A 72089-nucleotide genomic window follows, 5' to 3' on the forward strand; every position below is an offset into this window, starting at 1 on the left:
AGCAAAACCTGATCACTAGAACAACTATCCAGGAAAGTTAGGAGAACAAGAATATTTTTTTTTTTTTTTTTTCAAATTTTGGCACAGAAAGGTCACTACTGAATGCAGTCTACATAACTTAAAAGGTTGGTTAATACACAGCTCAGGGTTATGACACATGCCCAGTTATGTATTGTACTGTCTGTGACATAAAAATTGCTTTTGCAATAATCATTTCAAACAGAAATTTCTGAATAAATTCCGCAAAAACAAGTGTACTCTAAACTGTTTTAGTAACAATAATGAAATGAACAAAAATAAAATATATGGAAGTGAAATGAAGGCTATGTATTTATCATAACAAGACAGCTGTAAGAGTAGGTCCATCCTCCTAAACAGCAAGACTGAAGTAAGCAAGCCTTAGGACTGCTGGGGGAGATAACTTTCCTAGGGTGCTAAGCACCCTAACCTATCTCGCAATGCAGTGCAAAGCCAAGCCTCTCCAGATCTTCACTGTGATGTACTTCAGCTTGCAGAAGATATATGCAAAGGTCCAACATTTCATTTGAAGATAATCCCAACTAAGAGGGCTTTCACATTCCCCTCTGACTTTAATCATGACCTAAACAACTGCATAGAAAAGTCAGTCTCAACTGTACTAAATATAATGGTAAATGCTCAGGCAGAACTCCTGTATAAATAAATTGTATAACAAAAGAAGGAAAAGTTGCAAGACGTTTCCATCCCATTACCTCAATACCACAATGAAACATGACAGGAACTTAAAAGCACTACTAGAACATGTAAACCAGAATACAAACTTAAAGTTGCCACAGATACTAAAAGTAACAAAATCTTTCTTCATCTGTATCATTCTGTATCAGAAAATTTAAGGAGTAATGCCCAAAAACACACTGAGCTCATCCATAATTGTATCACAAACTCTGATCCAAAGGACACTGTCAATATATTAGCAGACAAGTTTAGAGCTAACTCAACCCTGCATACTCACATTACTACCCCCACTATCCCTGAAAATTTACTTTCCCCTGAAATCACCTTTGAACAAGTCTTAGAATCCCTATCAAAGGCTAAAAATAATACTTCCATTGGACTGGGCAACATACCAGGCTGCATTCTCATCAGTGCCATGTATGAACTATCTGAGCCTCTTCTTAAACTATTCAACCTCACCCTGTTTACAGGGTTTGAGCCTGAAGCCTAGAGAGCAGCCACTGTTAGTCCCCTACACAAGGGTGGCCCTTCTACAGGACCAGGTAATTACAGGCTCATCAGCCTCAGCAGCTTATATTCAAAGTCATGGAACATTCCATAGCAAAATTCATTTATGCAGACATAGACTACTTAACTCAACTAGACACCACTCATTTTTCTTTAGCGAAGGGTACATTCTACCTCTTAAACCTAGTACGCTTCTTTGAAAACAGAGATACTGTGTTCAGTGGTCAGTCTGTACACACTGCTTATGTTGACCTGGCCAAGGCTTTGATACAATTCCCCAAGCTGAAATTATTGAAAAATTAGACAAATAATGTAACCTTTACATTATTTGCTAGGTAGGAAATTGGATATCCAACAGATGCCAAGTTCTGAAAGTTGCTGGTACACTCTCTGAATGTAAAATTGTAATGAAAGGGGTACCACAGAAATCTGTTTGGCATTTATTTTACAGGCATCCAAGCCAATATCCCAGGTATGTGTTTGACCAAGTTTACTGATGACTGTTACCTGGCTACTGTTATCCACTCATTCACTAATACTGAACAGCGACAGCAAGGGTTGCAATACATTTATTTATTTATAGGTTTATAGGTTCATCGGTAGGTAATAGGCTATTGGCCCGAGGGCCTACATAAGCCTAGCCGACAAGGTTCACTGGCTTACGCCACCCAAGAAAGTTATTTTCCTGTGCCACTGTCGAGCAGAGACACGGAAGTGATCCCCGGGGTGTATTTCCTATTTCCCATCCACTCATCAAGATTTTTCTTGAAGAGTGCTAATGAAGAACTTTGCTTGACATAGATGGGTAGCCCGTTCCAGAGTATGAAAAGTCTCTGGGACAGGAATCTATCCCACCAGCATGTCCTGTTTATTGTGGTGACAAGGTTTAGGTCCCTAGACCATGTAGCTTGGAGGGACTGGGATTCCTTTGGGTGTAGCATGTCCAACAGCTCTGAGTTTGACATAGCTTTATATATTAGGCAGAGATCACCTCGGAGTAGGCGAGATGCTATGGAGTAAAGCTGGAGTTTTTTGAGACGGTCAGTGTAGGGCATCTGTTTGTGGCCAGTAATCCTCTTTGTGAGGTACTTCTGTGGTCTTTCCAGCTACTGCAGATGTCTTGTGATGTACATTCCAAAAGGGGCGTTGTACTCTATAATGGGTTTAATGAGTGTCGAGTAGAGGGGAACAATGACCTCTTTTTTCCTGGATGAGAATCCTTTTATGATGAGGTGTGTCACGTAGAAGGACTTCCTGACTACTGTGGTGATGTGACTATTAAAGAACAGACTACTGTCCACCTGGATCCCAAGGTCTCTTATCACACATGCGGTGTTAAGTAGACTGCTATCTATGTAGTAGTTCATGGGTACAGAGTTTTTACCAAAAGGGATGACAATGCACTTTTTGGCATTGAGCTTAAGGCCATGGCTCTGACACTAGGCATCTGTCTCAGCGAGGCCCTTCTGTAGGATTTCCACATCATTCGGGGACTTGACTATGGTTCCTAGTTTGCAGTCATCTGTGAACTTCATTAGCCAGAGGCCTTCTATGTTAGCCTGTAATTCAGAGAAGTAGATACCAAACAGGAGAGATCCCAGGAATGAACCCTGTGGTACTCCACTTGTCACTGGTTTGAGGTTAAATTTGGAGTGTGCAACTTTTACAGTGTGGGTTCTGTCAGTGAGCCAGTTGGCAACCCATCTTGTGACGTAGGGATTTATACCTAGTTTAGTGAGTTTAGCTATAATTCCAGAATGGGAGATGGTGTCAAAAGCATTGGCGAGGTCAAGATAGGCTGTGTGAACCACCTTACCCTCATCTACAGCTTTGGTGACTGCCTCAAAGAAGTCGATCAGATTCAGGAGGCATGATCTGCCTTTCACAAACCCGAACTGGGTGGGATCCAGAGTTTGGAGGTTACCAATGTCTTTGTTTATGAGTTCCATGATGGTACGTTCCATGCCAGGCTCGTCAGGCTAATAGGGAGATAGTTCCCAGGATCAGTGGTGGCTCCCCCTTTGTGGAGTGGGATAACTGTTGCTGTATGCCATTCAGTGGGCACAAAGCCTGATGTGAGGCTATGACTGAACATGGTGGTTAGGTAGGGAGCTAGTTTGTTCTGACGTTCCTGTAAAATGCAGCCTGTTATGCTGTCTGTTCCCTTGGATGCTGTGTTTTTGGCTTTAGAGAGTGCAGTTTTTACCTGCGTAGTTGTGATAACAGGGACTCTGCATTCTTCCTGTATAGATATGGGCCCTTTAAGGGGTGGGGGTGGGGGGTAAAGTTAGCACTGAACCTATCTGCCAGGATGTTGGCAATATCAATTGGTTCTGTAAATTTCGTACCATTGTGCTGTAACTCAGAGCAGATCTGGGTGTTGCCATTGAGATTCTTGACATAACTATAGAATGCTTTGTAGTTGTCCTTAGAATCAGTGACAATTTTGTTTTCATAGCTAGCTTTGATGGATCTTATAAGGAATCTCAGCTTCTTACTGAGGCTGGCCAGGGAGCTCCTCCACTCATGGGATTTTACTCTCTTTTGCAACAATTTCTTCCTTCTGTTGCACAGTTTGTTTATGGCAGGGGACCACCAGACTGGCTTCCTTTTTTTGGAGGATAGAGTCTTGGTTCTGTTTGGGATAGCATGATCCATACACTTGTGTAAGTGCTTATAGAGTGCATTTGTGTAGGATTCAGTAGTCGTAACTGTATTGTCCATCAGCATGGGTGTCATGAAGTTCACCACTTAAGTCTTAAGAAGCATGAAGTTGGTTTGGAGATTTTTTTTACCGTGATTTCCTTAATGGGGATGGGGGGGTGGGATGTGGATATCAAGGGTGATTAGCTTATGGTTGGATCAGACCAACGAGAAGCTGACCAGGTGTGGAACACTGGTCACTCATGTTGGTAATTACTAGGTCTAGGATATTGTTGCCCCTGGTGGGGATGTGGATAAGTTGATCCAGGGCATTGGAGTTTATGAATTCCAGAAAGCGTTGTGTGAAGGAGTTGGTACACGAGTAGTTTTCCCAGTTAATGGTGGGGTAGTTGAAATCGCTCATTATTAGGGTGTTTGGTTGAACCCTAATATTTTCCAGTACATCAAGAAAAGAGGAGTGGGAATCTTGGGGCATGGTGCGGGATCTGTAGTAAGCTACAATTTGGATTGCAGTTTTGCCCAGAGTTAGTTTCACTTGGATAACCTCGGATGCATTATGCTGAGCAACTAGCCTGGAGGTGTGGATATCCTTAATGAATATGGACACATCTCCGCCTCTGGTGTTCCGGTCCAAGTTACATGGCCGAAAAGTGTGGTATGAGTTATAGCCTGGTAGTGCAGGGGTGCTCTCTGGAGCCTTGAACCAGGTTTCAGTCACTGCACAGATATTGATGTTCTCCATTTTAAGGAGTGCCTCGAGTGAGTGCATTTTGAGATTTAGACTTCTAACATTGAGTAGCATTACCCTCAGTTTTTGCTTGCCTGTTCCTGTTACGGTGGTGAATTTGTCATTTGAACCTTGCCTAAAAAAGGCACTATAGGGGCGGCAAGAGCCTTAGCCAGTATCAGGTGCAGGCCATCTCTGGCAAAGCATCATGGCCTGTCGACCATGTCATCCCAAGCAGACATATACTGGATCCCCCTTGAATGACACCAGAAGCTCAGCCAATTGCTGAAGTCAATCATTTTGTCCTTGTACTGCGGTATCATTCTGGGCGATGGCAGAATGCTACTCAGGGCTAGGGTCATACCTGCCAGGGCTACAAGATCGGAGAACTCTTTCATGTCTCTTTTCATGTAGTCCAGGGAGGTACGTCTCAGGTCATTCACACCAACATGGAGAATGACAGAGTCATATTTGTACTTGTGGAGTAACCTGAGTGTGTGGGTTATGTGGCGGATCCTGGCACCCGACAGGCAGCTGACAGTAACCTTCTCCTTGTTTAGCCTGGTGAGTGGGACATCAGTGTGTCTGACTATAGAGTCACCTATGACTAGTATGTTGGATAAGTTCTTTTGCCTTATTGGCTGTGGTTGAGTGGCACACGGAGTCTGTGGGCTATGTGTCATTTGGGTTGTGTTGGGGGGTGGAAGTTGCTTGTGTTTCTGCTTTGGAGGTCACTGTTGCTTGGCCAGATTATTATTGAGAGCCTTTGCAAATGTTTTTGTGTTTCTATGTCTGGATTTTGGTGGTGTAGATTTAGTGAGACTATGTGATAAGTGTGGTGTGGTGCAAATGTTTTCCTTCTCCTCTTGAATGTCAAGTTCGGTCTTGGTTGGAGAGAGCTTTACCTCCAGTTTGGGTAGATAGGTGCATCTCTTACAGGTTGTAGTGTTGGGTGGTAGGAGGAGAGGGTTGTCTGTGTACATGAGGCAATTTCTACATTGCCCCAAGATGCACAGATTCATCAGATAGACAGGAGAGAACACTGGGAGCTGACCCTTGGATATGCCTGAATAAAAAACTATATTCCTCTAGATAAGTGAGGAAAGTAAGTACAAGAGCTGTTTTTCTCTAAGCAAGTGAGAAATGTAAGTGCAAAAACTGTTTTCCTCTAGGTAATGAGGAAGGTTTAGTGCTATAGTAATTAGTAGCTTATTTAGTGCTTACAACAAGTTCTGAACAAGTGCTGAGCACAAATAAGCAAATTCAAGTGCTAAAACTAAGAATCTGTATCTGCACTAGACTAGTTACAGGAAAGAAACAAGTGCAAATGCAGGCTTTCAAATCAGAAAGTTGAGAGAGATGGAAAAGATTGCCCAGACGGCCAATAACTACAATTTCTGGGCAAGAATCACTCCTTATGTGGTAGACAGGTTACCTAGTGCTTACCACTCCCACTGACAAGCTAGTAGGCTTCCCTCCAACAGAGAAAGGCTTGGGGGGCTCAGAAGCATACATACAGTCCTGGATACAACAAATCTGTATCTGGACTACACTAGTTACAGGAAAGGTAGGAAACAGGCTTACGTTTTTTTTTACAGAAAAGTAGCTAAAACAGCATTAAAAAAATTCAAATCCAGTGCAAGCTAGCACACTTGAGTATTTAGCAATATTAGACCAAACACAGTTTAAAAAATGCAATTAAATTAAAAATGGCTAAAAACATGTGCAGAAGGAGTGTATTAGGTAGAATGTGGTAAAGAGATGGGACTGGGGGGAGTGTCCCAGATCAAATCTACAGTGGGGTGGGCAACTGCAAAAGCCACCAAATTTAAACAACAAACCAGAGATAGGGAGGGTGGATGGGACAAAACATTTTCAGCAGAGATCTGAAAAACTATACAGTGAATCAAAAATAACAGTGCACAACTCTGAATAAAATTAGTCCAGCAACAATTTACAGTACACAATTCTGAAGAACCAAAAATATACTTAGCTCTGTGTATTTCCAGATAGTTTGAAAATAGTTCTGTTAGAACTAATTTACTTATTTTACATTTATTGACCAGGATTGTCTGAGCTGAAGACCCCTTTTTCAGTGGAGGCCTGGGGAGAAAAGCTCCAACATATTATACAATTTTCATTATAAATTAGCATTAAACAGCAATGTTACAGGATTATTGCAAGGCATTAAGTCGCAATACAATGTTACACAGTGTCAATAATCAGGAGTATGGCATAACTATTTCAAGATGTATAAAATGAAATATGTCATTAAGATGAGTATAGTTTTTGGGGTAAATGGTTACAAAAACCCATTTTTACCATGATGTAGTAGCATGTAGTCAAGGCAATTACAATAGAATGTTTCTCTGAGGTAATTTGCTTAATAGATTTTAGAAGACAGCAGAAAGAGTAGTCAAGGAAGATTAGAGAGAGCTAGTGAGAAGAGTGAGTTAAGGGCAGAAAGTAGATTAAGGTATGAGAAGTAGGGGATGTTAAGGAGGGAGAGTGCAGTGGCAGGACCAGTGACTTTTAAAGTGTTCTTTGGTGGCTGTCTTAAATTGTTTAGGATGTGTAAGGGTCCTGATTTCTAGTGGGAGCCTATTGAAGGCAACAGTGGGGTGATAGTTGTACATGTGTCCAAATTTAGACTTCGGTTTGTAGATTTGTAGTAGGTCTTGGTTAGAGCTTCCGAGAGGTCTGGAGAGAGAATAATGGGAAATGAGAGGGGATAGTGCTGGGCAGTAGGAAGGCTGGTCTAGGATAGAATGGATTATCTGGAGCTGAGAGAGAAGAAGCTGGTGGGGTAATTCAAACCAGTTTAGGTGTTTTAGAGAGAGACAGTGATGGGATTTGTAGCTTTGTTGGGCAGCAAATCTAGCTACCTTGTTTTAGGTAGATTCGAGTTTGGTCAGGAGTGCTGAGTTAAGATTTGTGAGAATATGAGAATTGTACATTAGACTGGTTAGAAGGTAGGTAACAGAGAGAGTAATCTTGGCTTCAGAGGTAAGTAATTTCTTGTTTAATGTAAAGGAGCCCTAGTTTTAAAGGAGTCTTTTTGATACAGTTATTAACATGCAAGTCAAATTTAAGCTGATCATTGATGGTTACGTCTGAGAGCTTAGTACTGGATTCTACCTGAATGAGAATGTTATTAAGGGAATGTATGGAGGAGGGTTTAATATTGTTGAAATTTTTAGGTAGGAAGAGTTAAGGATGAGCTGGTTGTTGGAGAGCCATGTTTCAACTAAGTTAAAAGATGCCTGAGTAGCTGAGAAGAGCTTAGAGGGAGAGTTGGCTGTGGTGAAGACTGTAGAGTCATCTGCGTATTGCACTAAAGATGACTGAGGACAGGAGGTATAGAGCTGATTAGTAAAGATATTAAAAAGTAAAGGCCCTAGGATAGACCCTTGAGGTACACCCATTTTGACAGGGAGAGGAGGGGAGAGTGCAGTGTGCCATCTCACTGATTGCGATCTATCAGTGAGGTAGCTGGAGAACCATGCAACAGTATCAGAGGAGAAGTTGAGGTTATGCAGTTTGTGCAGCAGAAGAGAGTGTGAGACAGTGTCAAAAGCTTTTGAGTGGTCCAAGAATAGGCAAGAAATAAGTTTATGGTCGTCCATGGCTATAGAGACAGTGTTGAGGAAGGATAATAGAGCTGTAGTGGTGCTATGTTTGGGTCTGAAGCCATGTTGAGTGGGTGTAAGCAGATTTTCCTGTATTAGATACTGCATAACTTGTTTATGAATATATTTTTCAAGTACTTTAGAGAGAGAGGAGAGGATAGCAATAGGTTTAAATTTGGAGATATCAGAGGAGTTACCTCCTTTGCATATAGGTAGAGTGTGGCATTGTTTCCAGATGGAAGGGACTTTAGATTCAGAGATACAGCGATTAATTAGGATAGATACAGGTAGAGCAAGATAGTTAGCTGCTAGTAGGAGAAAAGTGGAAGGAATATTGTCAGCTGATGCTGAGCATGGTTTTAATTTAGAGAGTACAGTTTTGATGTAGCTAGTAGGTACAGCTTTGAGGGAGAAGGTATTTGAGGAGATAGTATTAGGATTAGATTCAGAAAAGTAGGAGATGTTAGTAGTACAGGAGTTTGGGTTAGGATTCAGTAGCTTATTGAATCAATAAAATAGGTATTGAAGATAGTGGCAGTTTCTTCAGATGTCTTGTCTGGGCATGGATTGGGGGAGCTAAGATTACCGGGATGTAATATTTGGTTAATAGAGTTGCAGATTTTTTTAGGATTAGATTTTAGGGCTGTGGGAGGTTTGTTATAGAAGTCATTTTTATCTTTGTCAGATTTCTGAGTTCTTTATATTTTTGTAAGTCTGCAGACAGTTTAGTTTGTGACCATTTTTTCCATAGTTTGTCTCTAGTTATCATAAGGGTACAAGTGGCTTTTGAAAGCCACAGAGATATGGTGGACTTAATTCGAACTTTGCGAAGGGGAGCAAGTGAGTCTAAGATGTTAAGGAACGTGGATTTGAAAGCAAGGACTGCTTCTTCTAGTGGGAGTTGGGTAAGGAATTTCCAGTTTACTTTAGAGAGGAGGGCATTAAAGATTTCTGGATGGAAGTTATAGAGTTTACGACATGTGATAAATTTAGGAGGTTTTGAAAAGTGGGGAGTGAACCTAAGCACTTTTATAGAGGAGTGATCGCTCAGGGTGTTTGGTAGGGTTTCAGGGTTATGATATTTGGAATGGTTACATACAAGTACCCAGTCAATGAGTACTAGATGTGTGAGAGTTGTTTGTATGGGTAGGTTGGGAGATTAGCTGAGTAAAGCCATATAAATTAATATGAGTATTAGAGTATGGATTACTGAGAGTTAACCAGTTAATGTTGACATCCCCAAGGAGGATAGTGTCATTGGGGATGTGTTGAGGAAAAGTATGAAAGAATATTTTCGAGCAGAGGAATGTTGTCTCCTGGAGGAATATAGATGGCTGCTACTGTGATAGTGGTGTGGTAATTTATTTTAAGGTTAGCTGTAAGTAGTTCAGCAGGAGAAAAGGATGGGATATGTTTCATAATACTTTTCATGGTGAGGTGGTTGGAGTAGGGGATGGCAACGCCACCCCCTTTTTTGTTTTGGCGATCTATGAGGAGTATATTATAACCAGGAGAGAGAATGTCTTTATCAGGGGTTTGGGGTTTTAGCCAAGTCTCTGTTAGGGTAATGACATCAGGGGTGTGGAAGGCTATCCAGGCATGGATTTCACTAACTTTGTTTAGAATACTATGGGCATTCATAGAGTAAAAAATATGTTTGGAGAGGATGAGTTTATTAAGTTGGGAGAGGTAGAGTTATGCAAGGTGGGGTGATGGATGGGCCCAAGATTTGGATGTATGTCTCCTGATAGAAGCAGGGCTACATGAAGTTGGTAAAGTTTGAAATTAAATGGGTTGTAAGTCAAGTACTTAGTCTTGGTTTTAGATGCTTTAGAGTGAGGGGTAGGAAGTTTGATTTTAGGCAGAGGGATGTTCATGGAAATGATAGAGGAGGAGATTGTAATAGAGTACTGCAGAGATGAGAAGCAGTTAGTATGGGGATTAGTGGGATCTCTATGGACAGGTGGTAATGGAGTAGTACAAGATGTAAGATAGAGGAGGAGATTGTAACAGAGTACTGCAGAGATGGGAAGCAGTTAGTATGGGGATTAGTGGGATCTCTATGGACAGGTGGCAATGGAGTAGTACAAGATGTAAGAATGAGAAGGAGAAGTAATGGAGTCAAGAGGAAAATAGAGAGCGTTGCAAAAGCCATGGTCTAAGATGGGAAGTAGGACTGGGATGGAGTGAGGAGTGGATAAGGGACTAGGAAAAGTAAGTTGTTGGACCTGTTAGAGAGTTGAAGTAAAATGTAAGTGAAACAACCTGTAGGAAGAGTAGGGGATAGGTACAAAGAATGAGGATTTGCAGAAGACTAAACTATGAAGTGATAAGTAGGGGATGGTAAAGGTGTTTAGAATGTTATAGCAGGCAGGAAAGGGTGGAGTTAGGGGAGGAAAGGATTAGGTGGTTAGGTATAAAGGAAATTACATGGGGGTGGGTAGGAATGGGGGTGGGAGATGAGCGAAGTGAGCCCGTGCATAGGGCGGGCGAACGGAGCGGCATTGGCCAGGAAGAGTCACCACAAGAAACAATCAGCAGACCAGGAGGGAAAGAGTAAGGAGCACACAGTGAGAGTCAGCAGGTAAGTAGAAGAAGTGGGGAGGTGTAGACAGAGAAGGAAGAGATGTAATAGCGAGGTATACACAGGTATTTGCAGTAAGATAAAAACAGTTAAAGGGAAACCACAAACAGAAAAACAAAAGGAGTATAGCTAACTAAGAAAGAGTTGACACTAGGGTAGTGACTAACTTACAGATGGCACAGAGAGACAGAGGCAAGGTTTCTAAACAGGGGGGGGGCTCTCAGTGCTATGCAGGTATCCTGTACAGTAGACAAAGTAAGAATACTTTATGGTATGAGCTTAGGACATACTTTTAGTGTAAACTGGCTATACAATAGAGCAGGAGTTGGATCAGTATCAGTAAAGGTAGACGCAGTCCTGAGGGAAGACACTTTGCTTTAAAATTTTTAGTGTAAACTGGCTATACAATAGAGCACAGGCATAATTCCAGGAGTTGGAGCAGTATGCAGTTTACATGCTGAGTACAAGTGAAATACTGTTTACATCAGTAATATTAGGGACCTGCACATCACTGACATGAAGCCACAGATTAGTAGGAAATATGTACATACATACCTGGCATACTGAAAATGGTCTACAGTTAAATGAAAAAACTGCAACAGAGTTCTGTTCAGAAAAAAATCTGCTCCCGCTTCATATGTTACAAATGGTACTCCTCTTCAGACAGAGATTGTTTAGTGACTGTCTCTTAATTCAGGGTCAAAAATCACATAGAAATAATCCAAGATAGATGGGATAGTCCTTTGGCCATAACCCACATAGAGAAAAGAATCCATATGGACTGTCTCTCATTTGATCATTATTATTCCACTATAGTTGAGAAATCCTTCTATATGGCCCAGTTAATTACCAAGAGTCACAGAAGTCATCTACCCCTGCATTTGACCCTTATCAGACACATCATCAAATATAATGACTCCTTTGCTATGTACAAATCCAAGCATGTTGCTCAGCTGGAAAGACCCTGAAGATTTCTAACCAAGAAAATCAAAGGTCTTAAATCCTTCAACTATCATGAAAAATTAGCATGACCTTCCTTATACTCAGCAGCCTAGCAGCTGCTCTGAAAACACCTGCATCTAGCTTCTCAAGCCCTGAAACACCCAATCCTGTTTGACCTCCTATTTCTTTGCAAAACTAGTGTCTCTACAAACACTCACACTAGAAACCTAAATCTACATAAAAACAAATAAAACTTGCAGGAGGGATAGTTTCCCAGCATAACATATTCACAGCCTAAAGAATAAGTTTGGCTAACTTTAAGGCTAGTCTTGATAACTGGATGGATAGACACAAATTTGCACCAGGCTTATCATGTAAGGCCCTGACTGGTTTGGGAGGTTAGCAGCATTCATAGGTTCATAGGTTCTCAGGTGTTTACTAGGCTTTTTAAGCCTAGCCATGCATGCCCAAGCTCTGACAAGTTCTGGGCTTGGGAGATAAAACATTTTGGGAGGGTGGCTCAATGGCTAAGGTGCTCAATGGCTAAGGTGCTTGCCTTACAAACACAAGGTGCAGGGTTTGAGTCACACAAGGGATAATTGGCTAGGCTTAAAAATGGCTCGCAAGGGCAGTTAGCTTAGTACTAAACTATGAACCTATGAACCTATGAACAAGCAGGGCTTGGGAGATGAACCATTTACAGGCTGCCTGTATCCATTAGAGAGAGAGTATTAAGTGCTTAACAAGGGTGGCAAGAACATTTAAGTTTGTCTACTTCAAGGTGTGTATGGCAAGGCATCTTATAGTCCCTGTGACCTCTTGTCTAGTATTATTCCTATGTGGCTGTGTTCTTAAAGGTGTTTACATTAGAAAGGAAGGAAATAAATAAATAAAGAAGAGACAAGGGTAATGGCACTCAAAGTGGATGAAGATGGATAACTATGTTACAGAGGCTAGACCTACCTTTTACAGATCTAGCTGATGAGGACGTCTCTCCTCTGTAAATGCAAAACAAGGTCCCAGACAAAATCCTCCTGAGGGGCCCTGCTTGGGTCTATATTATATGCTCGAAGACTATTTTCTTCAAACACAGAAATGTCGACATATAAACAGTGAAAGTTGTAAACCACAAATGTCCACTTCCACAAATTTTTCCTAGGGAAAAAATTTGCTTGGCCGTAAAACAAAAAAACAAAATTTAAAACGCTAATCAAGTGGGGAAGGGGATTCGCACCCGACACTCCCCCTAACTAAATATACCAACTCCGAGATCGCTCTACATTGAGAAAAGGGCAATGTCCAATAACGGCCAAGCAAATTTTTTCCCTAGGAAAAAATCCGTGGAAGTGGCCATTCGTGGTTTACAGCTTTCGCTGTTTACGTGCCGCCATTTAAGTGTTCGAAGAAAATAGTCTTCGAGCATATAATATAGACCCACCTGCTCATGGAAACATACCCTTGATTTTAGTTGTACCAAAGGAATACTTAGACTTGGTCATAACATTCAGCTTGTCGTGCTTTGCAAACGTGTTGACAGTAAACCAAGCTGAAGCTGCATTTCGGAAAAAGGGTCTGATGATATAAATGATATAAACTACTCAACTAAAATGAGCCTTAGATAATGTAGCAAGAAAATTATTATACTTATTACAGTAAAATGTTATGTGGTCAGACAGCCGTTGGGCTAAAGTAAGCTTAGAAACTCTCTGTCCAAACTTGCAAAGAAGGAGACCAGTAATTTACTGTTCTTGGTGACGGTCTTTGTCCTCTTAACATAATATTTCAGTTGACAGTGCACATCCATCAATAGATGAATTACTGTCCATGGTTTGTATACTGTACACAGAACACAGGAAGATGGACATACTGGTTACGATTAGTCTCTTTGACCACTTCGAGCATAAACAATTACTGAAGAAAGTGACACAATCCTGAAAATGGTCCACTTGGATCAGTGCTCTATCCCAGTTAACAAATAAAATAAAATAAAAATCCTTACAAAACACCAGAAATGGGTAATTAATAGAAAAGGCATGCATTTCCGATATTCTTGTGGCAGAAGTAACTTCAATGAGAAATATTGTTATCTAAGTGAGGCATTTCAAATCAGCTAATGCTGCAGGTTAGAAATGGGCAAGGTAAATTGCTGTGACATAAAGTATAATCTCATGGAGGCATATGATGATATAGAAGTGGTGATGTCAGTGAAGGAGAGTGCAAACAAGCATGAATACCAGAAATTGCTGCTACCTGTGACTTAATGGAGTAGTAACTCAACTCAGAGTCGAAAATTCCAGAGACATAATACCAGACAAATGGGGTTGTGTCTAAAAAAGGCCAAGTCCTTTGCCAATGGCCAACATGGAGATATGAATCCATTTATCTTTACATATCTTTCAAGTGTTCAATGTCCAAGATGAAGAGATAACCTGAACAATACATAACAGAAAAAGCAGGGATTATCGGTGACTAATAGAAATGGGCAAACAAGAGGTTAGCCTGAAGGAGTGACTGTCCAAATGATGTTTGCCTTATCGGTGAGTGGAACTTCAAGGGATTCTCCAGGAGATGAGGTTAGAGTAGCAGGAACCAAAGGAGCTATGAGAACAACCTTCGACTTGTGCTATTTGGCATGAACCACATCTTCAAGTGAAATGGGAAACATGCATAAAGGAGTTCAAGTGGCTATTCCTGGAGAACAGCATCCATGGGGAGCTGTTTCAGATGGAGAATGAAGGAGAAACACCTGTCGCACTAGACATTATTAGGGGAATGGAGAACAGCATCCATGGAGAGCTGTTTCAGAGGGAGAATGAAGGAGAAACACCTGTCGCACTAGACATTATTAGGGAATGGAGAACAGCATCCATGGGGTACTGTTTCAGATGGAGAATGAAGGAGAAACACCTGTCGCACTAGACATTATTAGGGGAATGGAGAACAGCATCCATGGAGAGCTGTTTCAGAGGGAGAATGAAGGAGAAACACCTGTAGCACTAGACATTATTAGGGGAATGGAGAACAGCATCCATGGGGAGCTGTTTCAGAGGGAGAATGAAGGAGAAACACCTGTCGCACTAGACATTATTAGGGAACATAGAACAGCATCCATGGGGTACTGTTTCAGACGGAGAATGAAGGAGAAACACCTGTCGCACTAGACATCATTAGGGGAATGGAGAACAGCATCCATGGAGAGCTGTTTCAGAGGGAGAATGAAGGAGAAACACCTGTCGCACTAGACATTATTAGGGGAATGGAGAACAGCATCCATGGGGTACTGTTTCAGATGGAGAATGAAGGAGAAACACCTGTCGCACTAGACATTATTAGGGGAATGGAGAACAGCATCCATGGGGTACTGTTTCAGATGGAGAATGAAGGAGAAACACCTGTCGCACTAGACATTATTAGGGGAATGGAGAACAGCATCCATGGGGAGCTGTTTCAGAGGGAGAATGAAGGAGAAACACCTGTAGCACTAGACATTATTAGGGAATGGAGAACAGCATCCATGGAGAGCTGTTTCAGAGGGAGAATGAAGGAGAAACACCTGTCACACTAGACATTATTAGGGGAATGGAGAACAGCATCCATGGAGAGCTGTTTCAGAGGGAGAATGAAGGAGAAACACCTGTAGCACTAGACATTATTAGGGAATGGAGAACAGCATCCATGGGAAGCTGTTTCAGAGGGAGAACGAAGGAGAAACATCTGTAGCACTAGACATTATTAGGGAATGGGGAACAGCATCCATGGGGAGCTGTTTCAGAGGGAGAATGAAGGAGAAATACCTGTTGCACTAGACATTATTAGGGAACATAGAACAGCATCCATGGGGAGCTGTTTCAGAGGGAGAATGAAGGAGAAACATCTGTAGCACTAGACATTATTAGGGAATGGAGAACAGCATTCATGGGCAGCTGTTTCAGAGGGAGAACGAAGGAGAAACATCTGTAACACTAGCCATTATTAGGGAATGGAGAACAGCATCCATGGGGAGCTGTTTCAGAGGGAGAATGAAGGAGAAATACCTGTTGCACTAGACATTATTAGGGAACATAGAAAAGCATCCATGGGGAGCTGTTTCAGAGGGAGAATGAAGGAGAAACACCTGTCGCACTAGACATTATTAGGGAATGGAGAACAGCATTCATGGGCAGCTGTTTCAGAGGAAGAATGAAGGAGAAACACCTGTCCCACTAGACATTCTTAGGGAATGGAGAAAGTACAGTTGTGTACCTACCATAAATGTAGATGTTCGAGTGTATTCACTGTTGCAGTCATTACACTTGGGTTATCCTGCTGGCAGGCAACCCGCAGTCAGCCCGAGTTCCAAAGTCTTGGTCTGGCGTTGGTTGCTGTCACCTCTTCCCTGACGTCAGTGCGCCAGGGGTATAAAAGTTGCAACCAACGCCATTTTCTTCAGTTTTTCTTGCCCCAGATGTCAGGTGCCCCCAGATAGGAAGGCTGGAAAGATAAAATTATGCCAAAAATCATGCATATATAACTATAAACATTTCCTTCATCTACAAGCAAATACACCACAAAGGTTGTATAGAGTTGAGAAGTATAGAAAAGTCCCAGCAATGAAAAGGGGGATGGTGGGTGGGTAACCTGGACTGCAACAGTGAATACACTCGAACATCTACATTTATGGTAAGTACACAACTGTACTATGTTCATCGTCTTTCACTGTTGCAGTCATTACACTTGGGTAGAATCCCAAAGCTGAGGTTGGGTGGCTGGGTCTAAATTGGATTTGGAGAGGCTACCAGGCCCTGCAGAACTGCAGTGTCAAAGCCTGCTCTGGATTTAGAGTAGAGAGGTAAGTGGTAGTGCTTGGTGAAAGTGTGCAGTGAGCTCCATGTTGCAGATTCTAAAATGTCTTTGGTTGGTACTCCTCTGAGAAAAGCTGCTGAAGTGGCTGCTGCTCTGGTAGAATGAGGCCTAATGCCCTTAGGCACTGATTTGCCATGTTGTGCATAACAGAAGTGGATGCAATGGCCTATCCATTTTGAAATTGTCTGCTTTGCAATAGGCTTTCTTTGTGATCCTGCAGCATAGGCTACAAACAGTTGCTCAGTTTTTCTGATAGCTTTTGTTTTGTCCAAGTAGAATCGTAGTTGTCTGTGTATATCCAAAGCATGCAGTAGTCTCTCCCCTTTATTCTGGGGATTTGGGTAGAAAGTAGGTAAATAAATGGTTTGGTTCAAGGCCACATTGGAGACCACTTTTGGCATGAATGTTGGGTTTGTCCTAAGAGAGACCCTGTCATGATGAAAAATGATGAAAGGTTCCACAGTGATTAATGCCTGTAACTCTGAGACTCTTCTTGCTGAAGTTATTGCTAAGAGCAGAGCAGTTTTCCATGATAAGAATTTTAGATCAGCTGTGCTGTCTGGTTCAAAAGGAGGAAGTGTGAGCTTTTCTAAAACAAAATTGAGATCCCAAGTTGGTACTGGTGCTTTCCTTGGGGGTCTTATATTTTTGCCCCTCTGAGGTACTGTCGTAGTAGAGGATGTGAAAAAATAGGAGGTTCCGTATTGTAATGAGCTGAAATGGCAGAGGCATGGATTTTAATTGATGAGAAAGATAGGCCTTTGTCCAGCATCTCAGTTAGGTATTGTAAAATCTGAGGTATATTAAGGACAAGTGGCTCGAGCCCTTGTGCCTGGTTCCAAGCACAGAATCTCTTCCATTTTTTCTGCATAAGATTTCCTAGTGCTGGGCCTCCTGGCTTCTAAAATGACATCCATAACAGCTTTAGAGAGAGGTGCAGTCCGAGTGGCTATGTTATCTGCCATGCTGCCAGATTTAAGGTTCTGAGTTGACTGTGCAGAATCTGATTGTTTTGTAGTGTCAGAAGATGAGGGATTTGAGGTAGAGGCCAAGCTGGGCCTTGAGACAAGCTCTTTAGGATTGGGTACCAGTGCTGGCATGGCCAGTCTGGGGCAATCAGAATCATTTTTGGCCTTTCTTGTCTGACTTTTAGGAGCACCTTGGTAAGAAGAGGCATTGAATGGAAGGCATAGACTGTCAGGCCTTTCCAGCTGAATGATAGAGCATCCACTTTCCATGCTTGAGAGTGATAAGTTCTTGTGCAGAATTTCTGTATTTGGTAATTGTGAGGGGAGGCAAAGATATCTATGTCTGGGCATCCCCATTTCCTCGTTATCATGCTGAACACCTGCGGATTTAGTTTCCATTCATGAGGATCCATGAGATTTCTGCTTAGTTCGTCTGCCAGTGTATTTTTTGTTCCTGGCAGGAATTGTGCCTGCAGATGTACTTGATAGGTCAGTGCTGTGTTCCACAAAGTCATGGCTTGCCTGCATAGGGGGTAGGAATGTGTGCCCCCTTGCTTGTTTATGTACCACATAACTGTGGTATTGTCCGTCTTTATTAATAGTTGTCCTGGATGTAGTAGGTCCTTGAAAGCTGTCAGGGCATTCTGTACAGCTAGCATCTCTTTTTGATTGATGTGAAGATGCATTTGTTCCTAGGGCCACGTGCCCTGAATACATTTTCCTGCCATATGTGCCCCCCCAGGCATAATCCGATGCATCCGTTGTTATTGTCTGCCTGGCTGTGGGTAAGGTGAAAGGCTGTCTTTTGCTGTGGTGACAGGCCTGGGACCACCATCGAAACTCCTGTTGTAGGCAGGGAATTAAAGTTATGATTGTCTCCGGGCTGTGACAATGCTGAGTCCAAACACTTTTTAGATACCATTGTAGTTTCCTCATATGCAGTTTTGCATATGGAATTAGTAGAATGCAGGATGACATGAAGCCCAGGGCCTGCAGAATTTTTCTTGCAGGGAGCTGGGTTTTTGTTGCCATCATTTGAAAGTAATGAGTCAGTTGCCTTTGTTTGTCTGACGTGAGATAAGCCATCTGGGTAGTTGTATTTAAGCTTGCACCCAGGAATATTATCTCTTGAGAATGCACTAGTTTTGATTTCTTTTCGTTTCCTGTGTACCCTAAACAAATTAGTAATCTTTTTACAAACGCCAGATGCTTTAGAAGAATGTCCTTGCTCTCTGCTTGAATAAGGCAGTCATCCAAGTAGGGATATATTTGAATTCCTTTTTGTCTGAAAAATGCAATTACTGGTGCCAGGCATTTTGTGAAGACCCTGGGCGCAGTAGATAAGCCAAAGGGCAATGCAGAGAATTGGTAATGCATTGAGCCTGCTATGAATCTGAGGTACCTTCTGCATGATTGTCTGATTGGGACATGTACGTATGCCTCCTTGAGGTCCAAAGTCACTAGCCAAGCCTTCTTGCCCAGCATGGGCAGAAGTTGCTGAAGTGTTAACATTTTGAATTTTGGAACATCCAGGAAAGTATTTAGGATTGACAGGTCCAGTATTGGTCTCCAGGCTTTGTCCTTTCTGGGTAGTAAGAAAAGTCTTGAGTAAAATCCTTGTCCCTGTTCTTGCTGTGGAACTCTTTGAATAGCTCCCATGTCCATAAGAGCAGCAATCTGTTTTTGCACCTCTGCCCATTGATTTTGTGGCAGGTCTGGCATACCTTTTGATTTTGGAAGCATGTGGAAGTGGAACCTGTAACCCTGAGAAACAATATTCAGCACCCATTGGTCCTGGGTGATCATGTGCCAATTTTTTGAGAAAGGTGCTAGCTTTCCCCCTAGGGGTGCTGCCAAAAGGTAAGTGCTTGGCATTTGTAGAGGGAAGTCATTGGGACTGTTTCCTATAAGGTTGTGATTTGTCTTCCCCTCCTTTGGGGGCCAAAGCACCCCATTGTTTAGGTCTATAGGAGCCTTGGGGCTGAGATCTGCCTCTTGGGTGTCTGTATCTGCCTCTTTGTGGCCTGTCTGACACTGGAAGGGACCAATTTTTTGAAAGCCAGTTTCTGCTAAATCTAGGTGGTTGAACCTGTATGAAATCCTTCACTGCCTGCATTGATTTTGCTTTATCCTCCATTTACTTTAACACCTCTTCTGCCTTAACACCAAACAAAGTAATTGTGCTGTAGTGGAGCATCCAATAATTTTACTTTAACATGGTCAGGTAAACTTTGTTCCTTCAACCAAGCATGCTTTCAAATAACAGAGCCTGTAACTGCGGCTCTACAAGAAGCCTCTAATGAATCAAAACCACATTGCAGAGTATGCTTTCCCACTTGTTCAACTGCATGCAATAAATCCTGTGTTTCCTTACTGTCAGGACTTTCTGAATTTGAAACCATTTTCTGTTTTAACAATGAGATGAGATACTGTTGATATTTAAGCATGTGAAACTGGCAATTTAAAGCCCTTACAGCTAAAGTAGCAGAAGTGTAAACTTTTTTCCCCCATCTGTCCAGAGCTGTGGAATCCCTATCCGAGGGGACAGGATTTTTAGCAGTGGAAGCCTTAACCCCTTTAGGACCTTGAGAAATTGTTTCTGGGTCTGCAGCGGGGTTTGTGTAAAGAAATTTATGAGAGTCAAGGACCCTGTAGTACCTGTCTGGTTTGACTGGTGCAGGGGGTAAAGAATCAGGAGACAGACTGGATTCAGAGAAAACATCATCAACAATATCAAGCACAGGGGGGGTTAGCTAGGGGCCTGTGCTGAGGCAATAAAAGGAAGTCTCTGAGCCTTTTCTTGGATTCTGAATAATCCTGGCTCTCCCAATGGAAATGCTCCCTCATGGTGTGCAGGGTTTCCCCAAAAGAATAATCCTCAGGCAGAGAGGCTGAAGGTATAGACTCTTCTGCATCAGAGTCCTCATAGGGAGGGAGAGAATATCCCTGATCAGAAGAGGAATCAGAGGAAATGGAAACCTGGTCAGAGGAATCATAGTCAGTGTCTTGCCTAGGCCTTTTGTCAGGAGGGGGGTGGGAACCCAATTAAAGTACTTAGGTCTTCGGCCATTTTAAGCATCTGTTTCTTTGGCATGGATGACGGTTCAGGAGAATGCTGTACTTGTTTCCTTGTCTTTAATGGTGTTTTTGACTTTGCCTTGGCTGCTGTAGTGGGCTTAATTGTAAACTGTGAAGGTCTAGAAACACCCTCATAAGCCGATGCCTACTCAGCGGCTCCGGACCCATCTGAGGGAATAGTTTCCGTAGGCCCAATACCTTGAGTTTCCACAGGCCTCAGTGTCTCCACGTGGCTGTTGGTTAAGGCCTGTGGCTCTGAGGCAGCGGGTGTCAGGGGCTGTGAAAGCGCCTCACTGAGAACCGGCGAACCGGCGACTGGCCTTGAAGAGGCTTCGTCGTTGGTTTTGGACCTCGGATGCCTGTCCTTTTCTTTGTCTTTGCGTTTTTTATAAATTCCGGTCGTCGGTTGTTCTGACGGCATTATGTAATTAAACCTTCGGCCAAAATAATGTAAAGCAAAATCAAACCGACGTTTAATAGTGCGTTTATTGAATCTAGCATAAAACCTACAAGTGGTAACGTCGTGGTCAGGGCCTAGGCAAGGAATACAGTAAGAGTGAAAGTCCTTATGAGGTATTTGCTTCCCACAAGAAATACAATTATTAACTTTTATTGACATCGGTCTGGAGCAAGAAAAAGTTTCCCCAATGGCGTACTTAGCTTTATTGAAGACTTCGGTTCTGAAACTCAATTTCGAAAATCTCAGGAGTCGGCCGACTGGCACTTGCGAACTGCTTTTGCTTCGGGCACCGCACGGCAAGAAAGACTGGAGAAAATGGCGTCAGTTGCAACTTTTATACCCCTGGCACACTGACGTCAGAGAAGAGGCGACAGCAACTGATGCCGGACCAAGACTTTGGAACACGGGCCGACTGCAGGTCGCCTGCCAGCAGGATAACCCAAGTGTAATGACTGCAACAGTGAAACACGATGAACATCAGCATCCATGGGGAGCTGTTTCAGAGGGAGAATGAAGGAGAAATATCTGTAGCACTAGACATGGAGAACAGGATCCATGGGGAGCTGTTTCAGTGGGAGAACGAAGGAGAAACACCTGTAGCACTAGACATTATTAGGGAATGGAGAACAACATCCATGGGGAGCTGCTTCAGAGGGAAAATGAAGGAGAAACACCTGTAGCACTAGACATTATTAGGGAATGTAAGCAGGTTGCAGTAAGCTTGTTCTATCATGTGGAATAATTTTTGAGTCAGCAATGGAATGAGGGATGACTCATGGGACATCAGTAAATGGCCACAATGGTTGTCGACTAGAGAACTGGTTCCTCCTGGAATGTGATTCATCACCAGAAAGCAATTAAAATGAATGCCCCATCTCACACCCTCATGGCTACTAGCTATGAGGGATAAGAATATGTTATGCCTTACTTGATAGACTAGGTCACTGCCATGCTGTCCAAGAGGGTGGTAATCATGCCCTCAGAAGAAGAAGAAGAAGCAGTGTACTGAAAGGGTAAAAGACTAAGAACTAGCCTCTTCTCTGGAATGATGATGTGTAGGGTGGACTCAGATAATGTCTAGACACCCTGAATCACCTGTCCACTGTAATGCCTCCTCACTTAGTACAGATATGTCGATGGTGATTGCAACCATGAGACTGAATACCAGAAAGGGATTGTCCATGGTAAGATTGGTGATGTCATGATAAGATTGGTGATGTCAATCTACCACTGAAGATACTTTTTGTAGGCTTTGGATAAACAAATTTAATGTGGCATAAGGTCAGATATCTAAGACAACTAGACCTTGAAGGCCCACTGGAGCATACCAATGCATAATCTGCTGTGGGGTACCATGAAAATGGATGCCAATACTAATCTTAAAGTTCAGAGGTGAGTGTGGGATGAAAACTTGCTGGAGTTTAACATGAATTAAACTTTGGACTGAAGGGAATGCATTGGATCCATTGGAAAACATGTCTGGAATGAAAAGTTCAGACTGAAGCTAATAACTATGAACAAATGGAATAAAGTCAAATCTGACTTTGCAGGGTTCACCGTAATTCCTAAAGAGTGGAATATGTTGCTTAGGGACTCCAGGATAATAATTAATGCAGTCATAGCTAGGTAATCTTACACACTAGCTTCTTTCCCATACTGGTGCACTCCTCAATCCAGAGTTGATGGCTGAAAACAGTCTTCCTAAAGTTATAAAAAGGTATTCCTAAAGATAAAGACCATAAAAAAGGTCTTCTACTCTGAAGTGCAATTGTAGCATGTCCCTCCTACAGTTACAAACACAATGAGCCCACTAATGCATTATCAGCATTCATTATAGAAGCCCCAATATCACCAGTGTTTTTATATGAATGCTAGTACTTCATTTGCACCCCATCTGCACCCAAATATAGTGTCCCCTAACAATGTACATCTGTGGCAGCTTCCCTCTTTTGTTCCACCCTAGTTATGTCTCTGAATTAAATTTTGAACCAAAGGAGCACCTAAGAATCACACATCCATGAAGAGGAAGACCTTGGTCCCCTGCCTCATCTATGGATAGTCATTTAGTAAACACACTGGACATTGAAATGAAGCCACCTAGAGCTGGTAATGACAAGATCTTACTCAGAATTCACAACCACAGCGAACACTCAAGAATAACTTCTTATACCACAGAAAGAAGACTCCACAGCAACCTTGACAAATTTAATCCACTTGAAAGACAGAATTCACAGTAACAAAGGTACAAATCCAATGCTCAAATTTCGTTCTCTCTAGCGCCTCGGCAAATAAGCCTTTACAGAGTAAAGTAAGCCTTTACAGGGGCGCGACTGAAACGAACAGTACCGAAGAGGACGTATGCCTTTACAGCGCAAGAAAAGAATACAGGTACTGTTTTTAAGCCCATAGCTCAAAAAAACTTTAGAGTAAAAGAGCGGGCGGATTACAACAATTTTATGGAAGGGCAATTTGACTTCAATAGCAACAACAGGGTCAATGGTGGTCACACTATGAATAAAGAAGGGGCCCGGACAAATGACTGTACGTTAAAAGATATTATTGTGTCCTTTGGAAAGAAGTTGAAGGCATTGAAAACGTTGCAGTTGGACAATAACTACTTGAAAAAATGTTTGGACAGTGGGGTTGTCCCCATGGGTTTACGTTTCTTTAAAATTCCCATGGGGATAGAATTGAATGATGAAAATAAATGTAAATGTAACAAAATGTTTGACGGATTCGGTTTTACATTCATGGAATTTATTATTGAGTGCAATGACAACAGAATCTGCATGTTAATAGCAGAATTGGATGATTTAAACAGTATTATAGCAAGATGTATTGTTTGATGAATTTGAAATACTGTATGAAAGTCAATTTAACTGGGTATCGAATATTACTAGCAAGCAATTTGAAAGAAAATGCAGAAAGTTGAACAGAGATACAGACCAGTATAAAAACAATGAGGCTTATAGATGGGCTAAGGATACCAACAGGAAGGGGTATCAGGCTAATACTGGTCGGAAGTTTAGGCAACATGAAGGGGGCAGAGGTAGAGAGGAATATTCCTACAATACCAAGAAAGATCATTACGGACCCCCAAGAGGGGGGGGAAGATACAATAACCGTGCTTTTAACAACCATAATCAATACAAACAATATTATCAAGAGAATCAGCATCATAATAATCATGATTTTTTAGGGGGGGGTGGATGGGAGGATCATGATTTCAGACAAAGCAGGGGTGGGGGGGACTATTACATAAGGGGAAGGGTCACGAAATAAAGAATTGTGTAGGAAATAAAGAAGGCGGACAAATCAACAATAGAAATGAGATAGTAAAGGTGAATGACGTTGTAAGCACGTATGATAACTTTTTTATTTACAACTATACGGACACGTCCTTAAGGAAAGAACATTTCACTTTACTCTCTAAGGGAATGAAGTACATCCCACACACCAAATTTAATTTGGTGGAAAGTATCATAGATGTTAAGAAATTTATTAGAAAATTGAACTTGAAAGTTAAATTCGAGGGGGTGGAAGAGAAGGATAAAAAAGAATTCCATGTCCCAAGTGCTTATACACCACCTTTAAACCATATATTAGGGACCCTTGAAAAATTGATAGTAGAGGACATCTACAAATATAATAAAAAGAACAAAATGGGGGGATACAACATAACTAAGGACGAAGTAGGTGCTTTAAATGAATTACAACGAAATGTGGACACACGGGTTATGAAACCCGATAAAGGAGGGGGTGTGGTGCTCTACCCCTCTCAGGATTATAGGAACAAGATTAATGCAATCCTATTACAGACAGGAAAGTACAGTGTGTCCTCAGTGAATGAGGTTAACATAGGGCACCACAAAATAGATTTAGTATTAGAAGACCTACTTATGGATGGAAGGATAGATAACAACTTATATCAGTATTTAAAGGTGAAAAATCCTATTTTGGGTACCATCGTGGGTATCCCAAAAATTCATAAGGACCTTAGGGATCCACCATTTAGGCCCATTATACCTGGAAGTCAGTCTAAGACCTTCCCCTTCGGAAAGGTCATTGACAAGTGGCTGAAACCACTGGTTAAGATAGTCCCACACCTAGTGGTGGACTCCTGGGATTTTCTAGGAAGGTTGAAACCAGGAATGGCTCAAGGGGTAAAATGGTTGGTTACAATGGATGTTATAGATCTCTTTTCTAATATACCTAAGGAAGAAGGTCTGGATAGATTACAGGATAGCATCATGTGGTCTAAGACATTATCTTGGGAGAAAACATTATTGATAATGGGCTTTATGGAAGTGGTATTAACCCACAATTATATATGGTACGAAGGTGAATACTACAAACAGGAGAAGGGTGTGGCAATGGGGGCAGCATGTGCCCCCATTTACGCCAACCTTGTAGTATTCAATTGGGAGATGGAATATGTACTCAATACAAATTGGATGCAATATATTTCGGGGTATTTTCGCTTTTTAGATGATATATTTATTTTATGGAAGGGTGACCTAGAGATGTTGGAAAAATTTTATGAGTATTTGAATTCATGTAGTGAGCATTTCAAGTTCACCATGAATAAACAACAAGAAACTATACCATACTTGGATGTGGAAATAACATTAAGAGATGGCAAATTCAAGTCCAACATTTATAGAAAGAATACATTTAGTAATTCGTATCTCCATTTTACAAGTAAGCACCCTTGGACCCAGAAAAAGAGCATTATTAAGGGTCAGTGCATAAGGGCGGTAAGGATGACCTCTGAAAGGGAAGATGTGGAAGTAGAATTGGACAAAATAGCTGAATTCTTTGTAGAAAGGGGTTACCCGACCAACATGATAAATGAAGTTACAGGATATGTTAGTGACCAATGGGGCAAACTATACAAACCACTTTTGGGAGTGGGATTGGAAAAACAAACAGGGGAAGATGAGGGTAGTAAAGATGAAGGAAAGACAAATAAATATGGAATGGCATGTGTATTGCAGTATAACAGCTTTTGCGGAGATGTTATGAAAATCATTCGCAATAATTGGAACACACTAAGGGTAGATGATAGGATGTTTAAGATTGTGGGGAATGGGCCATTGTTTGTTACAAGGAAAGGGAATAATATGAAAGCTCTGTTAGAAAAGAAGGTTGTAAATGATGTGGAGAAAGGTAGGAGATGTGGCACCACCAGGTGTGGTAATTGCAAACAATGCAAGTTCATTGTTGAAACAGAGGAAACAGTGCTATCTAATTATAACAGGACCAGAATTAAATACCAAAAGGGGAATTGTAGGACATCAAATTTAGTTTATTTGGCCACCTGTAAAAATTGCCCATGTTTTTATGTGGGTATGACCACCCGATGTCTAAGGAATAGGATCTACGACCACATCTATAGTATTAGAAATGGGGATTATAACAACGCACTATGGAAACATTTAAAAGACAATACTGGTTGTAAGGAATTTAGGTTTGGAATTTTAGAAGTAATTAAAATAAATTCAAGGGGAGGAGATATTAAAAACAAATTAGGTGAAAAGGAGGTAAGGTGGCAAATTAAACTGAATGCGTCCACATACCCTGGTCTTAACGAGCACATATCTATCAAGCCTATTTTAGTAGGTGGACAAAGGTAGAAAAGATTAGTGAAGAAACCAAGTGAACAAATTAATGAGCTATATGCCCATAACTTTACACATTATTAAAAGTATTTAATGTTTAGTTTGAGTGTAGGTTATAGGATCATAGAAATGGTTCAACAATTTTATAAGCAGGTTATGTAAACATGTATGGTTTTTCATGTTGCAAGGTTTTTTATGCTGTTTGATTTTTTAAAAATTGTTTGAATAATGAAGTTAAATGTGATGGCACTAGCACTTTAATAGTATGAATGATTGTCATGTGATGTAAGATGTTGGTATAAATGAGGCACAGTTTGAATGGGAGGTAGTTCTGATGAAGTCTTTGGATGAAAGCGCTTAACTGGATTTTTTATGCTTGGAAATTAAAGTTCCTTTTTTATGCTTGGAAATTAAAGTTCCTTTTATTCATCATTCGAGTGCTGGTGTTTTCTGCGGGTCCATAAGGAACAGACAGTACTTTTTTCTGTAGAGTAAAAGATGTTCTAATACTAACTTGAAGCTCTTTTTATATCTAGCTAAACCCCTCCCAACTCAAATCACAATCAATTATTCAATTATTTCAGAGCAATCAATTAAAAAACTTAAAAACATAAAAAGGCAAAAAAGGCAAAAAACTTTTCCATTAAAAATATAATCATTAAAGTAAACTTTTCCATGAACAATCACAGTTGAGCCCATTTGGTTTGAGTGTATTAAATTTTAGTATCAAATACAATTCTTTTTTCCTTAACATAAGTTTTATACATTTATCATTCAAATATTTAGTATTTGGGATACTATCTAACACTGTCACCTTAATACCTTCATTTCTCCCTTGATGATGACTATAAAAATGTGCAGCCAAGGGACTAGTTTCCTTATTGTTTATAATATCTCTAACATGCTCCTTAATTCTACAAGCTAATGTTCTTTTGGTCTCTCCAATGTAATATTTTTTGCAAGGGCATTCGATACCATAAACCACTGCTGTTGAATTGCAATTGTAAGTTCCCCTTACTATAAAGGGAATTCCATTAATTTTATCAAACTGTTTGACAATGAACCTACAAATAGTGCATTTGCCACACCTTTTAGTTCCCTGTTGAACAACTTGTGTATACATTACCATGTTAGGCATTTTAAATCGACTATGCACCAAAAAATCTTGGATATTTCTACCCCTTCTGTATGAAAAACTGATATTTTTATCTGACAAATAGTTCGTTTCTCTTTTTAATAAATTCCAACTATTTATCACATGCTCCTTAATGTATTCTGTAAATATAGAGAAAGTAGAGACAAAATACATAACATCTTTTGACCCCTGAGATACACTGTGTGTCGCCCCTTTATTATATTTACCTTGATTTTTAACCTTTCTTAAGCTTTCTTTAAGATAATACTCCTCATAACCTCTCAATTTAAATTTGTTATAACTTTGTATATATTCCTTTTCTTTAATATTCGGGTTACTACACAACCTATTCACCCTGTTAAACTCCGTATACGGAATTGCCTTAATAATATGTGTTGGGTGATAACTCGTACCATGCAACACTGAACCTATTCCTTGAAATTTTCTATGAATTTGATATTCTAACAACTTATTATTGTATCCTATTAATGTAACATCCAAATACTGCACTTCTGTGGTATAAGAAGATCTTACTCAGAAGTCTAAACACCTTTTTGACTCCATAGCAATTGTAATGTGGAGGTAGGCATTCTGGATGTCCAAAGGATACATCCATTCTCTTTCAGACAGACATGGAAGAACTGACTACACTATGTCTATGTGACATGTTTCTCCTGGAGATAAAAGTATTTAAGCCATTTAGATCTAAAACAGGCCAGAGGTCCGTTGTCTTTTTTGGAGTACCACAAATAACCTGGAAAAAGCCAAATCCTTTCTTCTATGGTGCTACCTCTTGTATAACTGTTTTTGCAAGGAAGCTGAACACCTCCCTGTGCAGAGATTTTGTGGCAGGGCTGAGATGGCAGGTAAGGGAAGGGACAGTGGGACAGATGGAGTTTGAAAAGGAAAGCCACTGGATATCACTGTCCTTACCCATTTGTCTGTTATGGTAGTCTTCAATCAGATAGCCCTAACTGCCTCTAGAATGAGGTAGTCATTAGGACTGATGCTGTTTACCCCTAGGCAGACTGCACTTCCTTAGGTTTGCCAAGAATCCTTGAATTTGAGCTCATGACCACAGAGGAAGTTGCTGTTGTTACTGAGTTTCATCCCACCCTGTTGCTGGGAATTATGCTGTGTGCCACACAAACCACATCTGATGCCTCACTCCTCTGCATCCTGAAAAAAGGTGAATTAAAGTGACAGAGTTTTATCACTACAGCAGTGATGGCATTGCCTGACTTCTCCATATTCTGTAGGCATACTTTAATCTCTGGCCCAAGATACATGGACCTAAAGCTGGTAGGTTAATTATGGTCACAACCTTAGTGAAATCCACTAAAGGGAACTACCAGTACTAGCAAAGTAATATGGTATTATGCAGCCCTGGTCAAAGCTTCTGTGGAGTCGCAGACAGTGCACACCATAAGGTTCAGCATGTTAGACACAGTTGTGGATTGGAATAGCAACTTGTCTATTATAGATTCACATGGCAATCCCAAGTGCATGGTGCATCTCACTGAAGATGTCACAGTAAAAATCTTCTATAAGGGTAACATAATTCAGTGCTCACACAGGAAGATTGCCAGTAAGTATACCCACTTTCATAACATCTGAATAACTCCAGATTCCTGAGTAAAATGGGCAACTGGGCTCTGGGTAGTGGGAGCCCTTTTAAGAGCTTCTCCTAAGGCCAAGATATCAGGCTTGAAAGTCTCAGACCACAAGCCCCTCTCTCTTAAAAGCTAGAGGATGTGGTGTGCCTTTTCAGGAACTGCAGCCATTGCATCAGGGTTTCTGCAAGCCACTTTGGTGGCACATCTGAGGATGTCAACCACAGGGGGCACCAACAGTGAGGATTACTGAGCAGACTTGCAGGCCTTCTGCAGCCTCCTCTGCAGGGACGTTATTAGGTCTGTGGGCCACCCCTCCCTGTTATTGCATTAGTTCCAGGGATTCTCCAAATCTGATTTCATGGGAGATGTGGGATGTTAGCATCCTCATCATCACCAGCTTTTCAGGGGGGACTTCATAAGGGAGTCAAAATGTTTCCTCTTACCCTGACCTTTTATTGGTTTCTTTTAAATGGGAGGGAGTTTAAAGGAGAGGAGAGGAGGAGACTCTCTTTGATGTCATGGTGGAACACTTCAGTGGGGCTGTGGCCTGTCTTACCTACTGCTTTGTACAGGCTGAAGGCCTAAGGGTTCAGGAGTAGGTTCTTTCAGCACACTAGGTTCCTGCATTACATCTGGGTGATATGATGCCAAAAGGTGACACTGCAAAGCCATTTGATGGTCCAGTATCAATGTCACTGGAATCTGTACTGATGCAGAGGGACCTGGCAATGAAAACGCAAGGCCAGGAATGTCATGCCCAATATCAATACCAACTGGGCTGGCATTCATATTGTTACTGAGAATCCAGCACCTAGCATCAGGTCCAAGAGCAATAGTTTTATCTAGATTGTCAAAGAGATGCCCAACTCCAGAAACATCAATACTAAGCTATGCAATGCCAAAACTGACACTGTAGTACTTGGATTTTATATCAGCCTCACCAATGGCATCCACACTGACTGGGTCAAGGCCAACAATCCCAGGACAAGAAGCATTTGAAGAAACTGTGGCCATGGTAAGGAATGAGGAGGCAACCTTAGTAATGATTTAAAAACATACTAGGGATTCCTTCTCTCCCACAGATGGAGCAGGGAAAGAGGTACCAGAACCCCTTTCCTGAGTCCTCAGCAATGTCTCTGCCAGTCTGTTATAATCAATGGAAGGAGGCACAAGAGATGGACCATATCTGGGTATAGGTGGCTTTGAATACTTGGGGTGAGGGAAACACCCCATTCCGGCTGCACAACTCCAGCAGCCAGCTTCACAGTTTCAGAAAATGTATCTGACAGCCTAACAGTATTTTTTTAATTTAGTCATCCATATTGAGTGGAGAAGATGGACAACCTGGTATCAGAACAATGAGTCCTGACATTTTAAAATTGGATGTTAAACCAGATTCAGACCTTAACTGCTTAGAGGAGACAAAGGAAGAGGAATAGGAAAGTTCATCAGCCTTTTTTGCAGGTAAGAGATTGTCCAGTAAGATAACATTTAACACTTATAAGGGTTGTGGGTGTCCCCAAGACAATACAAGCACTTTGTGTGCTTTTTTTAGGAGTGAGTTTCCTCCCACGAAACACTGATGGAATGAACGTTCTGCAATAGTAAATATGGATAGGCTAGGGAAAAAAAAACAGAAGGGGTTGTGGGTGTCCCCAAGACAACACAAACACTTTGTGTGCTTTTTTAGGAGTGTGCTTCCTCCCTCCCATGAAACACTGATGGAATGAACATTCTGCAATAGTAAATATGGGTAGTCTAGGAAAAAAAAAAACAGAAGAACTCTGGCTAGAAGTGTGCTAAAATGGAAAAATGACACTTTTAAACAGAGCTAAAGGAACAGCAGAAAACAGAATATTTTTAACTCACAATTTTGAGGAAACCTTCAAAATGAATCAAAAAGCAGCCTAGGGCCATATTTCCTTATCCAGCATTCAGTGTGGCAAAGAAGACTAAAATTTGGCATTGTGGTGCATTATGGGATAGATGAAATGTGTTTGGCAGTCCTAGAGAGTTTTATTCACAAATTAATCTTACTGCTTCTAAGCTCTTAGTCCTGTATTACATATTGTTTTCCTCCACTTACACATAATTTTGTTTGTTAACCAGTCCCAATCATTAAAGGCAAATGTCTCCCTCAAGGGGCAATCTGGGACCACTGTCTGGTTAAGTTACTTGCTCAGAATCATGCAGTAGGCAAATGGAGGCTAATTTTAATCAAACCCAGGAGTACACATTGGTGCTCATTCTTCACCTGCAAACTATCTGACACTGATTAAGTCAGATCAGTGCACCTGGGTCACCTCTGAAAAGAGGCACTTGTGCATAATCAGTCTCAACAAGTTAACAAATAATTATATATAAAAAATAGCCTCACTAGCCAGTGCATATAATTATGTACAAACATTGACTTGAAAATAACAGATTCTTTTCCAGAGGGGTAAAGAAAGAGCAAAAAGTGGGATATCTACATTTACTGCACTACTTGGCATGAGTTTCTTTTAAGTTCTGGTGGTTTAGTTTCTGTTTAGTATCTGTCAGTTCGCTTACAGGATTAAGGAGCTGTTAACATGCTGTTTCCTGTGGTCCAGTGGAGCAAAACAAAAATTGAATTTCTCAGCTTCCGTTGCCCAACTGTGTGACTCTGGGCAAGTTACTTAACCAGACACTACTCCGAGGCCGAGTATGAAAATGTTCCTTGGAGATCAGTGCTCTACCATGGAAAACAAATAAATAAACTTCAGTTCTGTTCCTTTAGCTACAAAACTGAGGGACCACTTGCTCCTTCAGACTGCATCCACCTGCAGTATATTTACACAAATATTTATTAACTGGACATTATGCATTTATATACCCTGGCTGCATGGAGAATACAGAGAATCTGTTGACAGATAAAGATAATCTGTCCTAACTATTGTGGTAATTTCCCTACCAGATAAACCTTAGATCTCAAGCATCCCTGATAAGAACTGCCACATACGTGTTTTATGCAGTCTTCAAGTCTATTATTATTTAGACCCCAATACATCTTCAGTAAGGTTATTCCAATCATCCACCATCTTTTCTGTAAAATAATTCATCCTCATGTCACCCATGAGCCAGCCACCTTGTTACCACAAATTGTGCTTGTCTAGTTATCAAACACCGCCCCTCTTTTAAAATACAGCATATAAATATAACTTATTTAGCAACAAGCTGCAAATCCTTTATGTTTTCCTTGATGATGATGGAGTCATTGGAAAGGAGGTATCTGATTTTTAAAAGTCCCATCTCACAGCTTATGATGGGGTGGCAGAGTACAAAAGACATGCCTGATTGATGTGGAGTTAGTAGCATGGCACCGTACCACTGTATCTTGCAGCGATGTTTACTGAATTTATAAAATAAAAGGGGTGTAACACTGGGGCCCACTGTAGGCCATAATATTATTGTGTGCAGCATTTTTTTAGTCCCAACTGTTCCATGTACCATACTACACCAGCAGGGGTTATGTACCTCTGTTGTCTGACCCTGCTGTATTTTCTGTTTACCCCACAACCACCAGGTCTATGCATGCAGAATTTAATCAGTATACCTGTGACATGTTAAGCTAGCAGACGTTAAATTAACTACAAGTGAAATGCATAAGAAGTCTGTTCATGATTTGCTCGGATCAAGTTAAGATCTAGTGCATAACAGAAATTATGTGCAATGTAATGTTATAATGTGCAGGCACCAAATATGGAAGGTGGAATGTGAAATACCATAAATAGCAAGCATTTACTAAACAGGGTGATGATGAGAGACAGCTAATCTGAACAACAAACATTTGCTAAAAAAACACAAGTGAGGGGGGCTACTGCTACTCTAGAGAACTAGCATTTATTGAAAGTAAAGCGGGAGAGAAGGCTATTCTGCATAGCAAGCATGGACTGAATAGAAAGCATGTCAGCGGACAATGCTGGCTAAAGTACAGTTATGTAAGTAAACTTACCATAACAGTAGATGTTGAAATGATCACTGCTGCAGTAGCACTGGCCAGCTTCCAAAGCTTCAAGACACCTTCCACGCACCCAAACCATCAGTCCACTTGAGCTGAGCTGACTAAGAAGACAGGTTTAAGCACCAAGCCCTTGGGAGATTTTATGCCAAAAGAGAGAGGGAGGCTTAGCTCTCAAAGGACAGTGTTAGAAACAACAAAAAATAAATGTCTACACCCTGGCATAAACAACACACCAAAAAGCAAGGCGGATGGTGGGAGGGACAGGCTATTGCAGCAGTGATCACTTGAACATTGACTGTTATGGTCTGTTTACTTACACAGCTGTACTATGTTCATCATGTTGATCACTGTTGCAGTTGTCTTAGTCATATCTGTAGATTACCCTAACTTACTACATCATGAATCATGAAGTGAAATGGATTAGCAAGGAGGAAGTAAGGATAGCTGTGAAGAGGATGAAGAATGGAAAGGCTGTTGGTCCAGATGACATACCTGTGGAAGCATGGAGGTGTTTAGGTGAAATGGCAGTGGAGTTTCTAACCAGATTGTTTAATTAAATCTTGGAAAGTGAGAGGATGTCTGAGGAATGGAGAAAAAGTGTTTTGGTACTGATTTTTAAGAATAAGGGTGATGTGCAGAGCTGTAGTAATTACAGAGGGATTAAATTGATCAGTCACAGCATGAAGTTATGGGAAAGAGTAGTGGAAGCTAAGTTAAGAAGGGACATAATGATTAGTGATCAGCAGTATGGTTTCATGCCGGGAAAGAGCACTACAGATGCGATGTTTGCTCTGAGGGTGTTGATGGAGAAGTACAGAGAAGGTCAGAAGGAGTTGCATTGTGTTTTTGTAGACTTAGAGAAAGCATATGACAGGGTGCCTAAAGAGGAGTTGTGGTATTGTATGAGGAAGTCGGGAGTGTCAAAGAAGTATGTAAGAGTGGTACAGGATATGTACGAGGGTAGTGTGACAGCAGTGAGGTCTGTGGTCGGAGTGACATATGCGTTTAAGGTGGAGGTGGGATTACATCAAGGATCAGCTCTGAGCCCATTCTTATTTGCCATGGTGATGGACAGGTTGACAGACGAGATCAGGCAGGACTCCCCATGGATTATGATGTTTGCAGATGACATTGTGATCTGTAGTGAGAGTAGAGAACAGGTGGAGGAGACCCTGGAGAGATGGAGATATGCTCTAGAGAGAAGAGGAATGAAGGTCAGCAGGACTAAGACAGAATATATGTGTGTGAATGAGAGGGAGGAGAGAGGAATGGTGAGGATGCAAGGAGTAGAGGTTTGCGAAGGTGGATGAGTTTAAATACTTGGGATCAATAGTTCAGAGTAATGGTGAGTGTGGAAGAGAGGTGAAGAAGAGAGTACAGGCAGGATGGAGTGGGTAGAGAAGAGTGTCAGGAGTGATTTGTGACAGACGAGTACCAGTAAGAGTGAAAGGGAAGGTCTACAAGAGGGTAGTGAGACCAGCTGTGTTATATGGGTTGGAGACTGTGGCATTGACAAAAAGGCAGGGGTTTGAGCTGGATGTGGCAGAGTTAAAGATGTTAAGATTTGCACTGGGTGTGATGAGGGTGGACAGGATTAGGAATAAGTATATTAGGGGGTCAGCCCAGGTTGGAAGGTTTGGAGACAAAGCCAGAAAGGCAAGATTACGTTGGTTTGGACACGTGCTGAGGAGGGATGCTGAGTATATTGGGAAAAAGATGCTAAGGATGAAGCTACCAGGTAACAGGAAAAGAGGAAGGCCTTAGATAAGATTTATGGATGTGGTGAGAGAGGACATGCAGGTGGTTGGTGTGACAGAGCACGATGCAGAGGACAGGAAGAAATGGAAACAGATGATCCGCTGTGGTGACCCCTAACAGGAACAGATGAAAGAAGATGATGATGATGAACCTAGCTTACTACATTTGGGAGGTGGAAGGAAAAGGCTCCAAAAGCCCTTGGAAAATGATCTGAGCAAAGCCTGATCTGAACCTAGAGAAGGAATCAAGCTTGTAATGTCTTGTAAATGTATGTACATAGAACCAAGTTCCTGCTTCTAGAATGCTTCTCGAATAGAACTCTTTCAAAAAAGCCATAAATGATGCCAAGGCCCTGCAACACTAGGATTTGACCCAACCTGGAACAGCTTTATTCTGGGAAGTATAACAAAAGGTAATAGCCTTAGCCAACCACTTAGAAATATTCAGTTTTGACACAGGTTGTCTCTTCTTCTTACCTTCACAAGAAATAAACAATTGATTTGAAGATCTGAAAGATTTAGTTTTGTCAAGATAGTACCTGAGCTGTCTGTGGACATCCAAGTATGGAGTATCCTTTCTCTCTTACTTGCAGTTTCAGGAAAGAAAACAGGGAGCTGTACAGTTTGGCTTAAAGTAAACTCAGATACCACTTTAGGCATAAGAGAAGGATTAGTTCTCAAAGAAACCCTGTCTCTGTGGAAAATGAGGTAGAGTTGACTCATCATGAGACTTGCAGTTCAAATAACTTTCTTGAAGAGGTCAGGACAATCAGAAAAAAAAATGTTTCCATGTTAAGAACCTCAAGTAAGCCAGGTTAGCTAGTTCAAATGGAGAAGTGTGCTTCTGTAACACACAATTAGGATCCCAAGCAGAGATCACCAGTTTTCTTTGAGGCCTCTTACTCAAAACCCCTTTCAAAAATATTTTCATATGAGAATGCATTGAAAGACAGGGCTCCATGGGCAGACATGTTGAAATGGCCAATAAATTAATCCTGATGGATGAGTAAGAAAGGTCATAGGATAGTAACTCACACAATTATTGTAAAACAAGTATTGCAAAATCAGAGAACAACTAGCCAGTGCTCAGGCTTTGGTTGAATAGGGTGCCTAATGGTGCTAAAAGTTCCTGCCTGAGTTCACATAGGATGCAGACTGGGATGTTATCAAGTCCCATGGAGGCTGTATGTTTTGCCTTTGAGAGAGCAGTGATGACCTGTTCCCTAGATATAAGGGGAAGGGGGCAGGTACTGGGGATGTCCTGATTTACTGATGGGGGGACAGTGGGTTAAAGTTTTCACTGAATCTGTCAGCCAGCAAGTTTGATATATCTATGGCATTTGTATATGTGGTATCCTTGACCACCAGTTCTGAACAGATCTGGGTGCTACCTTTGAGATTATGGGCATAATTGAAGAAGGCCTTATGACTGTCTCTAGTAGATGTGGCCAATTTGGACTTGAAGTTTGCTTTGGAGGATTTCACTACTGCTCTTATTTGCTTGTTCAGACTAAGGAGACATTGCTTCCAATTGGGCACCTGCTCCTTCTTGGTCTTGGACAGCAATTGTTTCCTTTTGTTATAGAGTTTATTTATTCCAAATGGCCACCAGACAGGTTTACTCTTCCTTGCAACATAATAATATTCTCTTCCTATTCTTGTCAGAGAGAGTAGGACTGAAATTAACCAAATGTTTAGTAACAGTAGGATTAACTAAATGTATAGCTACTGGATCTGGTTTGGGAAGAGTGTATACAAACTTAAAAGACTGAACAACTTTATATATTCTGTCTCTCTTTTTAGTGGCAGTAGGCTGACTATCAGGAAAATTGCAAGCAGTGACACACACATCCTCCAGAACTGGAAGAATAGGTGAATGTTCTGGAAATTCCGTCTGAAACAGTTTATAGTATTTTCTGAGGGAATGAGAAACCTCAGTATTCTCCCACTGAAAACACTGACAATATAAAACAAAAATATTCTTGTTATACCAAGAAGAGCTAGCAACAATTTATCTGCGATGTAGACAACGTTTGTATAGTCTCTCTCTGATGAGAGATGGTGCTGGTTTTTGTGTTCCATGTATATGATTAGCATAAAAGCTTTGCTTACGAATTATCTATTCTATTAAGATAGCCAATTGGCTTGAGTTGGTTGTAGTGCATCACATATATAATTGATTCATATATAAATTATCACATGCTTAGAAATGAAACAATAATTTGAATGTGTATTGCTCAGTTTTTGAGAAGCTTCCCTGGAGAGGTGTAAAGATCAGTGAAAATAGCAGCATTGACGCTGTTTCTACTTTTCCATGTTCAGAGCGAGGTTGACAAAATTGGGTGTCTTACCAAGATTACAGCACTCTCTAGTGTTTGTGCTTTTCCATGTTCAGAGCGACGCTGACAAAACTGGGTGTCTTACCGGGGTTAGAGCACTCTCTAGTCCAACTGTCTTGTGCGAGAGATGCTCAACTGATAGTGGCACTCCCCCTTGCAAAGATAATGAATGATATAGTCAGCCCTGTACACATATTTAAAAAAGAGATCTTAGTGGACATCTAGGTACGATTTTTTTAAAATATTTATTAACATAGATTACATACCTTTGCCTGGTAAATTAACATTGGCATTGTCTATAGACTACATTACGTCATTATGTCAATACAAGGAAATAATCTCAGATTAACACAGCACTACAAAACCAGGGCACTTTTGTAAAAGGCCTTTTACTTTTTCAAATCTACTTTGATTGTTCTTACGGTTTTATTAATATGTTAAAAGACAAACACTGTATCACTGATTGAGTCGCCTAAATGTAGTTTCATGTTATGAGCTGCTACTATTATAGGAGTCTTCTTATGAGTTTCAGTCAAGTCAAAAATTTCTTTTTTGCATGAAGAATATCTGACTGGGTATTCAATTCAGTATAAATTTATTATTATTAAATTTTGTTTAGCTCAAAACTCATAATCTTTTTCTACAATCATATTTCAAAATATATATCCTCCCTACTAAAAGAAGGGTGAGAAGTTTAGAAGAAGTGAGTATGAATTACACAAGAAAAAATGATACAAGAAAAGGGATCAAGGAGGAGAGGAGTGGAGAAGGAAGAGTAGGGAAGTGATTAGGAAGAGGAAAGAAGCAAGACAAAGAGGAAATAATGACAGTGAAACAAACAGCGGTAGGAGAAGGATGGACTAGAGGGAATGATGGCAGGGGGTGATGGCAAAAAGAAGGAAGAATGGACAGTGGAAAAATAACAAAGTGGGATGGGACCGGAAGGAAGCAGAGGAAGGCAGTGAGGAAGTGAGAGGTGAATAGGGGTATAATGGTCCATTTTTGTTAATATTTAATGTTTCGATCCATTCAATATTTTTCATCGTTACCAAATATGTCCTTCAGTTAGACATCTTTACTAGTGGAGCTCTGCCATGGGGTTTATTTTTTATTTCTATTACACAGCTAGTAGTGAAGGGCTGTAGTGAAGTTGACTTTTAGAGGGTTAAGTTTAAGAGGGTCTTTACTTCTAGACTGAGAATTTTTATAAATTCCATTTATATCTTTTGTGTTAATTTTATTTAATTTTTTAGGTTATATTCATTATACTTAAAGCAGCATGCCTTTTTTAGTTCTCTTGTACCAAAAATCTATCTTCACTGCTAAAACATTTGATTCATCAGCATATTTACAAAAAAAGATTTAGAGCTACTATGACTGTAAATTCTTTCCTTTTAGATTTTTTCCTTCTAAGTATTCTTTTATGGATTTATGTTTAACTTCTTTAAATGTTAATGGTTTAAATAATCCGATGAAAAGAGGATGTCTTTTAAAATATTAGACATTAAATCACAATATTTCTTCTAGAAACTCATTTTAAACACTCAGACAAATTTCCCTGGGAACCAGGCTAATACACAATTCGGACGGAATCAAAATTCAAATCTAAAAAAAGAGGTGTCATGACTCTATAGAAAAGTAATTCCATAATGCCCCAGGTTATTAAGAAATATGAAGATCAGAAAGGTTTCTTTTATCTATGGTAATTATAAAATATAAAAACAAATTTTGGACTTTGGTAAATCTATACTGGTTTCCCGGGACAGGCGTTAAACTAGATAAAAATTTCTGAATATTATTCTCAGCAATACACAAGGCAATCTAATATTAGGAGAGGATTTCAATTATATTTAGAAGATTTCTGAATCTACAGCATCTAGACAATTAATATTATCTTTTCAAACTAATGTCCTCAATAACTGAATAGATTTACTTAATCAAAAAGACACCTTTTATGCACACATGGACAATTCCTCAGAATGTATTCATTATTCCTTTAATTATGGTACACAAACCAGAATATACAAAATTTTAACATTATATGACCTCCTTTCTAAGACAGTTGATCCCAGTTTAATACCTTGTCCCTATTCAGACCACGATGCACTCATTCTTTAGGCTTTCAAGGGACTTTAACAAACTTTCTTTGATAAATCATTTTGTATACAGTCAAATTAAAATAATACAAATCCTGTTTTCTCTCAGAAACTAATTCATTTATGGAAACAAACAATTCTGAAGAAGTGAAGAAGTAAGTCAACTTATGACATAGGATTCTAACAAGGCATATGTGTATATATATATATATATATATATATATATATATATATATATATATCTACATTTAGAACATTAACTTGGGCTAAAAAAATGGGACAGATAGTTTTTAGATATCTAAGTCAAACTGCTGAATACTAAATTTAAATTAAAAAAGAAGATGAAATTAGTAAAGTAGAATATGAAGATCTGAATAAAAAATGCAATTAAATCTTGCCCCATAAAACAGATTTAGCTTTAGGAAAACTAAAAATAGCTTCATACTCCAAAAAACATGAACTATCTTACAAATAGAATGAAACTTCAAATACAAATTCGACCGAATAAAGAAAATAAAGGAAACAGAAAACCCAAAAAACAAAACAAAAAATCCCTACAGATTATGTATAGGAGATACATTAGATGCTTTCAGACATTACTATATCTCTTCACAGCAAACAACACCAAAATCAGCTTCACACAACACAGAACTGAATAGTTTCATAGCTTCATCTTTTATGAAACAAATATCTTCCCAAAGAAAAAAAAAACTAATCAAATTGCTCAGTGAAATTTCAGGAAAAAACAACTAAAAATTAATAAATCTCCAGGAATTAATGGTCTAATACCAGAATTTTTAAAAATTCTTCCTACGCAAACTATACCACTAATCCATTATGTCTTCTCAATCATTCAAACATCTAGTTCAGTGCCACCTTCCTTGAAATATTCTCTAATAGTTCCTAGTTTGAAAGAAGACAAAATCCCTTGTTATGTTCAGCATATGCAGAATAAAATCTTCATGTCTAGTCTAGCTGACAGACTTAAAAGGTCAATACCAGAATGAATTGCTCAGATCAAGCTGGTTTCATTCATAAGAGACAAACTCAAGATGATATCAAAATAATAGTAACACTTATCAGTTTGTTAAACAACAAACATCAAGAAGTTTTATTTATAAGTCTTGATATACAAAAAGCCTTTGACTCATTAAACTGGAACTACTTATTCAAATCTTTAGAATGATTTAACTTTCCTATTCAATTTATACAACTTTTAGGTAGTTTCTGTAAAGATAATAAGGTCTATGTTAAACTGGATCCTTTCTCTTCGGAATATATGCAGTTAAATAGAGGGACAAAAAATGTTGTCCCTTATCTCCTATACTGTTTGCCATAGCGATAGAAACTTTAGCAACAACAATTAGAACCAATATAATGAATGAACATTATACTTCCAAAACTATGCTTTTTTTGCAGATGATATAAAGCTAACTTTAACAGATATAGAAGAGTCATTGAAATAATTAAATTGAATTATCAAAAAATATCAGACTTAGCAGACCTTCATTTTAATTCTATTAAGCAACTTATTCTAAACAAAAAAAAATACTTTAGCGAACATTAATAGCAACTTCATAGGCATTGAAAATCAAACTTTTTCTGATTTGGGTATTATAATAGGCAAATCAATCGAATCAGCCAAAGAATATAATTATAAGAACATATATGAGGAAATTTATAAATTGATATGTAGATGGAATAAGTTGATAATTTCCTTTGAAGACAGACTTCAGCTAATTAAAATGGTTTTATTTCCAAAGATTTTATACACTGTACAATACTTAGTGCCTCCACCCAATAAATAGAATATTTAAAAAATTAATAAGTTACTCCTACATATCTTGTGGTGTCTTAAAAACACTAGAATGCCTTATCGTCATCATACTAGACAATGGAATCTAGGAGGAATTAATTTCTCAAATATTGAAACTTATGCCAAATCAGCTACAATTACAGTAATGGTGAAATAGCTGGATCACAACTATATATCAAACTGGAAATCTTTGCCTTTTTAACCCCTCAAAAAATGAAAATCAATACTATTTTCCAGAATTATTCATTAACTCCTTATGGCCATTTCTTTGCAACTATATTCAGCATGACATATATGTTTCCACTCAGTCGGAATTTATTAACACAATCCTAAACATCTTCAAGACTTTAATTATTGGTAAACCAAAACTGAAGGGTTTGATACTCTAATCTCCTTTGGTACAACTAAAGGATTTATAAAAGGAGTTCATGGTAACAAATTTCTCCAATCGAAAAACAGAAACTTCTTTCTTTGGTACAACTGCATTAAAAGAGTGAATGTCAACCCAATTCAGTCAGTAATATTTGAATATAATCTTCAAGATCAAGACTGGCTAATTCTACAAAGTATTAGAGCTCGTGCATAAAACTAGTTCTTACCTTTATACCAATCCTATTATAAAGAATCTCCCAAACTAATTTCATATTTTTGTGAAATGTAATACAACAATAATCCAAGAAATGTGAAGTCCAGTCCATATAGAATATTAGCTTATATAGTAATAACATGATTAATAAGTTTTGAAACTTTATTACTTTGGGTGACAATGAACCATTGTCTTAAGAGAACAAAACTCTCCTATTAAAATCAGAAGAATCCATGACTTTCTCGCAGTTCTGGCATATTTATACTTGGAAATTCTTACACAGAGTCTTTTTAACACTATAAACTCAGAATTTACTAGTGATAAGAATATTTAATGTTGGAGATGTAATCAGTCATGTGAAGCTGACTGGTCACATACCTTTTACTACTGTTTACTTCTATCTGACTATTAGATTATATCAATTATTTTCAGGTCTTGTGGTCAGATATGTTTGTGTTAAATAAATCATTCTTCTTCTTCTTCTTTCAGCTTTTCCCGGTTAGGGGTTGCCACAGCGGATCACCTGTCCGCTCATGATTGGCAGTGGAGTTTTACAGTGTTGAGTTGCCAGCCCGGCGCCCAACCTTCCACAGAAGGCACACACACACATGCACTCACACCTATGGCCAATTTAGAGTGTCCAGTCCACCTGCAGCATGTCTTTGGGATGTGGGAGGAAACCGGAGCACCGGAGGAAACCCACGCAACCACAGGGAGGACATGCAAACTCCACACAGAAGGCACCGCATTAATTTTATTTAATATTCCTGAGAATTGTTAAATTAATTCAGAAAACTGTGACCTTTTATGGACCATTCTGGGTGTGGCAAGAAAAAAATATAATGAACAGATGGAAGAAATCCTCATCACCAAAGTCTCAAGAATTCTTGTCTTTGCTGAAAGAAGTAGTCCAGAAAGAAATATCCATCAAGGAAAACAGTTTTTCTGAACTTAAAACATCTCCATGGATGAAAGTTCTCTTATCTGTAAAGAAACATTAAATTCTGACTCCTCTAAGGACTCTATAAATATGTAACATGATGTAACTTGTTGAGCACCTAGAGAACTCTTGCGACTACAGTTCATTGCTTAGTCACATCAGCTGGCATGCTTTGTATATACTGCATACAGTTACTGTACTGGGTTGTAGCAATTCTTGTAATGCTTTTACAAAATCTAATAAAATGTTTAAGGAAAAAAGAAAGTACAATAAAATAACAATTTCTATAAATTGTAGGTCCTCCCTAAAGGGAAATGATCTGCCCGACAAAGGAACAGCACAAGCTTACCATCAGTCCGCCAAAGCCTGCAGGAAAGCTCTGAAGGGCTTGGTGCCCAAACTTGTCTTTTTAGTCAACTGAGCTCATTCTGACTGATAGTTTGGGCATGTGTAAGGTGCCCCGAAGCTATGGAAGCTGGCCAGCTGTGATATATATCCTTGGCAGGAAATAACCAAGATAGCTAAGACTACTGTAGCAGTGATCAACAGGATAAATATAAATGATTTCCTTATGCCATGCAAGAATCATATAAAGGTGACTTTAAGGGGATTCTGGGACAAAATATCCAAGATCACTTTTCAGAGGCAGGACCTATTAACCATAACCATTTAATAATTCTGATGCATTAAAAATAATCTGAGCATAGAGTACGGAGTACAAAGATAATAATGAAATTCCTGAGATGTAGTGGCAACCATTATTTACTCACACATTAATTTTGTTGGCTGGGTTAGTCCCACTACGTCAATGGCCTCTTTTCAGGAGATACTCAAGGTGGTATTTGTACTGACCAAGGTAAGTTTGGCATGGGCACCAGGAACTTCTCCTACTCTTTTTGATAAGTGGCTCTTTTACCTCCATTTGAGCTACCTCTAACTCAGGCACATGGGGCCTCAGTTTAATATCTCATCTGAAGGTCAGCACACCCAGGAGTGCAGCACCCCTCTTATGCAGCACTGTAAGTGTCAGTATTGCAAAAATCAATTCAAGTATCAGGTGCGTGAATAGACCCCACAGCCTTCTGCAGCTAAGGAGAGTGTGCTACCTGTTGAGCAAATGAGACTGCAAATAAGCATGTGCTATTTATCCAGCCCTCTCCAAGGAAACAGCACTGAAAGACAACAAATGTACCAAGTAAATGAAGCAATGTGAGCCACTTAGTACTCTATTTTTGGTTTGCTGAAATAACACCAATAGAAATAATTTAGATCTGAATGTTTTGGTATAGCACCATATCACTCATTTTATTTGGTCAAGAATTCTGGACAAAGCCAAAAATAATGGTGAATGAATAAAACTGGGAACATTTTAAATATAGAATATTCTAATTCACTAAAAAATTAATAAAACTCGTCTTGCATCAATATGCATTCTTTGAACAATAAGAAGCACAAAACTCTAATGACTGACATTACTGACCTTCTGTAATAATTTTATTTAATAATATTTTGTTAACCAGTTAGTCCCACTAGGCTATTGGCCACTTTCAGGGGGACCCAATGTAGTATTTATTAAGCTAAAGGGAATCTAGTCAGGGCATCAGGAAACATCCCCTACTCATCATTGTTGAGAGTGGAGCCCATTTTGCAGGGACATTTCCTGTTTCCGTTCCATTCCAGGTGCAGAGACAGCCTGGAGAAATATTTATTGCATTTTCCTGCTGTTTGTTGCAAAAAAGAAAAAAAACAAAAACATTATCCTTGTTTTCCGTCTTTTCTGACCTAGAGTAGTCCAAATACAGGCTTTGCTGTATTCTGGACTTTTGGAAAGTTCCTGTGTTGCCCATTTCCTTTCTTGGATAAAGGGAGGCTTCTTTGTTCACCAGTAGCAATGGGGAGCTTAGAGCAGCCTATCTATCCCTGGAGGAGTGTTCCAGCACAAGAATCTGGCAGTCTATTGGCCATTTTGGGTCAATTTCTAGCTCTTTCAAGTCCCCCTGTATAAAACCCGCTTTGGTGCAGTTTTTGCGCTTGTTACTACTCAGCCAAGCTCCTCGTGGTCCTGCAGAGTGGTGCTAGCAGTAGAGAGGCTAAAAGAGCGACTGCTAACCTGATAAAAGTGTTTTTTTTCCTGCTACTACCTGGGCGACTGTCCGATCTAGCTAAACTGCAAGTATTTCTGCTTCTTGAACTGTTTTAAACTGTTTAAAGTTGTTTTTGCACCTGCACTTTTAAAGTTTGTCCTGTTTGTTGCATTTACCTGTTGAGGCTACACACTCAAGTGCGCTAGCCTGTGTTACATATTTATTGCATTTTCCTGCTGTTTGTTGCAAAAAACAAAAAAAAACAAAAAAAATATCCTTGTTTCCCGTCTTTCCAGACCTAGAGTAGTCCAAATACAGGCTTTGCTGTATTCTGGACTTTTGGAAAGTTCCTGTGCTGCCCATTTCCTTTCTTGGATAAAGGGAGGATTCTTTGTTCACCAGTGGCAGTGGGGAGCTTAGAGCAGCCTATCTATCCCTGGAGGAGTGTTCCCAGCACAAGAATCTGGTAGTCTATTGGCCGTTTTGGGCCAATTTCTAGCTCTTTCAAGTCCCCCTGTATAAAACCCACTTTGGCACGGCTTTGCGTGACTTGGGCAGCTCCACTTAATTGGGTTTAAACCATTCTTGGCTCCACAAAGTCTGCTCTTCACTTTTTCCCTTCGAACTGATCTAGTTCTCATAATAAACACCCTATTTCTACTCTAAAGCCTGGCACTTGCTCACTAAAGCAATTATATAGGTCAGCACTAAAAAATTAAAAGCACTACACCCTCACAAACTCCCCTTGAGTACCTTGTTCCCCATTGTCCCTTTTTTTCAATTATAAAGGAATTCCCAATACTATTCTAGCATGTCCAAAGGTCAGTTGTCAATCTCCTCTCCAGTACAGCTGGTGAATCTGGGAATCTTGAGGCAATGTTACAACTGCCTCATGTACACAGACAACCCTCTCCTCCTCCCAACAAATTCCAACACATGTGAGAGATGCAACCATAGCCAAACTGGAGGCTAAGCTCTCTCAACTCAGTACTGACGTAACCAGTCAAGAGGAGAAGGAAACCACACTCTCTACAATTCCAGTCTCACATAGACCTACCACGACAGCAAACCAAACACATAAACACACAAAAACATATTCGGAGGCTCTAAATAAAAATCTGCCTAAGCAGCAGAGACCTCCAAAGCAGACACCCAAGCAACCGCTACCCCAAAACAAAACACGTGCAACACATAGCTCACAAAGCCAGTGTGCTGAACAGTCACAGCTCTTAAGGCTAAACAACACACCTGATACACTTGTAATAGGTGACTCTATCGTCAGGCACACTGACGTCCCGCTCACCAGGCTGAACAAGGAGAAGGTCACAGTGAGCTGCCTGTCGGGCACTACGATCTGCCACATAACACAAGCACTCAGGTCACTCCAGGGCAAGTACAAATATGACTCAGTCATTGTCCATGCTGGTGTGAATGACCTGAGACGTGCCTCCCTGGACTACATGAAAGGAGACATAGAGGAGCTCTCTGTGCATGTAGCCCAGGCCAGTATGACCTGACCTTGAGTAGCATCTTACCCTCACCAAGTATGATGCCACAATATGAAGACAAGATGATCAATTTCAACAATTGGCTTAAGTATTGGTGTCATTCAAAGGGGATCCAATGCCTGTCAGCCTGGGATGACATGCTCGACAAGCCACGATGTTTCGCTAAGGACGGCTTGCACCTGTCACCCCAGGGCTTTCGGATATTGGCAAAGGCTCTTGCCACCCCCATAGTGCCTTTTTTAGGCAAGGCTCAAAAGACAAACCCACCTCCATAGGTATCACAAGGGATAAGAAACTAAGAGTAATGCTACTCAACGCCAGAAGTCTAAACCTCAAGATGCATGCACTCGAAACTCTCCTTAGCATGGAGAACATCGATATCTGTGCAGTAACAGAAACCTGGTTCAAGGCTCCCGAGAGCACCCCAGCACTACCAGGTTATACCTCATACCATGCTTTTCGGCCCCAAAACGTGGACCGAACCACAAAAGGAGGGGGAGTATCAATATTCGTCAAAGATACCCACACCTCCAGGTTGGTGGCACAGCATGAAGCATCAAAGACTATCCATGTGCAACTAACAGTGGGTAAAACTGCCTTCCATTTTATAGCCTGCTACAGACTACCCTCCCAAACCCAGAAACCCCACTCAGCCTTCCTGAGAACACTGGAAAATATGAAGGTCTCTCCAAACACCATCATATTGGGCGACTTCAACTACCCAAACATAGACTGGGAGCATTACTCTAGCTCCAACACCCTAGCCCAAAGGTTCCTATAATTTATAATCTCAAATGCTATGGAACAACTTGTTACCACTCCCACAAGAGGGGAAAACATACTGGACCTGATCATCACCAACATGGGGGCTCTATGCTCCAGACCAGAAGTGTATCCCTCACTGGTAAGATCAGACCATAAACTAATCTCACTGGATATTGACATCCCGACCCCACCCCCTGCCCAGAAAACCACAGTGAAAAACTTCTCTAAAGCAAATTTCACACTCCTCAAAACCGAGGTGGAATCCTTCAAAGCCCCCGGGCCTGTGGAAAATACGACCCAGACCGCAGAATCCTTTATAAACGCATTCTATGAACACCTTCTGGAATGCATGGATCATGCAATCCCAAATAAAACCAAGACCCAATCCTCCAAAGGCAGGCGTCCTGTCTGGTGGGCCCCAGCCATAAACAAACTATACAATAGAAGGAGGAAGCTACTACATGATAGAGCAAAATCCCAAAAAGGGAAGGCATCTCTGATCAGTATTAACAAAAAACTACGGGCACTCATAAAATCGTCTAAGGCCAGCTTCGAGAGAAAAATTGCACAGGACACTAAGGATAATCACAAGGCTTTTTTTAGTTATGTTATGAACCTGGGTGGGAATTCCCAGATATGCTCAGAATTAGTCCAAAATGACAAAAAAATACACCGAACCCACAGACATTGCCAACATCCTAGCTGACTCCTTCAGCGCAACCTTCTCCCCTCCCCCCGCCACAAGGGCAAAGATCTACCCCAGCAGAGTGCTGCCCCTGACATCTCAGATGCTCAGGTAAGAGCCGCCCTCTCCAAAGCAAAAAACACAGCATCAATGGGACCAGACGGTGTCCCGGGCTGCGTCCCACATGAACTCCAAGAAGAGCTAAACCCAAACATAAAACTACTATTCAATCTCAGCCTTACTACAGGATATGTACCCAAAGAGTGGCGTACAGCAACAGTGGTCCCGCTTCACAAAGGTGGTGCCTCAACGGATCCTGGAAACTATCGCCCCATAAGCCTGACTAGCTTGGTCTGCAAAGCTATGGAAAGGATCATCATGGATCTCATAAATAAAGATATTGGGGACCTACAGACACTGGATACTACCCATTTTGGCTTTGTTAAGGGCAGATCCTGCCTCTTAAACCTGGTCAATTTCTTTGAAACAGTCACCAAGGCCATTGGCGAGGGGAAGGTGGTCCACACAGCCTACCTGGACCTCGCAAAAGCCTTCAATACAATACCCCACTCGGGCATTATAGATAAGCTCACCAGCTTAAATATAAACTCCTATTTCACTAGATGGGTTGCAAACTAGCTCAAGGACAGAACCCACATGGTTAGAATTGCTGAGGCCATGTCAGACTCCAAACCAGTTACAAGTGGCGTCCCACAAGGCTCAGTGCTGGGACCTCTCTTGTTCGGTATATATTTCTCAGAGGTACAGGCCAACACGGAAGGACTGTGGCTGATCAAGTTCACAGATGACTGCAAACTAGGCGCCATAATCGACTCTCCAGCCGACACAAGCATTCTACAAAAGGGCCTCATAGAAACAGACAACTGGTGCCAGAGCCATGGCCTCAAGCTAAACGCCAAAAAGTGTATAGTCATCCCCTTTGGCAAAAACAAAGTGCCCACAAATTACCACATAGGTGGTAATCCATTAAGTACAGAAGAAGTAATTAGGGACCTGGGGACCCAAGTTGATAGCCCACCTAATCATGAAGGGATTCACATCTAGATCAGGGGAGGTCATCGTGCCTCTTTACTCATCCCTCATCAGGCCCATAATTGAATACAATGCCCCTTTTGGGATTTACCTTCCCAGACACCTGCAGCAACTGGAAAGACCCCAAAAGTACCTCACCAAGAGGATCAAAGGGCTCAGACAGATGCCATATGCTGCCCGGTTAAAGAAACTCCAGCTCTACTCAGTGGCATACCGCCTGCTCAGTGCAGTGCGCCTGATCTGTGCCTGACGTATAAAGCCATGTCCAACCCAGAATTAATGGACATGCTGCACCTCAGAAAATCCAAATCCCATCGAGCTACGTGCTCGAGAGACTTGAACCTCAGCACTGAAATAAATAGGACATGCTGGAGGGACAGATTCATAACCCAGAGGCTCCCTTCACTCTGGAATAAAATCCCAGTCCAGGTTAGGCAGAGTCCCTCATTGACTCTCTTCAAGAGGAATCTTGATGAGTGGATGGGAGATCGTAGGTTTACCCCGGGTATCACTTCTGTGTCACTGTTAGACAGAGGCACAGTATACTAACCTCGAAAAAGGGCATAGCAAAATTCATTTAAAATGGGTGGTGAAAGCCAAACACACTCTGGCTAGGCTTATAAATGCCCTAGGGCAGATAGCCTAGTATGAACCTATGAACCTAAGGAAGGTAGTTGGAGAGAGAAGCACATAATGGAGCAGTGAGAGACATGGAGGTGAAAGCAAGTGTTGAGACCAGAGAATGTGTGCAGGAGTCTGAGGAGATGTTTCAAAGAAATCTGTTTGATGGAGCTGAGTTGACCAGTGATGGATGTATAATTACACCCCACCAGTTGAGGGGGTTGCAGGATGATTTACCATCAGAAATTGTGATGTATAGTGAGCCATAAAATTAAAGAGACATTTGCTGGGGGGACATTTTGGAGAAAATACAAAAGGAAGATGCAGATACAATCATGAAGAATAGTGGTGAGATGGAAAAGAAAACATGTAGGGAAGGCAAAAGAAGGCTAAAGAGGAACAGCAGAAAAGAAGGCAGAAGAAAACGAAAAATGGATGTACCTAGTAAGGATTCAAAATAAAGAAAACAAAGAAATGGGCATGTATGAAGTGTGGGACAATTTAATAGCTCTTTTGGGTGTAAAAGCACATCAGGTAAGAGCATTTATTTTTAGTAACCTAGAGACATTTTGTGACATTATATTTGAGACTGTTTTTTCAATGGGACATTTTCTTGGAGAATATGAAAAAGAAAGACTGTAACCCATGGAATCTTTATGTGATAAAAGCATTTAACAGGGAAACAAAAAAAAAAAGAAAATTCATGTACAGTTTCAAACAGAGGTGGCAAGAGAGACTCTGAAAGGATATTTGAAAATGTCATGTAAAAAAGTACAGGACATTACAAAAGTTTACGACAAAAGGAGTTTATGGACTGGTGGATGAGATTCTAATGTAGTGTTAAAAATAGAAAGGGAAAAAATTATACATATACCAAGCATGATGAATGTCAAAAAATCAGTATAAGGTGAGTGTGATAATGGCTCAACGCTAAGGCAATAAGTCAACAACTCACCCACCTACCTAGCCTCAATTGTTTGCCCTTAGTTTATCTGTGGAAATACCTGTTTAGAAATCTCTCTTGGGTCTTCTGCCACAAGGTTCAAAAAAAGTTTAACTGGTTCAAGTTTATAAAGATCTGACACATGGATAATGTAAAATATCTCTAAAATTAATGGCAAGTGAAACCAAAAAAAAATAAGAGTCCATTTTAGTCCACCTTAATCCAATTTGCAGCATTCAGCCTACTAATAACAACAAACAAATAAAAGATAACAGCCCATAGATTTTGATAGCCAGCTACATTTGGCTTTTTTTGACTCACCATCTCACCGAGATTCATCCACTTGTAATAATGTTTTCTTGTACCTGTTCATATCTTTGTTACTCATTGCTGTTTTTAACAATATTTGACCCCCTTAGTATTCTTCTTATTGTTAATCCCCATTATGTTATTTGTACAGCCTAAGTTAGATCATGTTTCCTTTCCTTTCTTTCCCTTTTCATTTACTTTACTGCCTCCCTTGTAGTTTTTTGTTTTTTCACCCCCTGGCCACAACCGCCCCACCCAACTCCTAATTTCTTCTAGCCACCTCTGGTTATTTTAACTGGGTAATTATTTGAGTCCCACATTTTGAGTGCCAAGCTTATTATTTCCTTTTTTACATTTTATATTAGTACTTGCCCCACTTTTCTATTCCCTCTTCTAGTATTTTGATTTTATAGAGGCAGATCTGATGAAATGCAAGTGAAAGCATTGGCAGAACCAGTATTCAGTTTTTACTTTTTCTGACCCATCCTTTTTGGATGCCTAGCCCCTGGTTTCTAGGATCTTTTAATTAGAAGGACTAAAGTACCTGCATTTTTTGAGTGACTCATTTTCCCAGTGCATGCCTTATAGTGCTAGTGATGTAACACAGCCAAGGACCATAATTCTTTATCTACCTTTGTGCTGCATATTCTCACATTGCCTAGCAGTTATTGGGTTTGACTCTGTCATTAGGAGTTTATTTCATTATTGGTTGTTGTGATTTTTGATCTCCTCCCACTTTTATTGTGTTAAATGTCTTACTATTTTGTATTTTAATATTTTGTGATTTTTTTTTTTTTTATTTTTTGTGGTTATTTGGAATTTCCTTTTAAGATTCTGGAAGAGTTGCTAAGCTGTCCGTAACTTTTTTGGCCTCATATGCCGATTCTCATTATTGATATTTAGTATTTATTTATTCTTATTACCTCCCTCCTGAACCTAGTATTGTTAATTTAAGCTATGTCACCCGTCTCCTGAGTGACAGATCATTTACCGTCTACCCACATAGTCCCCATTTTAGTTGTCTGTTAAATATATATGGAAGTTGGCTGTTTTATAATTTGGAGGTCAGATGTATGAGACTTTGAGTTTTTTCTTAGCTGGTATCCATTGCATCATTATTTTTTAATTTAGAGATTGTACTTTACACTAAGATTCATCTCAAGATCTGTTAAAGGTACCAAGACCCTCATATAGCTGGTAGCTAATATGGCTGCATTGTTAATTTATAAATATCTTGCATCAGTTTTTCATTTCTTTGGGAGATTTTTGCAACAGTATTTCTAAAATGCTTACCTTATCTATATGCAGTGCTTTGGTGCCATTAAGTTCACAGTTTTCTTTAACATACTGTCATTCGAGTGTGTTTCCTCACGTTCATCAAATCTAGACCAAGAAGGACATGTTTTGCAAACATGCCTACTACCTGTTGCTTTACTTTGAACCGCAAATACCTGAAACTGCATATTGTTTATCTGCCTGGAAGTATCGTAACTAAACTAAAGAAGATTTTACTTTAAATTACTAAGATTATTGTTATTCTTTCAATTACAGATTTCTACTTCACTTTTTGGCATGGAGAAGTATTTTAGGATTGCTCAAAGCAATATTTGGCTAGATGCTGAGAGTGGCACTATGGGAGATCATCAGTGTATTCTTGAGATATGTTACCTAACACACACTTAAGTAACAATGAATTTTCTCAAGATAAATAAATAAATGGGTCCCTATCAGTTGATCACTTTTCAGAAACTCAAACTCCATATTGTCGAGACCTTATATCGAGCTTTTGAAAACTCAAAGCTTTTGAATGGAGATCTCTGTACAGCGAGGATCAGTATGGAAGTTTATTAGCTAACTCCTCTAGTTCTTTGATAGCTTTTAACCACAAACAGATATACCTAATGAGATATTTTAATTAATCCATGAGCTGTTACCTTTCATTTGCTTGTTGTAATTAGTTGGCTGAATGCTGCAAATTTTATATATGTGGACTAAAACAGAGTCTTATGTTTTTCGGTTTCACTTGCCATTAATTTTAGAGATATTTCACATTGTCCATGGGTTAGAACTTCTTTATAACCCTGAGGCAATTAAACTTTTTTTTTCTGAACCTTGTGGCAGAAGCCCCAAAAGAGATTTCTAAACAGGCATTTACATGAATAAACTAAGGGCAAGCAATTGAGGCCAGGTAAGTGGGTGAGATGTTTGACTTTGGCTTATTGCCTTTGTATTGAGCTATTAACACACTCACCTTATACTGATTTTTTTTTACTTGCTATTTGGCATAGCTGATTTTCCCATTGGAAGGACAGAGACTTTATTTTTTATTTTTTTGTTATTTAAGCATGATAAATGTGGAAGGGAATAAGGAAGTCATAAAATACTGGGGCAACACAAAACATTTTTTATGGAAAATAAGGACATTTATTTGATAAGTAATTGTGATAAATGAAAATATTATATTTGTGGGGAAATGGGACATGATGCAAAAAAATGTGAATTGAAATGCTATAAATGTTACAAATGTGGACATTTATGAATTGACTGCAAATATTAAACTAAGAGTAAGGAGAAATTAAAAGAAAAATAAGAAAATGAACAAAGAGAGGAAATTTTAGAAGTAGTTGAAAGAGAAGAAAAATTAGATTAGAAGAAAATAATAAAGAGGTCAAAGAGGACATACAAAAAGGTTCTGAAATAACTGATGAAGAAGACATAAATTGGGAGGTATTAAAAGAAACAATGACTCTAATAGTAAAAGGGTAAAATACAGAAAAAGAAAACTTAAAGGGATAAGTGCAAAAGAAAAAAGAAAGGAAATGGATGAAAAAAATATGTATACCTAATGTTTGAGGGGGGGTTAGTACAATGGTTAAGGTGCTTGACTCACAAACACAAGCTATATTGTTTGATTCCTATCTTTGGGTATGAAATCAGCTAGGTTTAGAATGGTCTAATTAGCTAGGAGCTCAAGAAACCATGACATTAAGGAAAAGGGAAACTGAAACTTTTAGAGTGCTTTCTGTAAATGTGAATAGTATTAAGAATATAGTAAGAATAATAGGGATTTTGGAGTGAGGTAATACATGTGATATAGTCACAATTATATTAGAAGACACAATATTTTTAACAAATGAAGAAAGATTGCAAACAGAGAAACTACGGGGAGGAAAGATAATCTGGAATGTGGGAAATGAGACCTGGAATAGCCATACACTGCAGAAATGCAGTAAATATATTAAATGTAAATTTAGCAAAAATGGGAAGTTTAACCATTGTACATTTAAAATGGAAGGAATAAGTATATATAATTGTAATGTTACATGTTTATACCAATTGTAAAGAAAGGAAAAGTTTATTTCAACCCATTTTTGACTATGTAGTGATAAATATGAATATTATAATAGCAGCATACTTTAATCGTGATTTAAGAGGAAGTGTAAAAAGAAAGGAAATGACAGAAGAAAAATGTCCCAACAACCTTCCACCCACCTTCCTCAAACAATCTGCAGACAGCATTGCCTATACTATCTCTATTCTTATAAACAGATCCATACAAGAATCATACGTCCCTTCTATCTGGCGCTATGCTTACATCATCCCCCTTCACAAAGGTGGCAAAAATACTGATATCACCAACTTCAGGCCTGTTGCCAACCTTTCCCCTTTCTAAAATACTAGAAAAAACAATACAAACACAACTCATGGCACACCTAACACTAAACAATCTCCTCTCCCCTACCCAACATGGCTTCCGCCCTGGCCACAGCACCATGACTGCCCTTCTTTCCTTTCTTGAAACCATAAACCTTGAACATGACTCAGTTCGTATTCACACTATTCCTAGATCTGTCAAAGGCCTTTGACACCATGTCATACACCCTACTTATATCCCAACTCTCCACCCTACACCTCTCTCCCACCACCATTGCCTGGTTTTCCAGCTACTTGTTCAACCGCCAACAAGCTGTCCAATGGAAAACGTCAACCTCCCCCATCCTTTCCATACCCACAGGTGTCTCACAAGGTTCTGTTCTTGGCCCTCTCCTCTTCAACCTATTCATTAAAAACTTTCACTAATCCATCCCAGACTCATCTATCATTCAATATGCAGATGACTCAACAATCATCTGCTCAGCCTTCTCCCCCTCCAAGCTCCTAGCAAAACCATGGGTTTATATTAGAACATCGAAGTATTACTACATCGAATGTTTTAATATCGAACCATTTCACTCGAAACACCACAACATCGAACACACAGAACAGCAAATTTTTTCTCAGGGAAAGGATTTGCTGTTCCAACAAACATACACACAACACAAGCACACCAAAATACATAATCCACACACATACACTTCACAAAACCCTACACTAAACCATACATACACTACCAGCTATCCACTTACCTTAACCCAACCCTAACCCTAAGGTCCGTAACTACAGCACACTCACCTTACACGTTCCCTAACCCTAAAGTCCCTATCGCACACTCACCTTACCTGCTCCCTAACCCTAAGTTCCCTATCGCATACTCACCTTCGTTCGCCCACTTACCTTAACCCAGTCCGTAACCTTTGCTCCACAGTCGAGGAAATAGCGAAGCTGCAGAAACGGCCCACCGAATACTTTCCCTAGAAAAGTAATCGATATTCTGCAGCTTCGCTATATTCAGCGTTCCATGCAAAGGGTTCAGTATTAGTACATTCGAAGTAGTAATACTGCGATGTACTAATATAACCCCCCAAAACCCAACTAGCCTTCTCCAAAACAGAAACCTGGATGCAGTCTAACCATCTGGCACTAAATGCAAATAAAACCAATCTAATGTTTTTTTCCCCTTCCAAAAACTCCATTGACAAATCCACATTCACCATATAGAGCCAAAAAAACATCTTCCTTGAAATTGTTCCCAACACCAAGCTTCTTGGCATCATTACTGATGAAGAATTAAACTGTGACACCCACATCCACTCCACAATCAAGAAAATCCACCAAAGGTTAGGTCTCCTGTACAGACACAACTGCTTCCTAAGCCCCTCTACCAGTCAAACTCTTGCATCCACCTTCCTACTCCCCTCCCTTATGTATGGTGCCCCTCTTTTCACCAATCTCCATCTTGGCCTTCGGTCCAAACTTGAATCCTGCTACCACAAGATCTCCAAATTTGCAACCAATTCAAAAAGCACATCCCACCACTGCCACTCCCTTCTCACCCTCAACTGGCTTGAACTACCCAACTACCTCAGTTATCTACAACTTACCATTGACCACAAGCTCATCTTTAAACCTGCCAACTGCCCAGCTCTCACTACTTCCCTAAAACCTTACATTCCCAACCCCTCACTCAGATCCAAAAACCCAAATCTCCTTCAGGTCCATAAACCTGCACGACCTCCTGGTCATCTTCTGCTCTCCCACTCCCTAGCTAAACAGTGGAACCCTCTCCCCACACACCTACACAACCTACCTAACCATACAAATTTCAAATCTCAGCTACTCTCTCATCTTTCTTCCAAATGGGAATGTCCTTGACATGCTCCAACTTAAACCCCTCCCCCTCTTTCTACCTTGCACTGACTCGTCCAACTACCTCTATTATTACTTCATCCCACCCAAAACAATCCGTCCCCTACTAAAAACTAATTTTCTCTCTAATATCTATTGTACTATACTCTCCAATCTCAAATATACTATTACCCTCTCCATGCATAATATTTTCCTAACCTACTAATGGCTAGTAGCTATATATTTTGAAATGTTAAACCTACAATTGAGTTATAAAACAAATACTCACTTTATGTAAATGTTGAAATTTCTCTATTGAATTATGTCTTCTCATTTTTGTAACACTGTGACAAGCCAATTGCAAATATCATGGAGCTTATCTGTAAATGTTTAATTAGCTGTATGAATTATGTCCTTTGGTAACATGTGAAATGTAACTTGCAATTATTGTGGAGCTTTTCTCCCCGGCCACCACTGAAAACAGGCTCTTCTTGGCCCAGTGGACTTCCCCAGTCATCAAACTTAAATAAATAAATAAATAAAATGTTCAAAGTTATAAAATGTGGTAAATTAAAACTTTGGGACAAAAATTCATGGACTTACAAAAGGGGTATGCATACAACTCAGAAGGTTTAATTATAGAAGAAGGGGAGGTAGTTGAAACAGTATTTTCTGATAATTTTGCAATATGGCTAGAGATAAAGGAATATATAAAATAGGCAAAGGAATTAAAAGGCTAAATGAGAAATCATGGAATGAAGAAGGAAAGAGATTAGCAATACAGTTATGGAAAGGTCATGTTACTATGAGAACATTTCATTAAAAATGGTCTGAATGGTGGATGATATTTAAGGACAAATATAAAAATTGTTTTTTACAGTGGCAATATGCTGTGAGAAAAGTACAGAAAGAGAAATATAAAAACATACAACATTGCATTGGAAGATTTAAAACATAATGATAAAAAGTACTTTGACAAAGAAAAATAATTATATGAAAGAAATTAAGAAAAAATACAAGAAATCCTATATAAGCAAATATATTTTTACAAGGAAAAAGAGAATAAATATTGAGTTATTTAAGCAGATTAGTAAAGGAAGATTGAAGTGCAATGAGAGAAATAAAAAAATGTAAAAGAAGAAACAAAAAGAACCCAGGAAAAGATTATGACTAGTATAGTACAATATGTACAAGAAATGTTAAAAAAAGATAGTGAAAAAAACATGGAAAGTAAACAAGTTAAAAGAAAATGAGAATAAAGAGTTGGAAAAGGTGATTTCTTTAAATGAGCTAGCTAAAGTATTAGGACAAGTACATATGGATTCCCCTGCTGGACCAGATGGAATATGGTATGAAATGTATAAAAATTTAGGGGACTGGCAAAAAATATTTTTAAAGATTTTGAATAAATGGTTAAATGAAAGTTTTATATATGAAGAATTATATAGTGGAATCTTTTAGTTATGTACTTACCATAACTTTGGATGTATGGGATCCATCTCGCCTACATTCATAACTGATGGGTTCGGAGCTGATCCGTCGGCTCCGACTCGGCCACTATACACTAGAATGAAGTCTCTTATTGGCTGGGCTACCCCTTATCCCACAATGCACCACGCCTGCTTCCCCAGATCTTGTTTGTTCGCTTTCATACATACATACAGGTACAGAACACATACCAATAACTGTAACCAACCAGAGCCCTTCCAGAGGAGAGCTTAGCAAGATCAATATTTCCTCCAAATCCAAAAGGTAGGGGGAAGGAAGGTGGGTATGTATGAATGTAGGCGAGATGGATCCCATACATCCAAAGTTATGGTAAGTACATAACTAAAAGATGTAATGGGATCCTATCTCGCCTACATTCATAACTGATGGGACAGCGTCCCTAGCACCTAAAACCCCAGGTGGCTCACTGGAACACACTCCTGAGAAGTGCGGAACCAAATGAAGCTCTGCCTCGGGAAGCCACATCAACCTTGTAATGAGAAATGAAGGTGTGCGGAGAAGACCAAGTAGCAGCCGCACAAATATCATCTATTGAAACTTTGGAGTGAAAAGCTACAGAGGTGGCTATAGCCCTGGTAGAATGAGCTTTGAGTGGGAAAGGCAACTCTCTGCCTGACTGGGAATAAATAAAAGAGATGCAATCCTTACTCCATTTGGCAATGGTGGTTTTGGCAACTGGTAGATCTAACCTATTCTTCGCAAAGGACACAAACAGCTGGTCAGATTTTCGTGTCTGAGTGGTCCTTTCTAAGTAAAAACGCAGTTGCCTGTGAACATCCAACTGGTGGAAGGTATATTCTGCTCTATTAGAGAAATTTGGAAAGAAAACTGGGAGCTCCAATGATTGCTGAATGCATAAAGGAGACGCTACCTTAGGCAAAAAGGATGGATTCAATCTAAGGGAAACTCTGTCTTTGTGAAAAATCAAATAAGGAGGAGAATAACAGAGAGCCTGAAGCTCCGAAACACGCTTAGCAGAAGTTATTGCCACAAGAAAGGCAGTTTTCCAGGACAAGAATTTTATATCACAAGTGGCTGCCGGCTCAAAGGGACGGGCAGTTAAAGAGGCCAGAACCAAATTCAAGTCCCAAGGAGGCACGGGATGAGCCATAGGAGGCCTGAGGAGCCAGGCTCCCTTAAGAAAGGACTTGCAAAGTCTGTTAGCCATTAAAGAAGGCTCTATAGCAACATGAAAATTAGATATAGCCGCCAGTTGAACTTTAAGTGTGGAGAATGAAGAGCCTGAATGAAACAATGAAGCTAGAAATTCCAAGACCTGCGGAACTGGGGCCGTAAGAGGATCAATGCCTCGCTGCTGGGCCCAACAAACAAGCCCTTTCCATTTGCTGGAATACAGCTTAACGGTAGACGGCTTGTGGGAAGAAGACAAGATGTGCATCACTTCCGAAGAAAGAGAAAGATCTCTAACTAAGGATGGAAGTGGAGTAACCAAGCAGCCAGTCGCAATGACCGGAGGGACGGATGAGAGTGTCCCGACTGATTGGACAACAGATCCGGCACTGGGTCCAGAATCCAGGGGCCCTGTACCGCATACTTCTGAAGGAATGGGAACCAAACCTGATGGGGCCAATGTGGGGCGACCAAAATCATGTGGCACCCGACATGAAGAGCCTTCTGAATCACCCTCGGGAGAAGGGGAATCGGGGGGAAGGCATAAAGCAGACCCGGGGGCCAATTGTGGGCTAGAGCATCCCTGGGAGACTGGCCCTGAGAGGGTGTCAGAGTGAAGAACTCTCTGCACTTCGCATTGTTGGGGCTGGCGAACAAGTCGCAACAAGGGAGACCCCATTTGGCGAAGATCTGCGCAGCCACTCTGTTGTTGAGGGACCACTCGTGGGGCAACAGGAGAGTCCTGCTGAGCCTGTCTGCAATCACATTGGCTTTTCCCGGAATGTGCGTGGCTACTAAGAAACGTCGAGAGGCTATGGCCCAGCCCCATACTCTCATGGCCTCCCTGCAAAGGGGGTAGGACCTGGTTCCACCCTGCTTGTTTATGTGCCAAACTACCGACATGTTGTCGGATAGAATCGCAATAGTACCTTGGGGGAGAGCATGATGAAGTGCCTGTAAAACCAGAAGCACCGCTCTCATTTCCAGGATATTGATGTGAAGGTGCGCCTTGCAATCCTGCCAAGTGCCTTGGACAGACCTGTCCAGATAATGACCCCTCCCCCACCCTATCTGGGAGGCGTCCGTGGTCACTGTGGCAACAGGGGACTGAAGGGCAAAAGGACACCCCCGGTCCAGGTTGGACCGACATAGCCACCAACGGAGGTCCCGACGACAACTGTCCGTAATCAGAACTAGGTGGTTCAGAGGAAGTTCTTGATATGACCATTGAACCGATAATAGCCATTGCAGCACCCGCATGTGCAGCCTGGCTAATGGTACTAGGAGGATAGCTGCAGCCATCGTGCCCAATAACTGAAGAATCTGTCTGGCAGGAACTCGAGATTTGGGTAACAAATTTAGAACTTGTGATTGTAGAACCTGAATTCTCTCTGATGGCAAAAATGCCCGCATCCTTTTTGTGTCTAACTCTGCGCCTATAAAGGTGATACGCTGAGATGGCCGCAGCACAGATTTTTTCCAACTGAAAGTGAGTCCTAGCGAGAGACCCAAGGTTACTGTGGCCCTCAGCGCTCGAATCAGTAGATGCTTGGAGGTGGCAGTGAGGAGCCAGTCGTCGAGATAGGGAAACACTTGGAATCCTAGACTTCTCAAGTGAGCTGTCACCACTGCCAGACACTTGGTAAACACCCTGGGGGCTGTGGTGAGACCAAAGGGCAGTGCACAAAACTGGAAATGACTGGTTCCTAGGCGGAAGCGTAAATGACTCCTGGACTCTTGACGTATCAAAATGTGATAGTAAGCGTCCTTGAGGTCTATGGAGCACATCCAGACATCCTTCTCCAATAACAGGAGAATGGACTGAAGGGTGACCATCCGGAACTTGGACTTCTTCACAAAATGAATTAAAGAGCTTAGGTCCAAAATGGGCCTTACGTCCCCTGTCTTTTTTGGCACCAAAAATAATCTTGAGTAAGTTCCTGATCCAATCTGGTCGGCGGGGATGGGCTGGATGACCCCTTTGCTTAGCAGCTTTGAAACTTCTACGGCTGCCAGATCCCGTTGACTGGGAGGCACGCCCGGGATTCTCCTTGTAGGAGGAGGGGGCTTGAAAAAGGGGATGAGGTAGCCTCCGGTTACAATGCGAAGCACCCACTGATACTTGGTTATCGATTCCCAAGCCTGTGGGTGTTTTGCAAAACGACCCCCGACCGGCTCCGGAGAAGCACAGCCGGGCAACATCCTAGGGATGTTGAGGGTAGGAGGAACCACGAAAGGAGTCGCGGTCTCCAGAGTTACGGGGGCCTCTGCCACCTCTAGGGCGGCGTCTTCCTGAATTCCCCCCCCCTGCCTCTGGAGGGGGGATCACTCGGTGGAGTAGAGAAGAACTTTTGGGATTTCCTGAACCACATTTTCCCTCCTCTCTGGGCTTTGGGATAAGGTCTAGAGGGAGCGGAAAAATGGGCCCCAATGGCAGTCAAGGTCTTGCCCTCCTGCTCGCACCGAGTAAGTGTGTCCTTCACCTTGGGTCCAAACAAAGAAGACCCATCAAAGGGGGCATCGGCGAAGGAAGACTTAAAGGCCTCCGCGAGTGGACACAAGCGTAACCAGGCTTGTCTCCTAAGAGCCACTCCTGTGCCCGCTGCTCTACTCACCCCTTCGGCTGCATAGGAAATGAGCCTCATGGACGAGTTGACAATAGAAGATAGGGTAGTCATCTGGGCGCCTACGGTCTGTGCTAACACCTCAGGAAGGTTACCCGCAAGGGACTCTCCTAACTCCTTGAGGAGGTCCCTTTGGAGCCTTGTAAAATGACAGAGATAGTTCAGCGACCGCAGAGTAAAGGTCGCTGAAGAAAGGGTACGCTTCCCGTACCTATCCATGCTCCTAGAATCCTTATTAGGAGGATGAATAGACGTTGAAGCCTCTGCCACGTCCTGCTGAGTGGCAGATGCCACCACCATAGCGTCAACTGCAACACCCTTTGTGAGGAATTCCTTCTGGGGAGGGGCTGAAAGAAACTTATTGGGCCTGGCAGGCACCGGTTCTGCCGTATCAGGATGTTCCCACACCCTCCGAGAGATTAGATCCAATAACTCGTCGAAGGGTGGAGACACCCAGGAGGAGGAGGGCTGGGCCCTGAAGGCCTTGAGGAAAACTGACTCCTCAGCGGTAGGGGCTTTGGATTGCCAATCGCCTCTCTGTCTCAAGATCTCAAGGATATCCGAGAAGGAGATGTCATCCAAGGACAATTTAGGGGACCCCTCCGCATCATCGAGGTCAGTATCTGAAGTGACGGATTCATCTTGGGAATCAACGTGCTTCCTCTTACACAGTTTCTTCCTAGGGGGTTCATCCGAAGCAGATTCAGAAGGACCCCCCGGAAGAAGGGAACCCTCCAAGGGGGTATCCTCAGGCCCTGGGGCCCCACTGTCATGGGAAAGAATGTCTCCAGAGGCACCAGTACCCAAAACTTGGGACGGTGAGGTAGAAACCTGCTGAACCGGCAAGGTCATGGCCAGCGCACTCCTCATGGCCTCAAAGGCAGGACCTCCAGACTCTGCAGAGGGCACTTGCTGAGAGACCACGGCGGTATCGGGAATACCTGCGGCCGATGCTCCGAGGGGAAGACTGGGCATCGAAGAGGCGAGCTCCACAGTGTTGCCCTCGGCCCCCACTGAGGAAGACCCGGTACCAAACCCTGACACCAAGGACAGGGTAGGAATGAAGGTCGGAGCAGAGAAACTCCGAGGGGGTCCCTGCTCCGACTGGACAATTCCGCTGCGTTCTACCTGCACCGACTCCAACTGCTCCAAGGGGGTCAGAGGAGGAATCAGATGCATGGGATGTGGAATTGGCTCCGAAGCCGCGTGGGCTGGAGCCAAGATCATTTTAGTAAAAACTGGGGACTGGAACAGCCTCTGGATAACCCTACCCAAATCCGAATCCGACAACCTAGAGGATTTGGAGGAAACAGATTGGGGCCGAGAAGACTTCTGCCTCGGCTCCGATAAAGCAGGGGATCGGCTCCGAAAGGGTTCCAGCACTATCGGACCCGAGACCGGGACCGTTTGCAACAGTGTCGGCGCTGAAGGAGCCTCCGGAGCCGAGGGGGAAGAGTCTGAGCTGCACACCTCCAACGGCTCCGAGACCAAAGGAGCCGAAGCAGGTGATTGGCCTCTCGATGCACTAACCTGCGGCTCCGACACCAATGGAGCCGAGGGAAGAAGCACCGAGGCAGACCCCTCAGCCATCGGCTCCGAAGCCATTGGAGCTGAGGAAGAAGAAGTCGACCCTTGTTTCTTAGCTGTCGGGTCCGACGGACTGGTCGGAGCCGACGATCTATGCTTCTTGGGTGTCGGGCCCGACAGACTGGTCGGAGCCGACGATCTCTTCTTTTTAGAAGCTGGAGATGAAGCCAAAGCCTCCTCAAATGAAGGCTTAATCAGACCTCTAAGTATCAGCTTGTTTTTTCTCTCCTGGAGAACCCTGGAGGAAAAAGCGTGACACACACTGCAAGTATCCTGTAAATGTTTAGGCCCTAAACAGTACACGCAGACAGCATGGCTGTCTGTAATAGACATTTTATAACTACATTTAGCACACTTTTTGAACCCTGATTTTTGCTCCTTAGACATTTTCAGTAGAAAAAACAGGTAACTGATAGCTAGAAAAAAACAGTAACTAATGTATGGGCTAAAGCCCTCTAACTTAAACGGGCTTAGCCCGACACAACAGGTCAAAAACACAGAGAAAGGAACTACGTGGGCTAAAGCCCTCTAACTTAAACGGGCTTAGCCCGGAAACTATTTCAGTCACACAACAAGAAATTTAGATAAACATACAATAAGGGAAAAGGCCCTCTAACTTAAACGGGCCTTGCCCAGTACACTAGTAGCGTGAAAAAGAATAAAATTTAATTTTACACCAAACTGACCACAAACGCTCACAAAGCTGTTAAAACAGCTGTTTGTTTAAATTCTGACAGAAACCCTAGTCCAAAAAGACCAAAAGGTCAAGAAAAAAAAACACTTAGCTCCAGCCAAGTCGAGACCACGTCTGGCTTGAAAAGCGGCAAACGAGATCTGGGGAAGCAGGTGTGGTGCATTATGGGATAAGGGGTAGCCCAGCCAATGAGAGACTCCGTTCTAGTGTATAGTGGCTGAGTCGGAGCCGACGGATCGGCTCCGAACCCATCAGTTATGTATGTAGGCAAGATAGGATCCCATTACATACCTAAATTCACATGGAAGAAGGAACATAGAAGATAATTTAAAAATGGAGACCGATAGTATTAAATAATAATGATTATAAGATGTTTATGAAAATAATACAAAAGATATTTGAAACTAAAATGGAAAATATTATGGAAGATAGTATATGTAGTATAAAGGGGAAGGGTTGTCAAGTATTAATAATAATAGTTCGAAAAATTGTGGATGATATAATGAATAGAAAAGAAGAAGAAAAAATCATGATAGGAGACCTTAATAAGGCATTTGATATAAAATGGTCATGAAATCTTATGGATAATATAATATAAGTAAGAAAGTTGAAATTATGTATGTCATCGTATAGTAATAATAAAGAAAAGGTACATGCAAATGGCTGGTTAAGCCAAGAGGTACATATGAATAGTGCAAGATAGGGATGTCCAATGAGCTGTATACTCTTTGCATTAGTTATGAATGTGATAGCAAGTGAAATAAATTACAAAATAAAGGAGGTGGTGCATGTAACACCTGAAGTGTTAAGAAATCCAGTTCTGTTAACATATGCAGATGACATTATAATAATTGAAAAAAACACAATTTGGATAAAAGAAGTAATGATTTGCATAAATTAGTGTCTAGGGGTGGTAGGGATGGCTTTAATAAAGAGAAAAGTAAAGGTTTAGGTGCTGTAGTAAAGGGAGGGGTATACATTTTACAGTGAATGAAATTTCTGTGTTTGGTATAACATTTGTGAACAGAGATGTAAGTAGAATTCGATGGGAAAAAACATAAAAAGAAATTAAACAAGCCTGTCTTTTCTGGATAAGATATAAATTATCATTCAGAAAAAAGGCTTATTTGATAAATTCAGTACTGATGGAGAATAGCGTACTTAACAAGTGTATTTGCGCTGCCAACAGTGTTTGGAAAGGAATTAATGCAGATATTTTTCATTTATATGGGGGTTCTAGATTAAATCCAGTAAAAAGAGGGGTTTTGTATGTAAATAAAAAGGAAGGAGATTTAGGGTTAATTAACCCAGTGGTATATGCTGCTTAATTGCATTTGTACAAAGTGTTAAAGTGGATAAATGAAAAAGATGAGAGACTAGTAGTAAAATTGTATAAATATAAGAATGACAAATGTTGGGGTATGGTAAAAAAAGAGCAAAAGTAAAAAAGAGTGCAATAATGAAGAAATAAAATGTTGCCAAGAAAAATATTTTGTGGAAAATTAAAAGTGATGATATAAAAAAAGACAGAAAAGCATACTATAAAATGTAGCAATAAAACATTACTATAAGGGAAAATCTAACAGGTGAAAAATTAAAGCTATAAAAATAAGAAGCAAATGGAGTAATCGGAAAGTAGAATGTTAAGATTTTTTTTGTGGAGACTGGTAATAGATAAAGTACCAGTAAAAGGAAATAGGCCATATAAAAAGAAAAGTGACAGAATATGTTTACATTGTCAAGAAGAAGAAACTATGAAACATACATTTTTGAAATGTAAAAGAGAAAAACTATGTATAGAAGATTTTTTTCAAAGATATAAAGTGGATAAGATACACATGGATATGATTAAATCAAACAAAAAACACTTCTCTAAAGAACATTTACAGAAGAGTTCTTGGTGATTTACATTTTTATTCTGATGAAGTCTACTGGACTAAAATGTCGAATAAATCATTTTACGTTATTTCTTTGGTCCGTCTCTCTGGTGCACCAGTGGTTTTTTTTGGCTGAGTTAGTTTTCGCTGGCTTTTGGGATTTTATTCAGTTGGATATGATTAAATATAGATATTATAAGACTAGAAGTAAAGAATATGTTAATAGAATAGATAATTTATTTTATGTTGTATGGGTTATATGGAACAAAAGAATTGAAACTGTGTTTAATGATAAATGGATTTTAGCAACAATATTACGTAAAATCAGATGGTAGTTATGGAAAAAGGAGTGGGGGTCGAATAGGGATGAAAATTTTGCGTGACTGTAAAGGAAATTATGAATATATGTAATATATTTGTACATCTATTTATCTTTACATTTGTAAAGATGTTGTAAATAAGAGTTTATTTCTGTCTGTACATAAATGACCCTACTCTTTATGAATATATGTAAATATATCGGTATATCTATTTATCTGTACATTTGTAAATATGTTGTAAATAAGAGTTCTTTCTGTCTATAAATAAAGGAACCCTACTCTTTTCAAGAGGTGTAATGGGATATTTTTATCCACCAGAGTAACCATTAACTTAAGCAGAAGGGACATTGGTTTAACATCTCATCTGAAGGATGATACTCTTAGGATTACAGCACCACCCCCTTATGCTGCACTACAGTGTCAGCCATCAATCTACCTGGTTAGGGAACAGAACCCACAGTCTTCTGCAGCAACGAGAAGTATGATACCTGTTGTACCTCCGACACTGTTAAGGTGTGTTCTGAAAGCATTGCACTTCACGTAGTCTGTAATGAGTGATTTACCAGAAAATAAAAAGTATCATGAGGGACAGAACATATGTCTGAAGCAAAAGCCAAAGACCTTCTGCAATAACAGTAATTCAAAAGTGAATTTCTGGTCATCATGACCCATTCCACAATTTATTTTTTGGATCTGCAGAATTTTAAATGATGCCGTTATGATTTTCTGAATGTTATTATAACTACCTATGAACTAGTCTCAGCAAAAGACTTTAAGAATTTGCAGTTTTAATGACTAAACTAATTAAAACTACATATCCTTTTTTAAACAAGAAACATCTTGTTTAAAAATAATCACTTATGACACAGGCAATCATGCATTTATATAAATGAAAACAAACCATATTGACATAGTTTCAGTTGCAGTCATTATACATCACTTATAATCTACCATACTACAATCATTGTCAGTCAAACATTATATAGCTCTTTCAATTCCAGCCTTCCCTTAAACCTTATTCCTTCTCCAAAACATTATTCTGCATGCAATGTTGCCATAATTGCCATAATTACAATTTTTTCTCTGTAATTTGCTCCTACCCTTTTCTAAAGATCCTGCTTCCAGTTATTTTATCTCTGTTACTATATTCACTATTTCTAGTACACTTGGTTTAGAATTTGAGCCAGATTCCAAAAGCTAGTTGTGGACAGTGCAGCACACCAAAGGAAGACGGATGCAATTTCAGAAAGTACACTACACGCAGTCTGAATACTTAGTTATTCAGTGAAGGATAATTACAGATTCCGCACATGCCTGTCAAATTCAAAAACATATCAAGTGTGCCTAATCCAGCTTAAATGCAACAAACAGCAGTGACGACTTTGTTTCTGAAATCCTCAGCAAATGCCATACTGCAATGCAAGGAAGGGAAGCAATTCCCAAGGAATCCTATGAAATCCATACTGACAAAAAATGCTAATTCCAATGAATGAACTGAATAAGGCTGCGGTCCTCTAAGCTATGGAGGAAGATCTAGCTGTGCACCCTAGAAGCCAGACAGCTAGAAAGAGAGCCAGGCTGTACAGATTGAAAGTATATATTGGGGTTGGGAGGGTGGCCTAATGGTTAAGGTGTTTGCCTTACAAACACAAGGTGCATGGTTTGAGTCTCAAAGGGATAATTGGCTAGGCTTAAAATGGCTCGCAAGGGCAGTTAGCTTAGTACTAACCTATGAACCTATGAACTAAGCCAACTCACTGATAAATAAATCATTGCACCAGCTGCATAGACAGACAGCTGGTGCAGGCTGTGTCCAACATGTATGTCCCACACATGTCTGTGTGGACACTTTGAGGCAATCCTATCCCTCTCGAAAAAAAGTGTGCCTGAACCTAGGTGGACTGGCATTTGGGACATTCCAAAAACATATGGGAGATGCTGTCGGAATGTTACAGACAGCTGTCAGCCATATGCTGGCACAATTCTTGGCAGCACTGTGCACCAATGTAGGTGAACACATAAACTTTCTGTCTACCCCCATGAAGCAGCAAACTGTCATGCACCATTTTTATAACATCGCACACTTTCCCCATGTACTTAGGCTGCACTCACATGCCTATTAAGTCTCCCGTGCAGCCAGAAGCAGAAAGATACATCAATAGAAAGGTGTGGCCATCCTGAATGACCAGGTGGTGTGTGCAACAGATGGCAGCACAATTAACATCATGGCGACACACAGTGGAAGTGTCCATAATGCTGCCATATGGAGGGAAAGTGGTCTGAGGGCTGCATTCCACAAGATGAAATACATGAGGGACTACTATTGTGTAAGTAGAGGAACACAGCTGGGATGTAAGCTAAAGACATCTATGTCAACGTTACTTGTTATGACAACATACGTGTTTCCACTCCCCATAACTGGTGGCTGTGGTTATCCACTTGAGCCATAGCTAATCACCCAGTACAGAGAACCATCCAACTCTACAGAGGAGGCCTGCAATATAGTGCATACAACAACACAAAAATACCATAAAGTGCGACTTTGGTGTACTGAAAGCCAGATTCAGATGTCAGGACACATCCTGGATGCTCTGCAATACCCATCTGAAAAGGCAGTACAGATGATTACTGTGTGCTCCATGCTATACCATATGCTAACAACAACATATGTCAGTCTAACAGCTGCAGGTTCATAGATTCATAGGTTCATACTAGGCTATCTGCCCTAGGGCATTTATAAGCCTAGCCAGAGTGTGTTTGGCTTTCGCCACCCATTTTAAATTAATTTTGCTATGCCCTTTTTTGAGGTTAGTATACTGTGCCTCTGTCTAACAGTGACACAGAAGTGATACCCAAGGTAAACCTACAATCTCCCATCCACTCAGCAAGATTCCTCTTGAAGAGAGTCAATGAGGGACTCTGCCTAACCTGGACTGGGATTTTATTCCAGAGTGAAGGGAGCCTCTGGGTTATGAATCTGTCCCTCCAGCATGTCCTATTTATTTCAGTGCTGAGGTTCAAGTCTCTCGAGCACGTAGCTCGATGAGATTTGGATTTTCTGAGCTGCAGCATGTCCATTAATTCCGGGTTGGACATGGCTTTATACGTCAGGCACAGATCGCCTCTGAGCAGGCGGTATGCCACTGAGTAGAGCTAGAGTTTCTTTAACCGAGCAGCATATGGCATCTGTTTGAGCCCTTTGATCCTCTTGGTGAGGTACTTTTGGGGTCTTTCCAGTTGCTGCAGGTGTCTGGTAAGGTACATCCCAAAAGGGGCATTGTACTCAATTATGGGCCTGATGAGGGATGAGTAAAGAGGCACGATGACCTCCCCTGATCTAGATGTGAATCCCTTCATGATTAGGTGGGCTATCAACTTGGGTCCCCAGGTCCCTAATTACTTCTTCTGTACTTAATGGATTACCACCTATGTGGTAATTTGTGGGCACTTTGTTTTTGCCAAAGGGGATGACTATACACTTTTTGGCGTTTAGCTTGAGGCCAATGCTCTGGCACCAATTGTCTGTTTCTTTGAGGCCCTGTTGTAGGATGCTTGTGTCGGCTGGAGAGTCAATTATGGTGCCAAGTTTGCAGTCATCTGCGAACTTGGTCAGCCACAGTCCTTCCATGTTGGCCTGTACTTCCAAGAAATATATTCCGAACAAAAGAGGTCCCAGGACTGAGCCTTGTGGGATGCCACTTGTAACTGGTTTGGAGTCTGACATGGCTCCAGCAATTCTAACCATGTGGGTTCTGTCCTTGAGCCAGTTTGCAGCCCATCTAGTGACATAGGGGTTTATATTTAAGCTGGTGAGGTTATCTATAATGCCCGAGTGGGGTATTGTATCGAAGGCTTTTGCAAGGTCCAGGTAGGCTGTGTGGACCACCTTCCCCTCGTCAATGGCCTTGGTGACTGTTTCAAAAAAATCGACCAGGTTTAAGAGGCAGGATCTGCCCTTAACAAAGTCGAACTGGGTAGGATCCAGTGTCTGTAGGTCCCCAATATCTTTATTTATGAGGTCCATAAAGATCCTTTCCATAGCTTTGCAGACCAAGCTAGTCAGGCTTATGGGGTGATAGTTTCCAGGATCCGTTGAGGCACCACCTTTGTGGAGAGGGACCACTGTTGCTGTATGCCACTCTTTGGGTACATATCCTGTAGTAAGGCTAAGACTGAACAGTAGTTTTATGTTTGGGTTTAGCTCTTCTTGGAGTTCATGTAGGACGCAGCCTGGGACACCGTCTGGTCCCATTGATGCTGTGTTTTTTGCTTTGGAGAGGGCAGCTCTTACCTGAGCATCTGAGATGTCAGTGGGGGGGCAGCACTCTGCTGGGATAGATATTTGCCCTTTTGGTGGGTAGGGGGGGAGAAGTTTGCGCTGAACCTGTCAGCTAGGATGTTGGCAATGTCTGTGGGTTCGGTGTATTTTTTGTCATTTTGGACTAATTCTGAGCATATCTGGGAATTCCCACCCAGGTTCATAACATAACTAAAAAAGCCTTGTGATTATCCTTAGTGTCCTGTGCAATTTTTCTCTCGAAGCTGGCATTAGACGATTTTATGAATGCCCGTAGTTTTTTGCTAATACTGATCAGAGATGCCTTCCCTTTTTGGGATTTTGCTCTATCATGTAGTAGCTTCCTCCTTCTATTGTATAGTTTGTTTATGGCTGGGGTCCACCAGACAGGTTGCCTGCCTTCGCAGGATTGGGTCTTGTTTTTTTTATTTGGGGTTGCATGATCCATGCATTCCTGAAGGTGTTCACAGAATGCGTTTATAAAGGATTCTGCGGTCTGGGCCGTATTTTCCACTGGCCCGGGGGCTTTGAAGGATTCCACCTCGGTTTTGAGGAGTGTGAAATTTGCTTTAGAGAAGTTTTTCACTGTGGTTTTCTGGGCAGGGGGTGGTGTCGGGATGTGAATATCCAGTGAGATTAGTTTATGGTCTGATCTTACCAGTGAGGGATACACTTCTGGTCTGGAGCGTAGAGTCCCCATGTTGGTGATGATCAGGTCCAGTATGTTTTCCCCTCTTGTGGGAGTGGTAAAAAGTTGTTCCATAGCATTTGAGATTATAAATTATAGGAACCTTTGGGCTAGGGTGTTGGAGCTAGAGTAATGCTCCCAGTCTATGTTTGGGTAGTTGAAGTCGCCCAATATAATAGTGTTTGGAGAGACCTTCATATTTTCCAGTGTTCTCAGGAAGGCCGAGTGGGGTTCCTGGGTTTGGGAGGGTGGTCTGTAGCAGGCTATAAACTGGAAGGCAGTTTTACCCACTATTAGTTGCACATGGATAGTCTCTGATGATTCGTGCTGTGCCACCAACCTGGAGGTGTGGGTATCTTTGACGAATATTGATACTTCCCCTCCTTTTGTGGTGCGGTCCAAGTTTTGGGGCCGAAAAGCATGGTATGAGGTATAACCTGGTAGTGCTGGGGTGCTCTCGGGAGCCTTGAACTAGGTTTCTGTTACTGCACAGATATCGATGTTCTCCATGCTAAGGAGAGTTTCGAGTGCGTGCATCTTTAGGTTTAGACTTCTGGCGTTGAGTAGCATTACTCTTAGTTTCTTATCCCTTGTGATACCTATGGAGGTGGGTTTGTCTTTTGAGCCTTGTCTAAAAAAGGCACTATGGGGGGGTGGCAAGAGTCTTTGTCAATATCTGAAAGCCCAGGGGTGACAGGTGCAAGCCGTCCCTAGCGAAGCATCGTGGCTTGTTGAGCATGTCATCCCAGGCTGACAGGCATTGGATCCCCTTTGAATGACACCAATACTTAAGCCAATTGTTGAAATTGATCATCTTGTCTTCATATTGTGGCATCATTCTTGGTGAGGGTAAGATGCTACTTAAGGTCAGGGTCATACCGGCCTG

Source organism: Protopterus annectens, chromosome 8.part0 (assembly GCF_019279795.1).
Source record: "Protopterus annectens isolate FY-2018-M chromosome 8.part0, PAN1.0, whole genome shotgun sequence".
NCBI lineage: Eukaryota > Metazoa > Chordata > Ceratodontiformes > Protopteridae > Protopterus > Protopterus annectens.